General features: G+C 45.7%; 1 protein-coding gene across 1 annotated transcript; it reads right to left on the reverse strand.

Annotated features, from left to right (window-relative positions):
* Nucleotides 1-34,971: 34,971 nt before the first annotated feature.
* Nucleotides 34,972-59,007, reverse strand: PMP22 (peripheral myelin protein 22). Its single transcript, XM_081219290.1, has 4 exons — nt 58,896-59,007; nt 57,567-57,666; nt 44,010-44,150; nt 34,972-36,275 (listed from the first exon to the last, which is right to left on the reverse strand). Exons 1-4 carry the CDS (start codon nt 58,971-58,973, stop codon nt 36,112-36,114), a joined length of 483 nt encoding a protein of 160 aa, XP_081075416.1. The 5' UTR covers nt 58,974-59,007; the 3' UTR covers nt 34,972-36,111.
* Nucleotides 59,008-60,948: the final 1,941 nt, after the last annotated feature.

A 60,948-nucleotide genomic window follows, 5' to 3' on the forward strand; every position in this document is an offset into this window, starting at 1 on the left:
GTGGCCTAGTTCAGAGTTCGTTGACCTCTTTCTCTGATCCACCGCTGGAGGGCCAGGTACCCACACAGCTCCGAGCCCAATCTAGCAGGTACTCAACTCTCATAGTTCTAATTACCAAGATGGGAATTTGTCTCTCACACCCCCTTCCGGGGACTCTGATATTTCCACGTAACCAAGAGCTTAGCATCCACAATCCAGCATGCACTGCTGGGGGCCCTTCCTTTCACTTCACTTGGAAGATTGTCGCCTACCATGGCCAAGTCCTCCCAGCCTCCTTCTGCCCTGCTTGCTTCTGGAAGTTATTTCTTCAAGAATTGCCAAAGACTAAGCCTACAGAGTAAACGGATTCCTCCCCAGGCTCGGAGTGTGGGGTGAAATATGAAATACATCCCTATCTCGGCTTCAATGGGAATATTATTCATGAAGAGGTTAAGTCTGAGCAAGCCAGGTGGGAGAACCCAGATGCTTTTCCTCCCTCAGGCCCTGTCTACCTTGCTCTATCTTCTGGCCTCGGGTTGTTCATCAGGCTGATTTTCAATCCCGCTCTCTCTTCAAAACTACTTGGGAGGGAAGCTGAAAGAAATTCATGAACAGCTGCTAGTCAAGATGCCATCTTAAGGGCTTCCCTGGTGGCTCAGTGGTTGAGAGTCCGCCTGCTGATGCAGGGGACGCGGGTTCGTGCCCCGGTCCGGGAAGATCCCACATGCCGCGGAGCGGCTGGACCCGTGAGCCATGGCCGCTGAGCCTGCGCATCAGAGCCTGTGCTCCACAACGGGAGAGGCCACAACAGTGAGAGGCCCGCGTACTAAAAAAAAAAAAAAAAGCCATCTTAAGCCATTTCAACTACAGAATAAGGTCACTTGACAAATAGATCATGTTAACATTCAGAAACGTAAATTTCTAAACTCTCATCACCAAGGCCAATGTGCTAAAGTCAACAGAGAAAGGCCAAACAGTGGATACTAAGTTTCCTCTCTCAGATCCCTGAACATTTTATAAACTATCTCATTATCTCTCCAACTACAAAAAAAAACCCAACGTTTTTTCCAGTCTCTTGCCATAGTCCTGGCATGGAGTAGGTACTGAATATTTGTTGAACGAAAACATGTTAGAGTTTGCAGGGATTCTATAGATCATGTAGTCACATTCTGTTATCAAGGGGGGAGCTGGAACCCAGAGATGTTAGGCAAATGGTCCAAGAATTCAAAGGAAGTTAACGAGAAACGATCATTCTACCATTAGCTTTTTAAGTGGTAGGTCCTGTCTAAGGGTTTCACAAGTGTAACAGGAGTGACTCTCAGTGTATAAGCGCTGATATGCAAAAAATACCCATTTCGCTGTTTTAAGTCCAATAAAATCTAAGTTGGAGCCCTGAGACTACTAGGCTGGTGGAAAATTCAGTCATGTGGGGATCCCTCTTCCAAGAATTGCAACAGCACCAGGAAGGTCTATGAAATATTGCAATGGTAGGAAGGGCTTCTGGTTCATCGTAACCCTGCTGAAACACTCACTCACTGTCTGAGTCTGTAGTGATTTATTAAGACTTGGAGGGCTTTCTGCTCTGTGCCACCCGTGAGTGAAGCTTAGGAATCGGTGCCTGGGCTGGATGAAGCCTCCCTAAGCATCCTGAGAAAATTGCCCTTTGCCCCCCACTGTGTCTTGACACTTTAGGAGGAAGCCTGTGACTTTGTGCTCTTACCCAATCCTGGTTTCTGACACTCTCCTTTTATTGTAGAAAGAAACCGATAATCTCTCCCCCTCCCACTCCCTCTATCTCCTGAGATCCCTCAAAGGAGATTCTTTGAATGGATTGCATCATTGCATCATTGCGTTCAGGATTTAGTAAAACAGAAGCAGGGAAGGGAAAAGGCTGCCAGGCAACTCTGCTCTCATTGAAATCCTTTTCCAAAGCAGAGAAGCATGAAAGATCTGTTTCCTTTGGTGGAATGGATGTTGGGGGGGAAACACCTGTATTTCTCAAAAAATATACTGCCAGACTCAAAGACTATTTCATTAAACCTCACAACAGACTAGTGACGATGACTGTCATTTCTGATTTTCAGATGCAAAAATGGAAAACTAAGAAGCCTTGAATAACTTCCCCGAGTTAAGGCAACTGGTAGGTGGCCAAGAAAAGAATCTGCCCAACCTCAAGCCTATGCACTTTCTTCTGTGCTGGCTTTGGAGAAGTGAAGAGAATGCGGTGAAGAGGTGTGGGACCTTCAGGACCCAGTGGCAGGAGCCCGTGGGCCCGTCATGAGATTGAACGGACAAGTTTTCTCACCTGGAGTCAAGCGTCTACAATGGAATTGCCCCGGTGCAGAGAAAAAGGATGGTAGAAAGAAGTTTGTCTGGGGAGCAGAAACAACAAATCTGAATTATCAAGTGGGGACACTTAGAAAAGAAGGTGCCTTGGACCTGGTGCTCTGGGTCTTGGGCTTTCCATCCTGAGTCATTCAATGTGCTCCAAAAGGCGAGACATATTTGGCAGCATTATTTTGAGCTGGGATTTTTTTAATGGATTCCAAATGAGAACCCTGTCCTCTTCGTGGGACAATCTCTTGTTTTAATGCCAAAGCTTGACTGTTTGATGGAGGAAATGTTGTCAAAGTATGGTTCCCATTGCTCAGTCATCAGAAAACACATGGGAGGGATATATAGACTTCCTGGACACACACAAACACACACATACACACACACACGAATAACTTTCTTAAATAATTTGATGATGACATTTGGAATTGATCTCATACATATTAAACCCTCTGCAAAGTCCTTGTCTATGAAGAGAGGCTTTAAATATTAAGCTTCCTTGCCTACAAAGATCAAATACACCCTCTTGTGGATAAATGGCATATTTTATTTCCAGATGATTTCTATAACAGAGCTCATGAGATGAGAGTTTGAAGAATAATGAGTATTTGAGAAGAAACAATGAAACTTATCATGCACTTTTAAAATATCAATGAGGGCTTCCCTAGTGGCACAGTGGTTAAGAATCTGTCTGCCAATGCAGGGGACATGGGTTCGAGCCCTGGTCCGGGAAGATCCCACATGCCACGGAGCAACTAAGCCCGTGCGCCACTGAGCCTGTGCTCTAGAGCCGGCGAGCCACAGCTACTGAGCCCATGCGCCACAACTACTGAAGTCCATGCACCCAGAGACCCTGCTCTGCAACAGGAGAAGTCACTGCAATGAGAAGCCAGTGCACCGCAATGAAGAGTAGCCCCCGCTCGCTGCAGCTAGAGAAAGCCCACACACAGCAACGAAAACCCAGCGCAGCCTAAATAAATAAATAAATTTATTTATTTTAAAAAATATTTTAAAAAAAAGAAACTTGGAAGCATTTTAAACTAGACAATAGTATGATCTGATTTGTATATTTTTTTAAGATGCCTTTAGATGCTGAGTAGGAAGGGGATTCTGAGGGAAGAAGAGCAGAAGCCGAGAGAACAGTTAGGGGGCCCTTGTTGGGGCCAGGAAAGAGATGACCGTAGGTAAGAGAAACAGTAGAGCGGAATTTTAGAAAGTTACATTTGGGAGCTGTGATTGACAGGACTTCCTGATGGACTTAAATTCTCTGGTATGTATCATAGCTCAAAATTGAGATGTCTATCTTAATGAAAATGAATGTAACGCATCTGCAGTAAATATGTTTATAGGAAGAGAGAAATGAGCCACTGAAACCTCAGCAGGAGTGAGAACAGGGGTCAGTGACTGGGGAACTGCACTCAGAGTTAAGGAGACCCTGTCGTCAGAACTCTCCTGGTGGACGTGTTGGAAGGAAGGATACTGCCCGCCAGCCTCGCGTTTCCAAAGCAGAGGTTGAGGAAAGCTGGTCGACAGGAAGAAAGTCCCCACGGTTGGCAGCCTCTTTTTCTAGCCCAGGGGGACCCCAGGGTCTGAACTGGCCAAGGAAATTTCAAACATAAATCCTCCCTTCCCTCTGCTCTGCTCCTGAGAAATTTCAAAAAGAACCACACTAATTCTCGCAGAATCTATGCAAAAATTTCAGTAATGACATACACCTACTATAGGGGGTGAATGGTTCAAAAGGAGACCAATATCAGGAATCAAAGCAAATTACTTCATTCAAAACAGACTCCGCCCGCCTGCTGATGCAGGGGACACGGGTTCGTGCCCCGGTCTGGGAAGATCCCACGTGCCGCGGAGCAGCTGGGCCCGTGAGCCATGGCCGCTGAGCCTGCACGTCCGGAGCCTGTGCTCCGCAATGGGAGAGGCCACAACAGTGAGAGGCCTGCGTACCGCAAAAAAAAAAAAAAAAAAAAAAAACAGACTCCGTGCAATTAGCAGAAGAAAACTTTTCCAAGAACTTTACATTCTCAAGGACATTTAATTTTTTTAAACATATTTATTGGAGTATAAGTGCTTTACAGTGGTGTGTTAGTTTCTGTTTTATAACAAAGTGAATCAGCTATATGTGTACATATATCCCCATATCTCTTCCCTCTTGTGTCTCCCTCCCTCCCACCCTCCCTGTCCCACCCCTCTAGGTGGTCACAAAGCACCTGTGTTATGCGGCTGCTTCCCACTAGCTACCTATTTTACATTTGGTAGTGTATATATGTCCATGCTACTTCGTCCCAGCTTGCCCTTCCCCCTCCCCGTGTCCTCAAGTCCATCCTCTACGTCTGCGTCTTTATTCCTGGATGTGACTCCATTAAAAAAAACAAAAACAAAAACAAAACAGGTCATCGTAAAATAAAACAAGCATCCACTCGTGCCCTTCATTACATAAAGTGTTATATATACATATAAACTTTGAACATTACACACGCACATAAAAGATGAGTTTTCTATCTTTTCTACCGTCTGGAATCATTCAGATTAATATAAGCATTATCGGTTCCGCTATATTGATCACGGCTGCAAGATCGTTTGAACGCCGTTTCTTTTCAATGGTAACTCTGTAATCACCATTTCTGTCTATTCTGTGATGGTTCCAGTTTTCTAACGCTTCTTGGGTCCATTTCAGAACTTTATATTTTAACAGGAAACTTTCTGTGTTCTCAAGATTTTATAAATAAATTGCCATTGCTGTACATAATCATTTCTAATATTTTTAATCTCTTCCACATTTGTATCTCTTTTCTTGTTACTAACATGGTATGATGTGGCCTTCTTTCTTTTCTTTGAATCAGAATCAGCAGGGAAATATCTATTCTATCAGTCTTTTCTGATACCAACTTTTGGTTTCATTTATCTTTTCAACTCTTTCTCTGTTTTCTAGTGAATCCACATAAGCTTTTATCTTAATACCCACCTCCCGCTTTCATTTGGTTTACTTTGTTTTTCTTTTTCTCATGTCTGAGTTATATACTTTGTTCATATGGTTTTGGTCTTTTCTCAAGATTAACGATAACATCGTATACAGCTATACAATTTTCTAGAAACATAAGTTGGATCTGGCAGGTTTTGGGACTGAAATATTTTCTTTGTTATTACATTTGAGAAAATTTGTTTGTTTTTTTAGTTATGATTTCTTATTTAGTTAAGGGGTTACTTATAAGTGTTCCTGAATTTATTAAAAAAATCATTTTGGGTCCACTTTTCATTGTTGATTCTTAGTTTTATTGGATTATGATGAAAGAATGTGATCTGATAACTTTCTACTTTTGGTAAATTACTAAACTTTCTTTTGGTCAAGTATATCATTATAAGTTTTCCACAGATATAAAAAAATCACATTTTCTCCTCAAAGACAGTCATGTTCTCCTTCTATCAATCTGTGTGTGTGTGTGTGTGTGTGTGTGTGTACGCATGCACGCGTATGTGTGTGTGTACCAAATAGCCAAATTTTGATTGTACGTTAATTTATAGATTGTGTTATTCAAATACCATGGATACCTGCTTATAGCTTGCTATTTGATTTGCCAAATTTTGAAATTTCCCACTATAATTGCATTTTTTATAAATCTCTCCATGTATCTTCAATTCTTCGGACATTATAATGTTTAGTAAGTAGTGCTAACATGATCTGATCTCCACCTAGACAAAAACAAAGCCAGACTCATCGCAAATGTAGTCATTCACTGCACATAAATTAAACATTTAAATGTAAAAATTAAAAACCACTAGAAGAAAAGTCAGGAGAATATATAGCTCTAGAGAATATAGCTTTCCAAAGAAGGCTAAGAAGTCCAGAACCCATAAAGACTTTTTTGGCTACATAAAATGTCTAAACTTTTACATTAAAAACAAAACAAAACAACAACAAAAAACACTATACACAAAGGGAAAAGGCAGATGAAGACTAATGTAATGGCAAAGGTTCCCAGGAAACTCCCCTTGGGCCCTGGGCCCATCCTGCAGAGCTCACACCACAGTATGGCTTTCCCTCTTTGGTTACTGAATTGTCTCAAATTAGTTGAAGCCTATAGGCCTTAACTATAGAACAGCCTTGTGCATCTTGATTAGCAAGAGTTTAAATCTATGTATCCACACCGTGTTTGAAATTAAAGCAGGGGTTGACCTATACCAGAGTAATTTCAAGGAACTGGTGGGTTACCTGTGCCTGGGTGGTCCAGCCTCTGAACACCTAGTGGTCTCAACATAATCACATACCACTTACCCCACAGAGGTGAGGGTCCTGGGGCCCATTGTCAAGAACAGGCATAGACAATCCCATACACACTGAGTTCCCACTTATGACTTTTGTACCAGCTGAGAACTGCTGGAAGAACCCCTGAGGGAAAAAAACCCATTGCTTGGGATATGCAAAAATCCGAGTCTTCTCCTCTGTTGGCATGGTGAGAAGTCGGAAACTTTACTCCTGTTGAGTTAGGGATCTTCCGCTTTCTGCCCCAGTGGGATGGGAAGAAATAAGACATCATTGAAACCTGCTACTTTTGCGCTCATACTTCTGAGTCTAGTTTCTCTGTGTAAGAGTCACAGGAAAAATAGGATCTGCTTTTAGACATTGGAACTAGACAGTGCATCTCCAATCAAACTAACAAGCTAGTAAAACATGTTGACAACTCAAGTGACAGACCAAGTGTTAATATCCCCAAGATCAAAAGAGCACCTATAAATCGAAAAGGAGGAGATAATCAAGTATATAGAAAGATGTGCAAAGACTATGACAAGCAAGCCACAGGGGTGGAAATACAAATGGCCAGGAAGTATATAAAAGATGCTCAACTATTATATATAGAATGGGTAAACAACAAGTTCCTGCTGTACAGCACAGAAAACTATATTTGATATCTAGTAATAAACCATGATGAAAAAGAATATATATATGTGTATATATGTATGTATGTATAACTGAATCACTTTTCTGTACAGCAGAAATTAACACAGCATTATAAATCAACAATACTTCAGTAAAATAAATTTTTTAAAAAATAAAAGATGCTCAAGGTCGCTCATCATCAAGGAAATATAAACAAAGCAATGATCTGATACCATTTTTCCCCTCAAAATTGACAAAAACTAAATAAGCCATAGTATCCAGGGCTGGAGAAAATGTGACTAAATGGTGCTCTCATACACTGGTATGAGTGTAAGTGACTAGAATAGCTTTGCAAAATATTCTGGCAATACCTATGGAAAGTTAGGATACATAGACATTTGTCTCCACAAGATCACCTCAGGAAATGTAATTTATAAAAATAAAAGCACCAGTGAGATGAGAGGTACAATGTCATTTGTTGTAGCAGCATCTTCTATGAACATTCTGGAAACAACCTGTGTCATTAATTAGGGGAATGCTTAAATCAAACTTGATTCCATTGTATTGAGGAATATTATTCAGATATTGGAAAGAGGGAACCAGATCTGTATCCCACACAGTTTTCCAAGAATAGTTATTTAATAATACTAATTAAGGAAAAAAAGAAACTACTCAAATACAAAAGAGAAAGAAAAAACAAATCTATAACATTAAAAAAAGAATATAAATATTGTTATATATTGCATATAACAATATACAAGAAGAAGAAATTTATGAGAATACTATATACACATATGTGTACACATACGTACAATAGTATATATACATACATACTCTTGGAAAAGCTGATTTCTACAAAAGCATAAATTACACAGATTCACTCTTTTCAGTGGAGGAAAACCTGAATAGACCATTATATATGCAAGTATCTTTTAAGAAGTTATTTGATACTATCCCCAAAGTGTGCTGGGTCAGATGGAATAGAGGCAGAATTTTCACAAACTTTGAAAAACAGACTATATCTCTGCTATGTAAATTGTCGTGAAGCAGAGGGGAGAAATCTCATTTGGGGAAGCTAGCATGACTGATACAAAAATCTGGCAAAAACACAAAATATGAAAACTAGGTAACCTGCCTGGATGCCGATAAGGCAAAATTATAAAAGCCTCACGGCTACAAAATTTGGTTAAGTAACATAAAATCAAAATATGCATAAATCATAACTTCATGTATGAAGGTAATCCTGTAAATATTTTAATTCATAAATAACTTCATAAAGTTAATGTAATGCCAGTTTAAAAAAATCCAAGAATGTGAGGGGGGGTTGTTTGTTTGTTTATTTGGTGGTGGTTGATGTGTGGTTGGTTTTTTCATAGGGAAGGGGGAGAGAGGGAGGGATTGTCACTAAAATTCTGAAGTTCATCAGAAGAATAAACATAAAGAAGAGATACACATGAAAAAAAAATTAAAGAATAGTTGTGAAGGAGAATTACTTCACCAGAAAGCAAACTATATTTAAAATGATTGAGACCAATGTGGTATTGGTACAAAAATAGACAGACAGATAAAGAAGAAAATCCAGAATAGCACAAGATAAACAAATTAAATGACACATGTAAGTTTTCTGTTCAGAATAGAAAAAAATAAATTTTTCAAAAATGCGATTTAAAAACTTGGTTAACGATTCTGAAAAAGATTTTGTTCAACCCAGACCTCGAAGTTAATTCACAGGTTAACCAAAGAGATACAAAGGAAAACAAGGTATTATACTTTCTTTGCCAGTCAGATGAGGAAGGATACAGATATTGTGGTCAAAAGGATTCTCCCTCTGTTGGTGGGATTAGAAATGGGCAAAACTTTCTGCTGTGCCCCTTCATCATACGTTTCAACGTTTAAAAACTGACACAGTAATCCCTCTTTGACGAACTTAGTAAGGAATAGATAAGTGTGTTCAACCTGTAACATCGTGTAAAAACTAGAGAAAATAGATTTTCCCGCTGAAATAAAAACTTATGAAAGGAACCCAAGGAGACTGAGAAAACCAGAAGAGACCCTGTACCAGAGAACAAATTGGACTGGCCACCGTGGAGTTACTACTGTAAGAAAGGAACTGGTTTCCGATCATTTACAGCTCAGTTCAATATATCCTTAAGGAACGGATAATGCCTGTGAATATTTGAACCATTCCAGACTAAAGAAAAGAGAGAAAGTCCGTCCATGAATCGTGTGGGTGTTACCAAACTCAGGTTCCTGTGCCCAACGCACAGTGAGGCCAAACAAACCAAGACATCTGAGTTTGGAGCAGAGGAAGGTTTATTGTAGGGGCTGCAAGGAGCACAGGTGGCTTCTCTTCAAAAACGCCAAACTCCCCAAAGGGTTTCAGCAAAGCATTTAATTAATTTATTATTTTATTTATTTATTTATTACTGTGCTGCACGGCTTGTGGGATCTTAGTTCCCCAACCAAGGACTGAACCCGGGCCCCCGGCCATGAAAACCCAGAACCCTAACCACTGGACTGCCAGGGAGTTCCTATCAGCAAAGCATTTTTAAAGGCCAGGTGAGGGCGGGGCATCCCAATGTATGTGATCAGCTCGTACACAGTTCTCTGACTGGTTGATGGTGATCAATCCTTAGGCACCAGAAGGTCTGGGGGCTACCTGCTCATGATCATCAAGTAGTCAATTTCTTCCATTTGGTGGAGGTTGTAGCATCTGAAAAACTCAGGAAATATGCATCAGATACTATTATCTGGGTACTTCAGAAAGGCCCTAAAGCAAAGGATATGAAGAGGGGTCTGTCCTGGGAAAGTCCAGAGGGTCCTGCTCGGTTACAGGGAGATGGGCAAGAGAATTCCCACAATGGCAGCCAACTTGGATCTCTCTCTTCACCCCAGAGTGGGAGGCTCCCTCTACATTTCAATGCCTCCACCCACCCCAGGGCAAGGGGCTTTGGGAACACTTTGTTGCCTGTGGTTAATAAGGCTTCAAAGGAACTTCCACGCTCTTGGAGTGAAGTAGAGGCCACAGACCAAGAATGAAATGCAAATTATCTTGCCTTATTATCCTGCCATATTATGTATGCATAAATTTCTAAAGAATTTTTCAACAAATATTTTCAGAAGTAATCTCTAGTTCCTTGTGTTTTTGTTTTGTTTCATTTTTTACTAATTGTACTTTCTTCCTTATAGTGTTCCATACTGTTTGAAGCTCTGAACAATAAACATGTACTTTTATAATTAAAAAAAGAGATCTTTTCATGTCAAAAAATTATGGGAATTTATAGATAGGTCAATTGAGGGGGCAATTGACATCTTTACGGTATTAAGTCTTCTTGCGTAGGATGATGGGTAGGAATTAACTCTGTTTATTTGAAGCTCTGCTTAGGGTATTTGAGGTAAGTTTTGTAGTTTTTTAGTGTATTGATAGGTATTTCATATATTTTATTGATTTGTTGTTGTTCTTTTTTTTTTTTTTGGCTGTACATTGCAGCATGTGGGATCTTAAGTCACCTGACCAGGGATTGAACCTATGCCCCCTGCATTGGAAGCATGGGGGTCTTAACCACTGGACCATCAGGGAAGTCCCTGATTTTGTTAATTAGGTCTTTGTTTTCTATTTTAACTTCAAAGTAACTGGTGCCAGTATACAGGAAGGGATTGAGTTCAATGTATTTCCATAGACTGGCTGTCAGGAGGAAACTTGACTTCCTGGTTTTGTAATCAACATTGGTGCAAATAAATGCCTTTGGTGTCTTGCCCTGAGGGGTGTTTGTGGTTTATTTCAGAAAGCTGTTCTCTTTATTGGTTAGGAAGTATCCCGTAGTTGCCTTTTTACAGAGTTTTTTTTTCAGGAATCTTTCAAAAATATTTTAGTATATATAAGGATTTTCTTATGGTGGTTCCTCCCAAACTATTAATACAGTCATTATTATTAATCTATTTCTAAAACTGAATCATCCCTGGGTTTTGGGAGGGGAACAAAACAACCCTACCCTTCAAGGAACAGTATTCTTTTATCATAGTAATTCTATTGCTAATATTTTTCTTTGTTTTCATATATATTTATAAATGACACGTGTGTAGCTCTGTTTTTATATGCTACATTTCTCAGGCTTTCTTAGCTACACTCTGCTAACTTCATAGAATGAACTGGAAAGTTTCCCACTGTTTTCTGTGCTTTTAAGTGCTTAAGTGGTATAGAAGCTGTTTCTAAAAGAGCTGATAGGGGTTAGGGATGAACAAGGTTGGCCACGAGTTGGTAATTGTTGAAGCCAGATACTGCTCTGTCTACTTTTGTATATGTTTGAATTCCTCATAACAAACGGTTAAAATAACTTTTTTAAAAAAGAGCTGATAGACCTTGTGTCTCAATATTGTCCAAACATTTTACAATGAACATTGTAGGTTATTTTTATAATCTAATAGAATGAATACTTTATTATACAAAATATGTTGAAGAGTACCTAGACAAGATGAAATGTAATGATAAATTAAATAAAAACTGGGTTGTAGAAATCGTCTGTGTGGAATAATCCCACATCACTATAAACACAGCCATTGAAATAAGCTGGAAAGAAATATCACAAGGTTAACAGAGGTTATTTCTGGATGACAATGACCAGTGATATTTCTTTTCTCCTTTGAGTTGTCCTGCATTTTGCCGCTCTTTCCACCATTCACATGTAACGTGTAACATGTCTGCAATTAGAAATAAATCAATGAGTGATTTGTTAAAGACGCTGTCCCCTTGAAAGTAAGAGCTGAGGACATAATCGTGTTCCTTGTCTCAGAAACCAGCCTCTACTGCAGGATGATCAAGGTCTGTCCAGGAAGGCTCAACCATGCCTTTTCTCTCCGTCCATTAACAGTGTCCCACAGGAAACTGAAAAGCGGCGAGGAGAAAGGGGTGAAGGTATCACGAGCATTCTGGGCAGTCATGGGAAGAGAAGGGTCAGCCCAGTTCCCCTGAGGATGGTCACCAGCCAGGGAAAGGGTCCAGCATCTATGATGAACTCATTTTGCAGACATTTCTATGAAAAAGTCAACAATTTAAAAGATGGTGTCTCACTCTTACACTACAGCTGTACCATGATGCGCATTGTATGGTGGCGGTCCCTAGATACAGAAGTAAAATGTGATTTTTTGAAGCATTGAGAGCCGATTTCCTCAGGTTGGGACTTATTCTGGTCCAGCTACCCTCACACACATCAGTTTCATGTCCAGTCCAGCCAAGAAGTCCCTCTGCCTTCTCTCTGTACAGAATCACGGGGCATCACAGCTCAGCTCCATGGTGGGAGGGATGCTTCCCATCCCTCCTACCGCGGCCGCCCCAGCAGAGACAGCAGCCCTCGGCTCCTGAGACAACACAGAGGAGAGGAACTGCCCATCCATCTCTTTCAGGTTGTTTCTCCCTGATCTCCAAACATCATTAACCCGGTGAAAAATTCCATAAAGCCAGCTGCGTGGCTTCATGTCAACACAAAAGTAAACTCATCGTCCTGAGAGCAGAGACGCCCTGGAGTGTTTGTCCATTACACACACCCTCCCACTTGGCCCACCTCTGCTTTCATGTAAATGGAACCATCTGGACCATGTGATGCCCAGGCGCTGAGCAATCTTAATGCAGGAACATGCAGATTAGACACACAGGTCTTCCCACAGCTGCCCGGCCACAGCAGCCTGCTGTGAGAGGAACAAATGTTCCTTTCCCATCATCTTTCTTTCTTTCTTTCTTTGTGGCAGTAGAGGTGTCTGACAAACTCCTAAACTCAGTTCAGGAGTCATTTCCTTTCCAAGGCTTCCCCTGATTCTGTCCCAGGTGTCCTACCCTTCTGTACCTATCTCCCCACTAGCAGTTTGTACCAAGAGCCAATCATCCGTTTGCCACCCCAACTGATAGGAAGCTCTTGAAAGATTAATAATTACAGCAAAGTGTAGCATTTATTGCACTAATTGCTGCACTAAGCACTTAATCTGCAGGTCAATTCTATCACTGTTCCCATTATACAGATGCATAAACTGAGGTTTAAAGAAATGAATTAACTTGCCCAAGGTCCCTAGCTACTGGGTGGTGAGCTGTAGACTGCACAGCCCAAGCACTGCCTATGGCTGGATGCTGACAGTAGCTGATACACAGAGTTACTCACCTCTACATCCCCAGGACCTCGCAGCCTGCCTAAGATAGAGAAGATAACCAGGATACCAGGATACAGTCATTGACTGCATACTTGACACATTTAACAGCAGAGTCAACAAAGACCACCTGGATGAGGGAACAGAAAAGCTTCAGGAAACTACAGGGTCAATGTTAGGGCCTGGTTACTTCTCTGACCACCCTCTTTTTTTTTTTTTTTTATTTGAAGTATAGTTGATTTACAATGTTGTGTTAATTTCTACTGTACAGCAAAGAGATTCGGGTATACATATATAAACATTCTTTTTTTTAATTTTTTAATTTAATTTTATTTATTTTCTATACAGGAGGTTCTTATTAGTTATCTATTTTATACATATTAGTGTATATATGTCAATCCCAATCTCCCAATTCATACCACCACCACCACCCGCCCCCTGCCACTTTCCCCCCTTGGTGTCCATACGTTTGTTCTCTACATCTGTGTCTCTATTTCTGCCCTGCAAGCCGGTTCATCTGTACCATTTTTCTAGGTTCCACATATATGTGTTAATATACGATATTTGTTTTTCTCTTTCTGACTTACTCCACTCTGTATGACAGTCTCTAGATCCATCCACGTCTCTACAAAAGACCCAGTTTCATTCCTTTTTATGGCTGAGTAATACCCCATTGTATATATGTACCATATCTTCATCCATTCGTCTGTCCATGGGCACTTAGGTTGCTTCCATAACTAAATGTAAATAGTGCTGCAATGAACATTGGGGTGCATGTGTCTTTTTTTTGTGTGTGTGTGGTATGTGGGCCTCGCGCTGTTGTGGCCTCTCCCATTGCGGAGCACAGGCTCTGGACACGCAGGCTCAACGGCCATGGTTCACGGGCCCAGCCGCTCCACGGCATGTGGGATCTTCCCGGACTGGGGTACGAACCCGTGTCCCCTGCATCGGCAGGCGGACCCTCAACCACTGCGCCACCAGGGAAGCCGGCATATGTCTTTTTGAATTATGTTTTTTTTCTGGGTATATGCCCAGTAGTGGGATTGCTGGGTCATATGGTAATTCTATTTTTAGTTTTTTAAGGAACCTCCATATTGTTCTCCATAGTGGCTGTATCAATTTACGTTCCCACCAACAATGCAAAAGGGTTCCCTTTTCTCCACACCCTCTCCAGCATTTGTTGTTTGTAGATTTTCTGATGATGCCTATTCTAACTGGTGTGAGGTGATACCTCATTGTAGTTTTGATTTGCATTTCTCTAATAATTAGTGATGTTGAGCAGCTTTTCATGTGCTTCTTGGCCATCTGTATGTCTTCTTTGGAGAAATGTCTATTCAGGTCTTCTGCCCATTTTTTTTTATTGGGTTGTTTGTTTTTCTAATATTGAGCTGCATGAGCTGTTTATATATTTTGGAGATTAATCCTTTGTCCGTTGATTCCTTTCCAAATATTTTCTCCCATTCTGAGGGTTGTCTTTTCATCTTGTTTGTAGTTTCCTTTGCTTTGCAAAAGCTTTTAAGTTTCATTGGGTCCCATTTTTTTATTATTGTTTTTATTTCCATTACTCTAGGAGGTGGATCAAAAAGAATCTTGCTGTGATTTATGTCAAAGAGTGTTCTTCCTATGTTTTCCTCTAAGAGTTTTATAGTGCCCAGTCTTACATTTAGGTCTCTAATCCACTTTTAGTTTATTTTTGTGTGTGGTGTTAGGGAGTGTTCTAATTTCATTCTTTTACATGTAGCACCCCAGTTTTCCCAGCACCACTTATTGAAGAGACTGTCTTTTCTCCAATGTATATTCTTACTTCCTTTGTCATAGATTAGTTGACCAAAGGTGCGTGGATTTATCTCTGGGCTTTCTATCCTGTTCCATTGATCTATATTTCTGTTTTTGTGCCAGTACCATATTGTCTTGATTACTATAGCTTTGTACTATAGTCTGATGTCAGGGAGTCTGATTCCTCCAGCTCCGTTTTTTTCCCTCAAGACTGTTTTGGCTTTTGTGTCTCCATACAAATTTTAAGATTTTTTGTTCTAGTTCTGTAAAAAATGCCATTGGTAATTCGATAGGGATTGCATTGATTCTGTAAATTGCTTTGTGTAGTATAGTCATTTTCACAATATTGATTCTTCCAATCCAAGAACATGGTATATCTCTCCATCTTTGATTACAGCCCCCGAGCTGTAAAGTGACTTGCACGATACCAGAGCCTCATGCAGACCCTGGGGTCCCGGGCTCTCAGAGCCCTTCAGGGGTCTTTTATTCTCAGACTCACCCTCTCATCTCTTAAGACCACTTTACAGCTTGTCTCTTTTCGATGTTAAGAAGCAGAACTAGGCTCGTTCAAGAACAGAGGAAATTGCACATTTTTAAAACATCAGATTGATTGTGAACTGTGCTGAGCTAAATGCTTCCATTTCCTATAAATCTGTTTCCACTCAGTCCAGCCAGGCCGGGCCTCCCGGGCGCAGTCGGTGGCCGCGCGTACCACCCAGTGGACACAGCCTGGTACTACACCTGTGGGGGAAAGAGACCCTGGCCAACATCTGACTGCAATTTCCTTAAGGCTATTTTCACCGATGAATTTCGACCCACGTTCTTCTCTGTGTCAGTGAGCTGAGCAGATCAGCTAGACTTGAGCGGTATTGCCACTGGGATATGATGGAATTTCAGGAGAAAATAGGGAAGTCCTGCTAACACTCATGACTGTTCATTTCCCTTTAAAATATGGAGCAGGGGAGGGTCTTTAGAAAAGGCAATTGAGAATTTGCTCATTATTAACCAATGGTACTTAGAACCTACTATGTAGTGACGATCTGCTTACACCTACCTCTAAGTCCCAGACTCCTAGACCTTCATGCACTGTTCACCATTTCTCCTAGCCAGATTTTTGTAATACAACCAGCATTCCTGATTCTCAGTTGGATAAACAGAGAAAAAAGAGTTCAAGAAGCCCCTCAGTGACTCACAGAATCTCAGAGGTTCACAATAATATACACAGGCCTACTTGATGGTCTACAGTGGTTGTAGCACCTTCTAGAAATTCAAGAAATTTAATTTGTAGATGTTATGAAAATACAGAAAATGAAAATACACTTTAAATGACCATCCTCACCCTTTAAATGACCGTCCTCACCCTTCTCAAGTTGTGAGCTAATAATTATAAAAAAATGAACCGTAAGTCAGACACAGGACACCTATGCATAAATTTAAAAGTCTCCCCCAGATCGCACCAGTTAGCCTATATCTACCCATACTCTTCATTGTGGGGGTTATATCTACCCCACAACTACCGAGCCTGCACTCTAGTGCCCACGAGCCACAACTACTGAAGCCTGTGAGCCACAACTACTGAAGCCCACACACCTAGAGCCCGTGTTCCACAACAAGAGAAGCCACCGCAATGAGAAGCCCACGCACCACAACAAAGAGTAGCCCCCGATGGCCACAACTAGAGAAAGCCCGCGGGCAGCAGCAAAGACCCAACGCAGCCAAAAATAAATAAATAAATAAAATTCTTTTAAAAAATCGATCATGGCAGAGCAAATTATCTTTAAAAAAAAAAGTTTTTTGTGTTAGTCAGAAATGGCCATTTGCTCACATAAGTGGCTGTAATAATCCATCAGTGAGGACACTTTCTTCTGAAAGTATGAAAAATGGCTGAAAAAGATCATTTGTTATTTCAAACAACAGGACCTGAAGGCAAGACTTGTTCAAAGTAGGTTCAACATTGTCCTCAAAGACCAGGTCTTGTTATTTTTCTACCCCAGCTAGACTCATGGTCACAAAAAAGCACAGGCATCGCTTGTAGACTCAAAATCCTACAGAAAGGGCGGGGCCTTTTTGCCTGCATCTCTTTTACTACATGAGACCCTCCTCCCAGCAGGCTTCTCCCTGGGCCCCACCAGCCAGTCTTAGCTGCAAGGGAGGTGGGAAAAGACTCAGCAAGCTTCATGCTCAGCTCTATTCTGGGAGGGGGTCCTGCCGGGAGGAATAGGGGGATGGGTGGTTAAATGACCATTTGGTTCTAGTTCTAGTTTTTTCTCTTTTCTTCTTTTATCCCCAAGTGCTCAGCATTACACCATGAGTCCCTTCCCCATAGCATACAAGGAGCATCTTACTCTCTATCCCACCCTAACCCCTCCCTCTCTACACAAACACAGACACACACACACACACACACATAACACACACAGAGCTTCACTGCATTCATTCAGCCAGCAAACATATGCTGTGTCTATGATGGGCCAGACACTTAACTAGTTGCTGGAGACACAGGTGAACAAGGTGGGCATGGTCTCTACCCTCTGGGGACGTCTGCTCGGGGCAGGGAGCTCCCCAGGCCGTAAGGGAAGGGACCGGCAGGTACGATGCACGCTGAGGGACCAGCAGGGTGGGGAGCGGAGGCTTAGGGCACCGAGAGGCTAGGTGGGCTGTGGGGCTCCCTGGGCCTCCCCCTCCACCGACCCTGGCCTGTGGCACCCCACCCTCACCCCCAGAGGCCGTGAGCTCTGTGGCTCTGAGCACCCGGGCAGCCAGCCTGCCCAGGGCAGTGCAGATGAGGGCCAGGAACCTGTGGGTGACCTTCAGGGGAGCGGGAGGGATGGCAGATCAACAGATAAACTTGGAGGGTGGAAGAGATGAGTGGGAAATGAGAGGTGGGGAGGATGGGAGGGAGTACAGAGGGACGAGACTTTCTAAGAAGAACAGTGTTTCCAATCAGTGTTTCTATCAGGTTAACTTTAGTTCTGTGTTGACACTGGGTTTGGGCCACAAGGAAGAGAGAAGAGCAGGAAGCAGCCCTGAGCTCTGATGGAGCGGCCTGCCCATCATCACCTGGACCCGAAGACAGAGGGCCTGGTCTTGGTCTCCCATCCCTGCAGCCAGAGCTCTTTTCCCTTGGGATTTGCAGGAAAGAAGACCCACCTGTTGCCATGATGCCCCCTCAATCAGAGACACCATACAAGGAGCACGTGAGGTGTTCCAAGGACCCCTGTGGCCCAGAAGGATGACTTTAGGAGCAATAAACAAGGAGGCCCTTGGCCCTAAGCACATCCTACCTCAACTTGCAGATGGAGTCACAGCGTTCATTACTTAACGAGAAGCAAGAACTAAAGATGCCAGAGTCTGAACAAGGTCCCATGGGAGAAGCTGGGGTGCTGGGCCTGGACACCTGGCCGGGGGAAGGGCCTAGGGCGGGGGATGGGTAGTCCCCAAGGGTGAGCTTTCGGGTACAGAAAAGTACAAACCTCAGCCATCCGTCAAAGTAACGTTGTCCTCAGCCAGTAAGGCTTTGCAGAGAGAGGTTCAGGTCTGTTCCAGGACCATAGGGCTGGAACTGGGAACCAAGGGGAGGAAGGAGAGCTTGAGCCATATTTAAATGGGATGCTTGCAAGGCAGCGGAAATAGCCTTTTCCTCTAGCCTTTTTGGTTCTTGGCTGGGTTTCTGTAACAACAGACAGATTGACAAGAGAAAAGCATCCACATGCGTTTACTATGAGCTGTATGGGACACAGGAGCTTTCAGAAGTGAAGATCCCACGGAGTGGTACAGCCTGAGTGTTTCTGTGCCAGTTCTGATGACAAATAGAGGGTCCCGGGAAGACGTGATGGGACCAAGGGTATGAGCTACGAGGGATGAACTGGGTGGGTGGGGAGGGGGGGCGGGGTTAGCAAGGCTTGTCCTTCAGATTCCTCAGCTCCATCCATCTTCGCAGACGAGGATCCTCCTCTCCTCCGGGTACCAGGAGGACACCTCGCGCACGCTTCAGGGGAAGGTCAGAAAGCCCTTCCTGTACCTGCCGTTTCTCAAATGCCTTTGGTCAAAAATATTCCACATGCCCAGGGGCCATGTTTTGGGGTCGCATGTCCTGAACCTCGTCATGTTTATCCACAGTGAACTATTAGAAACAGGTGCCAGGAACAATTCAGCGCCCATTGCCCATTGTTGTCTTGGTTTCACTGAGGTTTTACCTTGGGTAAATTATTTCACTTCTCTGCAGCTCAGTTTTTCCTTCTTTAAAATGGGACTACACAGATAATCTATAAAGACCTACCGTAGAGCACAGGGAACTCTACTCAATATTCTGCAATAACCTATATGGGAAAAGAACCTGAAAAAGAATGGATATATGTATATGTGTAAGTGAATCACTTTGCTGTACACCTGACACTAACACAACGTTGTAAATCAACTGTACTCTAATATAAAATAAAAATTAAACTAAAAATAAATAAATAAAATAAAATAAAACGGGGCTATGGATATTCACCTCGTGAGGTCATGTACGAGCCTTTGCCTGGGTTACACGTGGTGTGTGCTTTGAAGGAACCCTTGCAGGTGTCAACTTTAAAAAAAATGCACAACGTGAGAGTTGTGAGGTAAGTCTTATTGGGGGCAAAATGAGGACTGCAGCTCGGGAGACAGCATTTCAGATAGCTCTGAGAAACTGCTCCAAAGAGGCATCAGGGAAGGTCAGGATATATGTGATTTGGGCAAAGGGGGGGAGTACATGCAATCGAGCACATATTATTTTGCAGCAGGTTTCTGCTAGTTACAAGGAGCAGTCGTCACCATGAAGGATTTTAGTGCTTTTCTAGATAAGAGGAAATACAAGAACTGGGCTCATAAAATCGGCTCCTGAAAATATTTAACTCTCTGAAGACCTGTTCTGCCAGTTCTTCCCAGAGCACAGAGGCCTCGTTCCTGATCTCCACCCTGAGCTCCTTTCGGGGCGGGGGCGGGGGGGGGGGGGGGGAGGGGGTGTTGAAAGCCAGCAGCTGCAGAGCACATGATTTAACCCTTGTAAAGGTAGATGGCAAGTGCCAGTGGCAAGTGTCGATTTGTAGCTGACACAGGTATGGAGGTTGGGGGACAGTGGGATGTGGTCACTGCTGCTCTGAGAGATGTTGGACTTTCTAGCCTGAATACCCCCTTTTTTTGCTTTTGTCTTCAGCTCTGGACCTTTCACAGATTTCTCCTGGGTTTGAAATCTCTCAGCTGGTTCTCTGCTAAGGATGACCCCAAGTGATTCTTTATGATTCCTTGTCATTACTGGCCGCACGCAGGTCAGCGTTCTCCACACCTCACTGAGCAGTTTCTCCTGTCTCTTCCTTAAGGAAGAAATAAGGTTTTCACATTCACCTGAACATGTAAAGGGAAGATCGGACCTCTAGGGAATCCCCTGATTGGCAGCTCAGCCCAGGTCCCTCCCCTGTCACTCCCAGGGGACTGCAGCCCACCTGCCCCTGAATCTTCCAGAAGCTGCTTCAGCAGCTGAGTTGGCTTCCGCACGCCCTGTACTGCTCTGAATGTACCTGTAGACAGAATGTCTATCTCAAAACAGAGATCATCAATGTTCCCCTCTGTGAGAGGCCTCCCAAACTTTCCTGATGAATGAATTCTATTGTGTGTGCATCTATATACTATACATGAACATAGAGGGCTCCCTAGTGTTTGACGAATGAATAATGCATTACATTATAGCTTTATAAAATTGCATAATACACAAGTACATAATAGAAATGGTTGACAATGAACTATAGGTCTCCCCATAAGTTTGAGAGTTCCTTCAGGATAAAGGGTGTCTTTTCCATGTCTCTGTGCCTTATACCTAAGACTAATTAAATGCTAATTACAGGAATGAATCTATTACAAACTTGCTGTGAAAATAGACACCTATTGTTACAAAGTTTTTAAATTTAAAAACATTTTTATAAAGTAATAAAGCCACTTGTTGTCTCTAATTAAGTCTTGGTTGGGTGACATGGGATTTAACATAAGTGACTCCATTTTGGGCCTGTTGTCTTGTTTTTAACAGAATAGACAAAAATACAATCACTAATATAGGAAGAGGTGAAATATATAAATAATGTACAGTTAAAATTTGCTTTGAAATTTCAAATTCATTGGTATGGAGGATGTGTCTCACTATGCAAATGACTGATGTAACTTTGCATTTGGGGACCAAAACATTGAGGCACTGGATCAACTTGGCTCTCGAGAGAGAGCTTTCAGCGATCGTGTATTTCGTACGGGTCCTCGGAGCTCCTTTCTATCTGCCAGGTTGAATGGTGCCTGATTCGTTAACTGTTGAATAAAGTCAATGAGATCTTCAAAACTAACTCAGTTGAATTTTGTTTTTTAACATTTCCCTCCTCCTGGGTTTGAGGTGGTCATAAGAAGGAAGATGGGGAAAGGGGTGAAGGACCTGACAACCAGAGTGGGCTTTTATAGTGATCCTTCCTTTGTGCCATTTTCTGGCTGAAGCTGAATTGTGTGTCTAATGTTAATAGAAGTGAAACAGGAAAGAAAATGCACTGGAACCATTATTATTATTAGTGTTATTGTTGTTTTTTTGTGTTTTTTTTTTGCGGTACGCGGGCCCCTCACTGTTGTGGCCTCTCCCGTTGTGGAGCACAGGCTCCGGACGCGCAGGCTCAGCGGCCACGGCCCACGGGCCCAGCCGCTCCGCGGCATGTGGGATCTTCCCGGACCGGGGCACGAACCCGCGTCCCCTGCATCAGCAGGCGGGCTCTCAACCACGGCGCCACCAGGGAAGCCCTGTTGTTGTTATTATTATTATTATTACAATCTGATTTCTGCTATCCTTCCAATAGCAGGTATTTGTAATCCCACTCGTGCTACCTACAATGGCCATCCTCTTACGGACGTTACTGCTCACAAAATCTTCAGAGAGTGAAATAGCAGGATGCCCAGCTCCTTCTGTGTGAGCATGATGTACTGAATCAATATTTGAATTTTAAAAGTTGGCCGTTTTCAGGGCTCCATGTTCAAGGCATCTGATGAGGATGACTGTAAAATACACAAAAAGTCTATGACAATTTCCTCAAGTCTGATCTCGGCACCCAGACAAAATGCTCATGACAGATCCACATTATTTGGTAAAACGCTTGAAAACCAAGAGCTTATCGAGAACGATCCTTCAACCAGCAGTAGTTCTCTCGAGTTGTGAGCGTATCCACATTTGGATCTTTGAAGGAGAAAAGACAGTAAGAAATGAGGTCAAGCTGGGAATTTCAAGCTACGTTAGCAGCTCAAAATGAAGGCGTATGAATCTCTGCCTTTCTGTTGTGTGGAAAATCTGCCAGGGGCTAAACTTTGTTGTTAGATGGGCCTCAATAAGCAAGACAGGTTAGCTGGGGAGGGGAGGGGGGAAAAATGTGGCTTCCTGTGGTTTTCTGAGGGTCACATCAGTCTTAGGAATTAGGGATACTGGGGGCAGCTAAACATATGCAAATAAAATGCAACTTTTCGGAGGGAATTTATTGAGTTCCTTCATTAGCACTGAGGCCAAGGGCGGTCCAGAGCTAATGCAAAGTAGATCTGAGGGTTTCCTTTTGTTTGGTTCAAGGTCCTCCTGGCGGTGGAAGTAATGGGGTGAAAAGGCGGACAGCGCTGTCCTTGAAAGGGAGCAGGACCTGTGAGCAATCTCAAGTCCTTTTGGCTTGAATACCAGCCTTTGTCTCCAAAGGACCATGGCTGGGCTCCCCGAGAGTCCCAGTAATGAAGCAGTTGATTAAGACCTCATTAAAAGTTCATTGACATTCATCACGACCCAAGCCATCACTGCAGCCCAGTGAGATGGAGCAACCGAGGACTGGGACCAGCCAGAAGCTTAAACCCTGGGTCTGAACGCCCTCTCTGCCACCCCATGGCTCTGTGTTCTTGGGTAAACATTTTAAACTTCTGGGATGCCACTTTTCTCGGCTCTAAGTGACTCCAATTCAACGCTGCTGTGAGCAAGTACTTTGAAAGCTTTAGTCGTTTTGTGCATCTGCACTCTTACCATCACCCCTTTCCTGTCTTCATCTGGTCGTGGGAGCCCCTTTAGGAACAGCCAAGACATTTATTTCTTGCATCACAACACTGTGAAGCTTCCTGAGGCAGGAAGACCTCTGAGAAATACAGTCAGGTTATCAGAAAACAACAGTCTCTGGTCTCTGGCAGGTGCTGACACAATCCACTCGGTCCCCAGGAAGGAGAAAGTGCAGGCAGCTTAAAGCTTCTCTGCCCAAAGGTGTCAGGTGTGCTCTTCTGCCCAAATTCAAGCTCCTGGCCTCAGATCCAGGAGCTAAGCACAACGGCAAATCGCAAAGTGTGTTCTAGAGACCACTTGTTCTAACAGATGTCTGGCCTTCCACCAGCGGGCTGGGGCAGGGAATTCTGCCTGCTTTCCCCAAAAGAGCCCAGGAATCTGCAAGGCCACCTTCTTTTTTTTATTTTTAGTGAAATATGGTTGATTTACAATGTTGTGTTAGTTTCAGGTGAACAGCAAAGTGATTCACTTATACATATATATATATATATATATAATATATATATAGATTATATATATATATATATACATATATCCTTTTTTCACATTCTCGTCCACTATAGATTATTACAAGATATTGGGTATAGTTCCCTGTTCTGTAGAGCATGTCCTTGTTGGTTATCTATTTTATATATAGTAGTGTGTATCTGTTAATCCCAAACTTTTCATCTATCCCTCCTCCTACCCCAAGGCCACCTCCTAGACCGTATGGCTCCATGTCAACTTCAACCACTGGACTCAATACGGGCATGTTTTGTTGTGTTTCGTTTGGACTTAGACCTGTTAAAAAATAAAATTTAACTGAGTAAATTTTAAAGATCTTATTGGCTTTACTTAATGATTCATAAATTGGTCATCATCCAATCTAGCAGAGAGAAAGGAGCTCCGAGGAACTGTACAAAGTCAAAGACTTTTACAGGCAGAAGGAGTAGGAACAGGAAGTTATACTCGGCAAAAAGCAGGTTGGTTACTGCAAGGTCACTTCCCTTTAGGGGATGCAGGGGTCCACCAGGCAGGTGACCTCACTGGTGCTGATCTGGGGATTCCCGATTCCCTGGTTTAAGATTCCATTTCTGGGAGAGGCTGAAACTGTAATTAAGTCTTGGTTTTATGACATGGGGCTCAGCATCAGTGACTCCACTTTGGGCTGGAAAAGGCCTCTTCTGCTCTGGGACCCTCCTTCAGCTCCTCTGTAAAAATTTCCATCCCTGACCATCACTTCCAACCTCGAGTACCCTCTCACTCTTCCTTTCTTGCAGATGGTTGAGATCTCTCCTTGTCCTGGCAGGGGAGAGAGTCTTACTTCAGCTCCAACTCTTCTCGTGCTCTGAGAGATGATATATACCTCACGTCTGATTCTTCCGCTTAGAGCCAAGTTTCTGAAAAATCAAAGCTTTACTCTCTCTACTCACAGAAGAGCGGTGGCTTTTAATTCTGTATTTGGGCTACAGATTTCTAAAGGTCTGCTTCAGAGCTCAAAAGGCAATGAATTTTTTTTGTTCCTCTCTCTGATTCTTCCCTGCCCAGAGGGCGATTTATAGAGAGTCCCACTGGCTATATGACTGCTTGGTGGTGATGACAGAGCAGTGTCTACAGAAAGAAGGATTAGAGGTAAATGGTGTTGGCATTTTTTTTACTTTTTAAAAACTTTTTTAACTGAGATATAATCGACACATAGTATTGTGTAAGTTTGATGCATTTATATTTTGTTACATGAACACTACAGCAACATTAGCTAACACCCTTATCATGTCATATAACTACCATTTCTTTTTTGTGTTGAGAACAGTTCAGATCTAGTCTCTTAGCAACTTTGAAGTTTATAATGCAGTATTTTTTACTATCATCACTATGTTGTGCATTATATCTCCAAAACTTATTTATCTACCAGTTGCAATTTGTACCCTTAAATAACATCTCCCAAAATCCTCCACCCCCAGCCCCTGGGAACCAGCAATCTAGTCTCTTGTTACAAGTTCAGTTTTTTTTTTTTAAGTTTCCACATATAAGTGAGAACATATAGTATTTGTTTAAAGACTTATCTCACTGAGCATAATGCCTTCAAGGTCCATCCATGTTGTTGCAAATGTCAGGATTTCCTTCTTTCTCATGGCTGAATACTATTCCATTTCGTATATACAGACCACATCTTATATATGCATTCATCAGTTGACAGACACTTACGTTGTTTCCATGTCTTCACTGTTTTGACTGATGCTGCAATGAACATGAGTCTGCAAATATCTCTTCAAGACAATGCTTTCATTTCCTTCAGATATACACTCAGAAGTGGGAATGCTGGATCACATGGTAGTTCAATTTTTAATTTTTTAAGGAACCTCCATACTGTTTTCTATCATGGCTGCATGAACTTCCATTCCCATCAACAGTGTAGGAAGGTTCCCTTTTCTCCACATCCTTGATGTTAGCACTTTTTAAAGGCCACTAAATTAACACTGTTCATTCTCCTCCAAAGTGCAGAATGAATAAAAAGATAGAGGAATCAGATGGAAATAAATGTTATCTTGATTACTGATAAAAAACTGGATTGGATGACACGGTCTAGATGCACAGCTAAATGGTCTTGCTAATTTTTTGCCTTTGAATTCAGTAAATTTCCCCCCGGTCACTGGCCCAGCTTAAAGCCCAGAGGTCTTCCCTGTAATGCTACTCCATGGAGAAGCAGAGGAGGCTTACATTCCATGGAGAAGCTCATTCCAAAAAGAGACTCATCAGGCCCAGTGCCCTCTTCAACACTCATCAATTAAGTAAGTCATTTCTCCTCCCTTGGGAAGGAGAGAATGAGGAAGGAAAGAGTGGGGATTTTCCTTGAAACATGAAGAAGCAGAAACAAAGTGTTCGAAAAATATACATATATGAAATTAGAATAACAGCCAACCCAACTCTAAAGCATTATTTGCTAATAGTATCATTATAAAGTTCTGAATTCAATTTGCTCATATTTCATTTCAATATTTTTGCATCTCTATTTACAGGCTAGGTTGTTCTCCACTTGTGTTCTTTGTGCAATGCTTTTCAGGTTGCCCTCAAGGTATTGAAGTACGATGGTGTGTGACAGGACTTCCGTTGGCCCCTCTAGGGCCACCTCCACCTTCCTCCACCTGCTCTCTGCCCTAGGAGGCTGACCCACAGGGACCACATCAATGGACTCCACTGACCTATGGCTTCCAGTTGGGCTTGGCCAATGAGGAACCAGGAAGGAAATTGGAGGGTTGGGAGAAGAAGGGGGTGAGGGCATCTATTCTCCCAGGCCTTCCCTGCAAGTTCACGGGGAGCTGACTGGGTCCAAGGAGCAAAGATCACAACTGCTGCCAGGCCCTCCTAGGAGGTTCTGATAAGACCTTCTCCCCGCCCCTTCAAGCCAAGGGTGGTGAACAGGACTACACTACCATCTGGCACTTCCGCATCCTTCCCACACCTTAACTGAGCTCTCTTCAAATTAGTCAATGTGAGTGTGATATCTGTTTCCTGCTGGAAAGCTGATTGATACGTGTGGTTAGGCTAACTTAGTAAAACTAACTGGAAAACCTTCTATTTTTATCTATGCTCTGGAACACATTAAATAGTGCAAGAATTTTCTAGTCTTTGAAGGTCAAAAAGCTGCTTTTTAGTGCCCTCTTGGCCTCGTATTTTTGGGATGGGATAGTCCTTTAACAAATGTTTAAAAATTTTCTCACGGTGATTGCTTTATTTAGGTTTCTTCCTTGCGTCAAGTTTCGAAATTCCTAGAAAAGCATCCATTTCCGTAACAATTTGAAATGTATTCACATGGAACTGTTTCCAGAATCATCTTTTTATTGTTTTAATCCACTTGGAATCTATGGTCACCTTCCCCGTCTCACTTCTACTGTTGTGTATTTGTTTTCCCTTATTTCGGTTAAGTTTATCTGGTTGTGTGTGTGTGTGTGATTTGCCCCAGGTCACACTGGGCATCAAAAGCAGAATCCATGTTTTCTGTTATCAAGCCAAAATATTTTGCCTGCAAATGACAGTTTTTCCTGAGCCTCTGCCTGCCAGTCCTCCAGGCAAAGAATCAAAAGGAGCCTCAGATCAACCGGGGTCAATCCCAAAGTGAAAATTTCAGGAATCGAATGGAGAAGCAAGTGAGTTCTTTCACAGCTCTGCGTCCTTAAAGCCAATTCATACCTTGATAGAGCCTGTGACGTAGGTGATGACTCTCAGCCAGATCACCAGGCAGATAAGAGGGAGGGCAGGAGAACTCCCCGCTCTGATCTTCTGGGTGATAATACTTTTAATTTTCATCAGCGCAAGACACTGTCTCAAACCAGAAGGGGTTTGCCTAATTCATCATGGTCCCTGGCCACACAATGGGACCCCTGACAAGCAGAACATTGGAGAGTGAGAGAAATGGACATCATGAACGCTCATGAATTGCAAATGTTTCTTCATTAAAGGATGCTCTCCTCCTTGGGACCATCTGCTTGATGTAATGGGGCCCAGGTCCTCAGGCTAGAAACATCTGCCACTTTAATCATTTTACCTCTTAATTAAAGTGCAACCAAAAGGAGGCCAAACATCGCTATGACCCTGAACATGTCAGACCTTAGCCACACAGAGTGGAGAACACATCTGCCTGGATAAAGCATGAATGAGAGCACATAGGTGTGCGGTTCACCCAATGTATGGGCTCCCCACTGAGATAAAACAAATTTGGGCAAATGAATCCCCTTTCCCCATTAACTTTGTGTATCATTTCAAAGACACTTTGTCTTCAAATTTAATTGACCTTCCACCGGTAGGGCCACCTGACCAGTTGTCTGTGAGCTGCTCTGCCCTGCGGCATCTCTGTCAAGTAGTTAATGATCTATAAATAAACACGTTAATACACAGGGGAGATGCTATTTAAAGGAACCCTATGCTAATACTTTTGCACCACAAAGAATTCTTTTATAATGCAAATAGTCACCCTTTAATTGATCTATCTTGTAAGTTCAGATTTTCATATGCATTTTCCATGCGTCATCAAAGAAGCAATGCGTGGAAACGCTCCAGTTCACGCCCAGTAAAGCACTTAATAAGTGGTAGGTGACACCATTATTTCTCACTTTGGGATGTTCCCATATTGTTTTGAGCTTAGGTCAAATTGTAAGCACGCCACCAAGATTCTGGGTATACATCTGTCTAACCCGCTTCATTAGTCTGTAGTCTCTCTAAGATTCTAGACGTTTATATTTCTTTTGTTTTGTTTCTCATATAGCTGTCTTGTGCTGAGTTCTGTACCCCAACTAGTGAAATGTCAATATCAGTTGATACCAGTAAAAAAGTCATATATGCATCTTTTAATACTAAAAATCCTTTCAAAATGCTAAAAAAAAAAACACCCTATATATATAGTTTTTGGGTATATACTCAAAAACACTGGAAACAACCTAAGTGTCCATCATCGGGTGAATGGATATAGAAGATGCGGCACATATATACAATGGAATATTACTCAGCCATAAAAATAAACGAAATTGAGTTATTTGTAGTGAGGTGGATGGACCTAGAGTCTGTCATACGGAGTGAAGTAAGTCAGAAAGAGAAAGACGAATACCGTATGCTAACACATATATATGGAATCTAAGAAAAAAAGTAATGTCATGAAGAACCTAGGGGTAAGACGGGAATAAAGACACAGACCTACTAGAGAATGGACTTGAGCATATGGGGAGGGGGAAGGGTAAGCTGGGACAAAGTGAGAGAGTGGCATGGACATATATATACTACCAAACGTAAAACAGATAGCTAGTGGGAAGCAGCCGCATAGCACAAGCAGATCAGCTCGGTGCTTTGTGACCACCTAGAGGGATGGGATAGGGAGAGTGGGAGGGAGGGAGATGCAAGAGGGAAGAGATATGGCAACATATGTATATGTATAGCTGATTCACTTTGTTATAAAGCAGAAACTAACACACCATTGTAAAGCAATTATACTCCAATAAAGATGTTAAAAAAACAAAGGGACATGTACCACAATGTTCATTGCAGCACTATTTACAATAGCCAGGACATGGAAGCAACCTAAGTGTCCATCGACAGATGAATGGGTAAAGAAGATGTGGCACATATATGCAATGGAATATTACTCAGCCATAATAGAAACGGTCCTTTGGTTCATTTCTGCCAAAAAAATTCTTGTGCTTAGTACACAAATACAGCTGGAGTGGTGTGGAGGTATAGCTCAGTGGTAGAGCATTTGACTGCAAATAGAGCTCGAGGTGGAAAAATTATGCAAATGAATTCTATTCAAAATCTTTAGTTTGTTAGTTTTAACGGAGGTAAAAGGAACATTCTATTACCCAAGCAGGGGCTCCCTCTGTGAAAATCTACTTTGAAACCCATACATTGTAACTGACTCTTTGAATTACCTACTTGGGAGTGGCATGAGAAAAGCACCCATAATTTAAACTTTCAAGACTGACATCCCCTGTCTACGTGGGTAATGAAAGCCTTTCCAGTACTTTTGAAGCTGAGTCACTGATTTAGTAAAGTAAAAGAATATTCATCTCCTTTAGGATGAATACTGCGAATATAGGGAAGGGCTCTTAGAGGATAGTTTTCTTGTTGTTCTTCTTAATTTGGCAAAGCAATAAAATTTTCCTGGGAAATACCTAATGGAAACCAAAGGAGCACAAAGAGTTAAGGGAATGCTTTTTCACTCAATTAGGAAATGTTTCTTGTCTGCAATCCTTCAGAGATGTGGACTCACCGTATATTTCTCAGAGATTTAGGTCCTGATAAACAGTGTAGGAGCCTCAAGGTGGCCCCGTGCCTCTCCAAATCTTAAACCTCCATGTCTGCCCCATATGGATCAGCCCATTGGAGATTTTATATTCTAAATCCGAGTGCAGTAATAAAGCTTGGGCATTTTAAAATCTTATGTTTCCCTTCTTCTTGGCTCCATCTGGAATTCCAAGAAGAAAAGGATCAATATCAATCCCAGAGACGATCCACTGGAAATTCTCAATGTGTAGAGTTAAGTTTTAGAGTCCACTGATTAGACTGTGAATGTTAGAGTCTAAACATCACGATCAATTGTGTCAAATCAATAGGTCAATCGATTGTGAATTGTCTTACAATTCTCAGCAGTCATTGCACAGAAGTGCACATGACTTGAAAACTGCCAAATGTATAGAAAATGAGTGTCCCCATACAGTCCCCCAACAAAACAAGCTGATGTTTTCTCTGTACTAATACGGATGGAGTTCATTCCACACTTCCATCTTCAACACACACACACATCCCTCAAAATCAATCTCATTTACAAATATAAACACTAAAAATGCCTTAATAAAATACTAGCAAGAATAACCCAACCGTATGTCAAAAGAATGCTGCTTTCCAAAAAGTGGACCTTATTCCATTAACAAAATCAATGAGTCAATATCAAGAAAACTATTGATAGGATTCACCTTTCTTTTTTAAAGGTATAAAAAAATAAAGTCTTTTTGATAAAGATTGAAAAAAATTGGTAACATTTAATATAAATTCTTGGTTAAAATTCTTATTAAGTTGGAAATCAGAATTATGTACTTACTGAAATAAATTATTGTTAAATAATTATAAGCACTAGCATTCCTATTAAATTCAGGAAAAAAATGGAATGATGTCTACTCTCACAGCTATTATTTGGCATGTTCTAGAAGTTTTAGAAAATTAATAAAATTTTAAGAATTAAGAACTATAAATACGGAAAAGGAAGAAAAGGCACATTATCCCTCTTTTTTTCTGTTCTTGCTATGCTGTGATTATCTATGTGAAAAGCCAAGATAACCAACTAGAGAAATATTGAAAATAATGAGGCAATTCAGTAAAAGAAACAAGTATAAAACTTGAGAAAAATCAATGTTTCCAACATGCCCACAATAACTAGCAATAAAACACCATACAATAAAAGAAATTCACAAAAGCCATAAAGCATGTAAATGCCTAGAAACAGAGGACCTACATAATGAAAACAAAAAATGTTACTAAAGTGTAAACAAAGAGTGGACTCATTAGTGTTTATCCAGATTGTGTGCCTGCCCAGGAAGTTATCAATCTTCCCCCCAATTGACATTTATACATTTAAATGAACTCTTTCAAAATAAATACTGAATTTTTGTTTTCAAAATAAAAGGGTCTTCTTGTAGAATAGCTCATAGCAGCTTATAGAATAGATAACTTCTTCTGGCCAAGAACTACTAGAAAATCTGGATTCTATTTTTTTCATCTGTTTGACAGCATCAAGAGATACCAAGACCTTCAGGACTCAGGCAACAGATGTGGGAAGAAAACCCCAATGTCCTTTCCTAAATTTCTGCTTTAAATTTTTGCCAATTAATAAGCAACAGACCAAGAGATTGAAAAGCTGTCCTGAAAGCAGTTGCAAAGGGCAGGAAGGCTAACAGCGTTCTTAGCACCTCGAAAAGTTGGGGAGACAAAATTGAAGTTCAGAGTCGCTAAGACATAAAGGGTTCAAGGTCCTGGAGAGAAGATAATTGCAAAGAAGCCAGCCTGATACCTCCCTGCATTTGCCATTTCATAAACGGTACCCTCCTGAGTGCAAAGCACAAGGCAGCTGCTACGAGGGTAGTTTCAAACCAAAACTCCATTGCTACAAATTCCTAAGATTGCAGTATTTCTCAGAAGAGCTCAAGGATGGAAAATAAATGTCATCAAAACAATCCTCTGGGAAAACCCAAGATTCTGTGAGTGAAGAGCTATGTTAACTGTTCACCTCTAATATCCTGTTTTGCTTTATATTGCTCAGAAGGAATAAGAATCTCATCCCTTTAAAATATACATCCGAAAGCACAAAAAATAAAAGGTGATTACTTTCCAAACAGAAAGAACAGACCTAATAAGAAAATTAGGAAAGGCTAGAGCAAACAGCTGTCCCTTTTCTTTTCTTTTTTAGGAGCTTTATTGAGATATAATTCTCCTACTATACAATTGACCCATTTAAAATGTACAATTCATTGGTTTTTAGTATATTCGCATCTGTGAAAAGAGGTGCAACCAACACCACAGTCAATGTTAGAGCATCTCATCACTCAAAAGGAAACATACTTTTTAGCTATTACAGCCCTACATCCTCATCCGCCCTTTCCCAGCTCTAAACAAATCTGTCTCTATCCATTTCCCAGTTCTGGATTTTCATAGAAATTCAATCGTGTAATATGCAGTCTTTTATGACTGGATTCTTTCACTTAGCTTAAGATTTCCTAGGTTCATCCATGTTGTAGCATGTAGCAGTACCTCATTACTTTTTATGGAGAAAGCATGTGGATAGACTACATTTTGTTAATTCATTCATCAGCTGATGAACTTTGGGATTGTTTCCATCTTTTGACTGTTATAAATCATGTTGCCATAAACATCCACATACAAGTTCCTGCTCAGACACATTTGTTCATGCCTCTTGCATAAATACCTAGAAGAGGAATTGCTGGGTCATAGGATCATAGGGTTACTATGCTTAACCCTTTGAGGAACTGACAATATTCTCCAAAGCTGTTGCACCATTTCCATTCCCACCAGCAGTGTATCTGGGTTCCAATTTCTCCACCTCCTCATCAACATGTGTTATTATCAGACTTTTTGATTTGAGCTTACCTAGTTGGTATGAACAAGTATCTCACTGTGGTTTGTGTTTGCATTTCCCTGATGACCAAAGATGTTGAACATTTTTTTCAGTTGCTTACTGGCCATTTGCATATATACCTTGGACAAAAATCTATTCACGTCCCTTGCCCACATCTTAATTGGATTATTTGTCTTTTTAATATTGAGTGTAGGAGTTCTTTATGTATATTCTGAATACAAGTCCTTTTCCAGATATATAATCTGCAAGTATTTTCACACTTAGAATAAACTATGGCAGACGGGTTCCCAGATCAGAAAGACTGGCCCGTGGATGGGAGATCCATCACAGCCACGTGCAAAGGAACTGGTAGCAAGTACCTGTTTCTACTCAAGATTTTTTAGTTTAGCATGCCTCTGTTTTGGGCAGCCCCCATGAGTTATGTGTAGAAAAAGAGCACCCTGTCAGAGTTGGTCCAATTTTTCTGGAGACAAAGTTGGCCATACCTATTATACTTTTTAAAAATATGCATGCCCTTTGTCTTGGTAATATCCTTACCAGGAATTTAGCACTTGGATGTACTCTTAAAATGCACCGATATTCATGTGTAAGAATGTTCACTGAAACATTTTGGGTAAGAATAAAAACCAGGACACAAAGTGTTTATCATTGAGGGACTGGTAAATAAATGTGCAGCTACACAGTGAAATACTATGCAGATTTGGAAAGATTGAAACAGAGCTCACTAAAAATAGAATAAGGTATATGTTCCTATAGAAAGATCTCCAATTTATATCCTTAAGTGAGAAGAACAGCATGGTGTAGAATAATGTGAGTACTTTTCTCCAGTTTGTGTAAATTTTACAAATACTTGAATGGATGTATCTGTGTGGGCATTGCATTTTTTCCTGGCAGAAATCATAAACTATGTCTTCTGTTTACCATTGGCGAGAGACTATGGAAAAGAGGAGGAAAAGAGGCTTTCGCATGTCATGATCCTGGATGTATATTAATTTTTTAATGCCAAAAGTGTTACCTAAATGGTGAGATTTGGGCCATTTCTGTTCTTCTTTGTTCTTAATTATTAATTTTTAGTTAAATGTTATAAAAGAAACCTTATGAAATAAACATGTGTATTTTCAAAGCTCAAGCACGTAAAGTGAAATTCCCAGTTTTTTCGATCACCTTGTGGCCATCTGTGCCACTTCACCCAATCTATCCGAGTCAAAACAGAGAAAGCGGGTCTCTGCTGGAAACCTTGGAAGGGAGGAGCCCTTCCATCACGGATGTCCAAAGACGCCAGAGCATGAGGTGCCTGAAGGTGGACTCATTCTAGATCCTTGCACCTCAGAGTGTGATTGGGGCCAGCAGCACCGGCATCGCTCAAGCTCTAAGTTGGAAATGCAGACCCTCAGCCCCTACCCAGACCTACTGCACCAGAATCTGCATTTCACAAGACTCCCAGTCAATTCATTAGCGAGTTAAACTCTGAGAAGCACTGGACAAGCTCAGAGGTTGTCACCCTCAGCTAAACGCTGTCATCACTGGCAGGGTTCTTGAAACCTATCAAGGCAGGATGGGTCCCACCACAGACACAAGGAATCTGCATCTCTGGGTGAGCCCTGCACGGGAGATTCTAATGTACAGGTAGTGAGATTCCCCAGAACAGCCAATATCTCCTTGTAATACACCTCTATCACGACATCTGGGATAAACACTCATTTATAGAGTGCCTTCTACCTGCCAGTCCCTATGCTAAACATTTACACATATAGATCACCATGAAGGTCTGGCCTCAGTTCACCATCATGCAGACGGTCCATCACATCACACCTGTCCCCCAAAGGTTAGGGACCCGCGCTGCTCATGCCAACATCCCATATATTAAGTGAGTGTATGCCATGCTCTGGACCCCATGTGGGTCATCAGAGACCAGAACACGAGAAAGAGGGTTCAGCTAAATAACACTCAGGCTCCTCCGGCCCACTTTCAGGGTCTGTTTCAGCTGCAACGCCCAGCCTCTCCAGTTAGCAGACGTTTGCACAGGCTTCTGGAAGGCATAAGATGCCCCCGGAGTCGGGACCAAGGTGATGATTTTGGTCCCTTAGCACCAAACTGCAACCCAGATCATCTGCCCAACAGTGGCTCCGTGACCCTCATCCCTCTGCTCCGACACGCACCTCGCACCCTCACCCACAAAAACCCACAAGAGCTCAGTGAGTTACTCTGATGTTTATTTTAATGCATCTTAGTCCACACAGTTGGTATAAAATCAGAAAAAGCTAAGCAAAAAATATATATAAAAAAAAAAAAGGTCTGGAGTCTTAGCATCAGAAGGGCCCCGTATATACATCTACAGTTGGTGGCCAGTACGAGTCATTGCCAGACAGTCCTTGGAGTCAGAGGACAGTCTAGACCCTGCTGCATTCCAGGAACCCACTGTCCCAGGGGGTCTAGAAGCTTGTCCTGATGCTCCGACCATAAGGAAAACATGGGAGTGATAAGGCGGTGGTTTGTTATTTATGATAGTAATAACAGCAGCCTAGCTAGGTACAAATGTGGTTATAAACCATTTATCTTACAGAGAATTATTCAGGTCTCCATTCGACTTCATGCTGTAAAATTGTTAATTGAATTTCCAGTGAGGCGTTTAGATGATTAGTGATCATAAGGAATGGTAAATACATAGCACCACTTCGTAGGTTTGTTGTCACCAATTTCTCACCTAGATGTGTGACCGGGACACCCCCTTCAAGGGCAAGTATTCCAAAGCCACAAGCCGTGATCCTCCGAGGGCTCCAGTTTGGGGGGTTCTGTCCGAGTGCAGGTAAGGCTGCACACAGAGGCGTGGGCAGTGCATGTCTGTGTGTGACGCACTGGGTCACCCACAGTAAAAGGGCTTTGGGCCATTTGGGGTTTCTATCCACACTTTGGTTTTCTAAATGAGGTGGAGTGGGAGGGAGGTATCTTCTTTCAGACGAAAGGGAAGGGGCAAGATGGACTTATTTTACTTCTGGGCAAAACAAACAAAAACAAACAAACAAAAAAACTGAGCTTGATTATACGGTTAGGATGTCAAGTTCCTTAGCTACTTTAAGGTTCAACCCAAGGCTGATGGTCAACACATAAAGCAAACAATACTATGTACATATATGTAAAAAGTGTTATAAATAGGTTTTATAAACCGTCGATATTATATACATCTTCAATCAACACTAACCACTCCCCCGCACCTGCTTTCTGTTTGGTTTGGTTTGAGTTTGGGTTTTTTGGCTAGCTCCTTTTTTTTCCTGGCTTCTGGTTTACTTCCTCCCTCCCTGCGTGCGCTCAGACCCTCGGACGTCCTGTCCCGGTGCCTCATTCACGTTTCCGCAAGATCACATAGATGACGCCGCTGAGGAGGGCCAGTGGGAAGGCCACCCAAGCCAGGATGTAGGCAAAGCCGTAGGAGTTCTCCGAGTTGAGATGCCATTCCGGGTGCCTGACCGTGTAGATGGATGCTGCGCTCATCACACACAGACCTGGGAAGGAGAGGGACCAGCTGGGGGCAAGAGAGGTCATGGAGCGGGGACCCTGCACCACCCTGAAACCAGACTCCATGGGACCCGGAGCACCTGCCCCACCCACCCTGCTCTCCTCCCAGACTCGACCCCACCTCACACAAACACACACACACACACACACACACACCAGGGCACCCTTCTCTCTTTCTTAGGGAGAAGGATATGGGCTGCAGGAAGAGAGGGCACATCCATCTCAGGCAGGAATCTGCCACCAGATCCAGAACTGACAGGAGGGGCTTGAAGGTACAGGAACCCAGGAAACGATCTACTCTCTGTGTCCAATCTATGTGACCCAGACCATGGCTTCCAAGGTCTCCCCTCCTTTCCTCTTCACTTCCTTTAACCGTCACCCATTGCCAGTTGACACGAGGGGCCCAGCGAGAATTCGGGTGGCAAGAGAAGCCCACCTATGTCTTTGCAAGGATGGGTGGGTGTGGGAGCCCCTGGAAGCCTGTAAACCACTCCACAGATGGGTGGTGGCATTCTCTGAAATCAGGGAAAGTGATGCCTCACCATTATCTGAGCGGCACTCACGCTGAAAACAGGGGCAGAACGCCATGCTGACCTCCTTAGTAGGATCGCTACATCAGAGACCAAGCACGCAACGCCCATGGGCACCACTAGGCAGACAGAAGAACACGTGGAGAGGAAAGGGGGGAGGACACAGGGAGGAAGGACACTGCAGAGAGAGGAGGTGGTCACAGGCAAGCTGCATGGTGCCTGGTCCCTTTCAACTCTTTTTGGTCCCCCAAGGTTGGTCTAAAGCCCAAACAAAGGTGAAAGGGTATCAGATCCGCAGGCAGGTCAGGCAACCCCTTCCTTGTCTACCACACAGCCTTGGTGGAGGGACAAGAAAATCCTCCACCTGAGGCCTCACAAACCAGGCAAGTTCAAGCGTGACAGTCCATGCCCACGGTGACAGTCAGCATCCCTGCAGGGAGGAGTCCAGTGACATGAGCACCCCAGCCCAGAGCAGCACAAAGCCTGCTCTGTCCCCTCCTGAACACAGGGGCTTTGACAGGCTCTGACTGACTCTATTATAAGTCCAGAAAGCATGTGGGATGCCTGTGGGTCCAGAGCCCCCGAAGGCCCGGACCACCTACATCTAACCTCACTGCTATTTGGGTTATTTAACTGGACACTGTGACTCTGTTTAAACAAAGTGCAGAAGTGGGACTGTGTAACATTCACTGCCCCGATAAGATTGTCCTTCTGCAAGTCAGAGAGAGAAAACACCCACTCCATTGGCCCCCGTTGAGAGAGCCACACAACAGTCTTGGGACCACAGGGGCATCAGCTCCAGGACCTGCCACCTACAGACAGCCCAGGAGATGGGAAGACATCTGTTTCCACGGGGAAGTCATAGCTGGCCAATGGTCACAGGAGGGAAACTGCAGTTTCGATCTGCTGGACCTCAAGGTCTATTGCTCACCTCTCCAAAGTGCTAATTCTTGCCTGTCTCTTAGGCTATATCTGACCTACCTAATGAAGGCAGAGCCTCAAAGGCGAGGCAAGAGCAAGACAGAGAGTGAGATGTAAATAGAGCATCTGAAGGGCAAGACAGTGCCCATCATCTTCCAAATGGGGTGTGTGTCTAGCCAGCATCAGCATGAGAAATGTAGTGATAGCTGTGTGGACCAGCTGTGTCCAGATTTCCCCAGCAAAGAAAAAACACTTTGTCTATGACCTGGAGGGAGCGAGAGAGACAGGACACACAAGTTCAGTGACTAACTCAATGGCTTAATTATATGACATTCGCCCTGGGAGAATCTCAGAAGTAAAGGAATGTATGCTTCGCTTCAAGAAGCCATACGCTTGTACACTTGTAAAGTCAACAAGAGGATACACACTTTATAATTATTGTTGTCGGGAAACTGATGTTTTAGGGAATATATCATTACAAGGCTGTCTGTATGCAAAGCAACAGACGTGCCCCGGAATACAGAGCAGGTAGTTCCATACAAGAGTCCCGAAAAGTCAAACACTTCTTGCAATAAAGGGACTGTGACTCGCATTCTTGGCCACCAGTAGGTGGAGATGCACTTTTGAAGGTCTCCATGGAGAAGGTAAGTGAGGCCACCAAGTACACACAGGTGTGCTGCCCTCCCCAGAGATGAGCAGGGAGGGGCCTGCATCTGGGAGCAAAGGTCAGCTGTACGTGGAAAGGCACTGACCCTGTCCAGACAACACAGAAATGCTGGCCACTCAAGATTTCCCAAGAGTTCCCCTCTGCCTCAGCATGGCTGGGTCTGCATCACTAGAAATGCTCCCCGAAGACCAGGCCTCGAGCCCCCTTTAATGGTGACAGCGACCACAGGTGAACAATCAAAGCCCAGCATCTTTAGAAGGGAGTAACCAAGAGACCAAAGGCAGAGGAAGGAAGGGAGGGAGTTCTCTAGGCTTCCTCATCTCCATTCTGTTCGGTTCAGTCAACATGGAATGAGCACCTGGCATGTGCAGGTGCCATTCTGGATGCTGAGTGCACCGAGATCCACAAGACGTGGTCCCCACCTTCAAGGTGAGTGTCATCCACAAACAGACACGTCAGTAGAGACTTCCAATAGAGTAGGATGTGATTCCAAGGATAGGAGAGAGAAACACATCGGATACCCTGAGAGCACAGATTGATCAGGGCCTGGGGAATCCTGAAAGGGGACACGGGGCTTGACTGGGGTCTAAAGGATGTGGAAGAGGTGGCCAGGTGCAGAAAGGTGTGAAGGAAATCCCAGATAGAAGGGAGACCATGAGTGCAGCAAGGAGGACGGAGGGCCCCGTGGACACCACCAGCGGGTCCCACTCAGAGTCTCCGTGATGGAGGCTGGAAGAGAGGCCACCAGGGCACTTGACGAGGTTGTGGAAGGAAGCACAGCTTTTGTGGAGGAGAAACAGGATCAGAGGTGTGTCCAGAAAGACCGCCCCAGATTTAGAAGTGGGGACAAGATCAGGGACAGGAAGGTGCATGAGTTGGCCTTTGCCCAGCAATGGTGTTTGCAAGTAAAAGAAAAAATGAGCACAATATCTAGGTGTGATGCCACACAACAGAGGAGCCAGTGGTGGACTGGGGTGGGGGTGGGCAGCTCTGGCATGACTGCCTGGTGGGTTAACTTAGGGAACTGGGGGAAATGGTCTTGGAAGCTGAGGAAGTACAGTTTCAAGGAGAGAGATGGCAACAGTATCGAAAGCAGGGGAGGGAGTCAGCAAATGGACATCAGTGTACATCCGTGACCTCTGCCAAAGCAGCTCAGTTAGAGCTTGGAGTGAGGCCAGGAGCCTGGGTGGGGTTGGCTTGGGAGTGAGCGTTGGGGGATACCACCGAGATGGGCAGTGGAAATGCCTCCCTGGAGCTGGTTTCATGAGTGAGCCCCCTGTCTCTCCCCACCTCACCCTTCAGGCAACAAGGTAGAGAAGGAAGAGGCTGGAAGGTCCATTACCCAGAAAGCACAGGGCTCTCTGTCCCACCCACACCGAGCCTCCTCTGTGCCGCCAGCCCCCTTTCCATTCTCAGCCTGCATGTGATTTCTGCAGGCTTGAAAATCACCCACAGCATTATTAGATGCCCATCTGGGCCCAGCCAGGGCAACATCTGGGATGATTCGCCCAGAACTGGTGTTTCTTAACGTGGTCTCTGGCTTAAGCTGTCTTTGAACCACTCAGAACAGGGAGGGCACTGGGCTTTTATTCCTCCCCCAGATTTTCATTCTAAATGCTCTCTACCCACCTCAGTGTGTATGAAAGAGAAGGAACAAAACAAACAGAATAAGTAAAAGTCACTTTTAAAAGGAGTCTCCTCCTACCATCCTTGCTGTTCCTCGTAATCACAATAAACACAAATCGCAAAAACTACACAGGTGGCCTGAGTTTAATTCTGCCAAGGGAACACATTACCCAATCATCCAACAAGTGGGACATTCAGGGCGCTCTAGGAGGTGTGCGTGGAGCTCGCCGCTGGGTGTGACTCGTGAAATAAATCAAAACATAGTCTGTATCTCCGTGAATTTCTTGATGCTTTCCCATCCAGTGCCACTCAACCCAACAGAGCCAGGACCAGGGTAAGCACTGTACGGGAACGGATGGCCGCAGGTCCTGAAGATAAGAATGACTCCAAAATCCAGATATAGGATCAGGACGGCCCTTCTCTAAGAAGAGGGTTTAGAAGAATCGATGGCTCGTGGATAGGATGAGCTCGGTAAATCATCCTAGAAGAACTTACAGTGGGATTAGGGCAGGTTAATGGCTGCAACAGTGGTGACCAACTCTGGATGGACATCAGAGTCACCAGGGAGCAGCCCTGCCCAAGAACTCTTAAATGAGACTCTCTGGGGATGAAGCCTGAGCACTAGCATTTTTTAAAAGCATCCCCTTTTTCACAAAAGGTGATTCTGGTCTGCAGCTGAGACTGAGGAGCACCCAACTAGATGATGGAGCCTCTCAAAACGTCTTCAAGAAGCAGCCAACCTGGGCTTCCCTGGTGGCGCGGTGGTTGAGAGTCTGCCTGCCGATGCAGGGGACACGGTTCGTGCCCCAGTTCGGGAAGATTCCACATGCCGCGGAGCGGCTGGGCCCGTGAACCATGGCCGCTGAGCCTGCGCGTCCGGAGCCTGTGCTCCGCAAGGGGAGAGGCCACAACAGTGAGAGGCCCGCATACCGCAAAAAAAAAAAAGAAGCAGCCAACCTAAGAAGTATGTAATCAAGGAAAGACAGTTCTTAAAGGTGAGACTCACAGCTTATTATAAGTGGAGAAGAGATGATGCAGTGAGACAGGCAGCCCCACAGGTACATGCAAGTCAGTCATCTAGAGCCAGGCAGAGACGGCTCCCAAGTCTGCAGTCAGCCAAAGAGCCCCACACACCTTTCACCTGCCTTTCCTGCATGCTCACGCGTGTGTTTAAAAAGTCCACAGCTGGGCCCTCCAGGAGGAAGCTACGCAGAGACAATCCAGCCCTGACAGCCCCTGGGACACTGAGCCTATTTTGGAGGCTTCCACACAATAGGCTTCAGTGTTTGAAGAAGCATCTGCCCCACGTGGATCCCAGCTACGGTGGCCAACCCACCTGTAGACTGCACATCCCATGATGGTAGGGCTCCCTCCTTCCTTCCTTCCTTCCCTCCTTCCTTCCTACCTTCCTTCCTTCTTTCCTCCCTCCCTCCCTCCCTCCTTTCTACTCTTCTTTTTGTTTTCTGATTGTTTTTGCTTTTCTGATTTGTTCCTTGATATTAAGGGGTAATTTCTCATCCACAACAACCCTTCCCTAACTGTCTCTCTAGTTCCTGAATCCTTCATAGGCCATGAGATAGGAAACACCCATGAGCAGGGTTGTCAGACACTGAAGTCTGGAGATCTCTAAGGGAAGTCCCCACTCTCTTAAATCCCAAGTTTAGTGGGAAGACCCTACAGCACGTTCAAACACAACATTCTAGAGAGCTGAGGTTTCTAGAATACTAGCTCTCTCAGGTCCTTTTGACCGGAGGGAACAAGCACAGAACATTCTTAGGACGTACAAAGTACAACCGCTATTCTGGATCAACACTTCAACCTCCAGACAACCTCCTATTCACAGATGGACCGCTAAACCGACAAACCGATAACTGAAAACTAGGTCTCATGAGAGATAAGAAGCTAGATTTGAAGGGGATAGCGCAAGAACAAACCATGTGCTTCTATATTCGGAGGTTTTCATGGCAGAGTTCTAGAAGGTTTGGACTGAGTTTGGAGAAGAATCCAAACAGTGAAACGAGGAGGAATGAGAAAACAAACTCTGGAAGATTAGCAAAATCTCAGTACCTAAGAGTGTTTGGGTTGAACGAAGTACTTATCTCTGGACTTTGGTTTTTGACCGAAAATGACCTTGCTAAAAAGACAACGTTAGAGAATTTTAAGCTAAAATATCGCAGGTGGAAAAATGAAGATGAGGCACTCCCTGCCCTGAGATGTCCCTTCAAAAGTAAGTTTGCTCTGTCCAGTGTTTTCAGTCTGACTGGTTCTGATGGTGTAGACTCATTCATCACAGATGTTTGGGAACTTGAGAATCATAAATGGGGTAGATTTGAACTCATCTTTCACGGTCAATTAGGTTCAATGAAGGATCATATCAAAAGTAGAGTTTCTGCCTTGGATGTTGCGTTCCTTAAAAACTCGGGTGGATTCTGAACCTCTAAATATACTCAGTCCACGTGGGATGGGAAGAAATGGGGCACCCAGTGTCCTTGCCTGAGCTGCGTGTTCATTTAGCCTCTCCCAGTCTCAGTTTATTTATCAGTAAAATAACAAGTGTGTATAGATCAAATATAAGTATTTTATATCACTTTTTCTTGAGGATATAATCATTGATACCATGGAGAGGATCACCATTGATATCAAACTGCAAACAGGGAGCCTAAAAGGAAATCCCAGAATATATTCTAGTTTCCGGTGCTACTTCTGGAAATGGGGTGAATAATGATCACTGCTCCAAATGTACCCAGAAATGGTATCTCACTGAAGAATTAGTAATTTGGCCAAGCTGGCAACACTCCCAGAAGCTTGGCTGATACAATAAAACCTTGATAAACTCAAGTAGCAAAGCACTATTTGGTTTTGAAATTCCAAACTGTGCACATTGACATGTTGTATTTAGGAATTTGATGAGAAATGGTTCTCTAGTTTACTTACTTTTTCCAGTAAAGCATAAGTCTCTGGCTTCTAGAAAAGGGTCATCGACATTCAACAACAGGTTGTGTCTTGCCGTACAAACCTATGAAAGCCATGAGCTCTGCCTGTCCCTCCATCCACCCGTCTATCCACCCATCCGTCCAGGACTTGTGCGCTGTTTTCAACCCTCCAATGACTGCTCATGAGTCATGGTGGTGATTCAGCAACTAAACAAGAGATGCTACACCTCTGCCCACTCAGGGGCCAGAACTGAGAACATTGCACAGTCCCCAGACGTACCCCGGCACATACGGATTTTCTGAGTTATTAGCCTGGACTGTAGAATCCACCACATCAGCTTCCTATGTCTCTCCAGTGCTCTGCTGACTCAGTCAACTGGCCGTCAATGGACAGAAGGATAAAAGGAAACAAAGTGAGGCAATGGCCAGAAGCCAGAGACAAGAGCTGGAAGGCATCACGTCTAGGACTCTGCACATGGTGTGTGCCGATAACCTGGAACCGAGGGTGTGTTACACATGCCGAAAGGAAGACACCAGTAAGTCGGAGGCTGGTAGACTCCAGGGGCCAGAGTAAAGGAGAGTAAGAATTTGTCAGGTGGCTCCATCACTGCTTAGAGGTAGGCGGCAGGTACCTGAGAGCAACCTCGGCAGCAGATCGGGGCCATTTCCATGCTGAAGCAGGGATGGTCCCAGGGCATAATGTGAGCTACAGAAATCCACCCTCAAGACTGTCCTGTGCTCTACCGACATCCTCAGCATTTACCTCTGATGATACGTCCAAACTGTAGCTCCGTCCCAAGTTAGGGACCCTCCTTCCAGAACTCCTAGTCCTGTTTCCTATGCACCCCGTTCCATGGAGAAGTGGAGAGTTCCCAGATTCACACACACACACACACACACACACACACACACCTGTGCTGTTGAAATCCATCCACGGGGAGGACTCCTGCACGCCAGTCATTCTGGAGCCACGCCCTTCTGACTGATCATCCTGCAGTCTGGGGGTGCCCAGCCCCCTCATGGACTCAGTCGTCTCCGACTTACCAGCGAGGATCTGGAAGACTCCGGTGATGTAAAACCGACCCCCCTTGGTGAGGGTGAAGAGCTGGCAGAAGAACAGGAACAGGGACAGAACGCTGAAGATGATGGATAGGATCATGGTGGCCTGGACAGACTGCAGCCATTCTGAGGGAGAAGACACTGGGTTAGGAAAAGCCAGGGCACGGGGCGGCGGGGCTCTGCCGCGGGGGGCGGGGCCCGGGGCACCAGGACAGCTGAACGCCACTCCCCACCCCACCCCCACCCCCACCCCCACCCCCAGCCCGGGCAGCAGCAGCAGCAGCATCCCTTCTGTGAACAGAAGTCAGACTATTCACGTTCCCACTCTTAAAAGTCATTCTTTATTTCCTGCTTTCTTTTGGAGGGAAAAAAAGGTATGAATACGTGTTTAATTGTAGACGTTTTAAGAAAAGGCTCTAAGACACTAGCTAGTCCCATCGCAAGGAGTTAAACTCCAGTTAAAATACATTGAATTCCCTGCCAGTCTTTTAGCCAAATGTGTTACTTACTTACACAGACGTGCGTGTGTTCAAGGGGCTCTGAGCCCCGCCCTCTGCCTCCTCTCTCCCTGCCCTCGGGGGTTCGAAGGGCTTCTTGGAGCCCCTGGATTCTGAGAAGAGTTCCAAACCACTGTTCAAAATATCAGCATCCCCCAAGGAGACAGAGAGAGCGTGGGGATGGCTGGGAAGAAGAAAACGCTATTGGAGCCAAGACTAATTCTGTAGAAAGTCGTAAGAAAATGCTGATGGGACGAGCATGCTTTATTTAGCTATGCACGCCTGTTCTCCCTCAGCCACGCTGTGTCTTTTCTTGGCTGATCTCAGAGCAGTGGGTGCTCAGTCCGACCATCAGATAGCACCACGGATGACACTTCCTCATCTTTGCTGAAGCCCCAGCCTTAGATAAAATCTCCAGGCATCCAACTGAAATTCAGGCAAGGAAGGGAACTCTGTAGTTCACCATCTACTGCAAATGAAGGTCATTTCAGGAAGGAATGGACAAGAGGCAACAACCTGGGTCTAACACCAGAGAGGGGAACTTGCAGCGTGCCCCCAGGAGACCTCCAGGGGCCTTGCCACCCTGTCGCCTGCATCCTTCCTTCCAAGCACCTGAGAATCGCTGGGGTGGGCGCTGCTCTAAACAAGAAAGATCAATTAGAGAAGACCCAGGTTTGATCCTCTCCACTCGGTAATGGGTTAATGGGCATTGGCTTAGAAAAACACACACCAGTGCTTAACACAGTAGAAAAAGCTGTGAAATCTGGATGGTTTATCATCAGTAACTCGCGAAGATGTTCCCTATTTTTTTTTCTTTTTGGCCACACCATGCAGCATGCGGGATCTTAGCTCCCCATTCAGGGATCGAACCCAGGCCCCTGCAGTGGAAGCACGGGGGTCTTAACCACTGGGCTGCCAGGGAAGTCCAATAACTCACAAAGGTGAACCTGGTTTGAGCTGCGAGTAGCTCAAGGCAGAATTTCAAGGGTACTGGTTAGGGTAACTGTGACTAGAGTTTCACAGACACAGACATTTTTCCAGACTGAGACTGAAAGCACTTTAGAGTTGGAAGAAGCATGAGGGATCAACTAACCCACCCCTTTGTACAGACCAAGATTTCCAGAGATGTCTGGATGAGCCCCATTGGCACAGCCAAAGCTGGGAGGCCCTCGATTCTAGTCTAGTGTTCTTTCCACCGTGACGGACTATATGCTTCTTTTATCTTTGCAGTTTCTTTGTCAATTAAGGTTAGAAAAGGATGTCTAATGCGTCGTGAACCATCCCAACTTCATTTTTATATCTCTAATTGAACCACTATGCCCAGCGTAGCACTTCTTCTGGAGGAGTGGTCTGCAACAAAGCCATTGCTGCCATAATATCATTTTTTGTAATAAAGCAATTATCCAGCACTCTGGTAGGTGAAGCTGGAAACATAAAGAAATCTGAGCCCCAAATCTAGAACTAAAACAGTGATTCTATTTTGCTGCGGAGTGGCCTTCAAGGCACACCCTCAGAAGGGGCACAGCTGGTGCAGGTGACATCCTAGATTTCCTTCTCTGATTCTGAGATCTTTTCCTAAGTCTTTACCTATCATTAACAACAGGAACTTCTGCCAGACCTCATATTTAGAGAAAACTCAAAATCATACATGTTAAATCTACATCAGTAGGAGAAGTCCCTTAGATTTAATAATGTAATGAAATTCTTCTTGTAACTCTTTCACCAGGAACTTGAATTTTAGTGCCAACCTCATTACAATTGAGTTAGCTTTCCGTAAGTTGTTCCTCAAGTCAGATCTCAATCAGGAAATCAAGGAAGTTTTTATTCAATGGGTCTTGGCTGAACACCTACTATTTTGAGCCAAGCTCTCTGGTGTGTTCTGGGGATACAAAGTTGAAGAAGAAAGTTTTCAACCTTAAGCACAATAAGTAACACACATACACGATGAGAGCAAGTCCAACCATATCGATCACAGCATGTGTGAATGGGTTCAGGTCACTCATTATAAGATGCGGAATTCCATCTTGAATTACATAATTTGTATCTAGAGTCTGATACAAGAGATATACCTAAAACCAACAACCGCTGAAAATCAAAAGATTTTTAAAAGAGACACCAGGCAAATATTAACCAAAACGTACAGTAATAATAGCATCAGGCGGACAGAATTCAAATTGAAAAAGATGAAAATGGCCAAAGAGGGATGTTTCATAGTGAGGAAAGATCCAGTTTACCATGAAGAAATAAAAGTCATAAATTTCTATGCATATAATAGCATGGCCTGGAAAAAATATAAAGCAGAAAATAACTGAAATATGAGAAGAAATTGATAAAGCTAACAATCATAGTGGAAGATTTAAGCATAGCTCTCTCAGAAGAGATAAATCAAGTAGATCAAAATACGGTAAGATATAGACTATTTGTATTACAGCATTAACCAATTCAGTTTAATAGCTATGTAGAAAATTTATGTCCCTATAACAAAGACTACAAATTATTTTCAAACACACATGGGACAGTCTTGCAAACTATGCAGCAGGCAACAACCAAAAAAACCTCAATAAATCTCAAAAAAAAGCAGATATGATGTAAACACAACTAAAGGCAAACAGAAAGTAGAAATTCAAAACAAACCAGCCAAAATAAATTTGGACATTTTCGAATAGTATTCCAGATAATCCTTTGGATAAAGAAATCAAGAGGAGAAGTAAAAATTTCTTCAGCGAGGAATGATATTGACAGTACGTGTGTTAAACCTACAGGCTGTGGTCCCAGCCGTGCTCAGGCCATGCACTCCATTAGAACAGGCCTGGGTACCCCCGGCTTAACTGGTTACTTGCATATTTTTGCCCCCGAATCCCTCTCCTGTAACAAGTGGGATTAACTATCTCAGAGGATTGTTCTAACGATCAAATAAAAGTGTTGATATAAAAGCTCTGTACAATACAAATAACCCCGTGAAAAGGCTGAGCTGAGGGGCAGGGTCAATAAGCACCTCCAGACTGTTCCAGGATGGTACCTGGGGCATCTCCATCTGGGCCGCACCAAGTAAATGTATAACGGGGACAACCATGCCCACATAAGCCATGTTATTGTAAGGTGCCAACAGGAAACACCCAACACTATTTTAATACAACTCTGCCATCAATTCATACGGAATCTGCAGCACAGAGGTTGGCAAATTACCTGTGACAAGTCAGATCGTAAATAGTTTAGGCTTCGCAGGCCATATGGTCTCCGTGGCAACTACTCAAGTTTGCCACCTTAGCAGAAAACCAGCCTTAGTCAATATGTAAAGGAGTGGGTGTGGCCTGTTCACCTAATAAAATCTTATTTACAAAATCAGGCCATGGACCCGACTGGACCTGCGGGCTATCGTTTGCCAACCTCTGCTACAGACAAGCACATCCGAGGTACAGAAAACAATTGTTAGAGTGGAGAGACCTGGACGGAAGGGAGAGCCCTGTCCACTGCAGTCCCGCTTCGTACAGATCAACCTTAACGTGAGGCCACCGTGCTGGGTGGTGAGTCTGAACTTCTACCCAAGACCCAAAGCAGTGATACTCTTTTCTCCCAAATCACAAGTTCAGGGTCATTAGCAGAGCCCATGATAGCACCCACTGTCATTCTCCAGGCCTTGCTCAGTGCCTGAGAACGATTCGTGGAATCCCCAGGGGCAGCGTTGTAACCTCCAACGTTGGTGACAAGCACGGGAATTAAAAGCCTTTCGCAGACCTGCCGTTCTGATGCGCGTGCCAGGTAATAGGGCTGCTGACAGCTCTCTGACGTGGGCCAGGCCGTGGCTGCCAGCACACCCACTCCCCCCGCAGAAGGGAAAGCTGGAGATGCCCAACGACCAAAGGTCAGATTCCTGCCCCAGCGGCAGCGAAGCCATGAAGGAAATACATCCGCCCCCTCAGCTGTATTCTTAGCCCAGGGCCAACGACCTGGTGAGCTGAGGGCTCAGAAAGGATGCAACCCTCTTCAGTGAACCGGCCCCTCTGTGTCGTTCTTGTGCATCTTTCACTCCCAGCCTGGAGCCACGCCCCTGGCAGCCCCTCCCCACCTTGCATTCCACTCAGGCAGCTCATAAAAGCTCTCTGACTCCATAGAGAGAATAGGTTTTCCGGAAAGTGAACGGAAGGAGTCAGAGGATAAACTGGGGGGAGCCAAGCCAGGAGGAAAGAGGCCATGGGGGTGAGTCATCACTGCAGGAGTAAGTGCCGCTCATTTGCATAACGCTGTGCTGCTTTCCAGAGCACGTGACCCACCAGGCCTCGATCCCCACCGATCCCCACCCTCAAACCTCGCTACCCACTGCCGTCCCACAAACCGCCACTTTACTTCCTCCTCGAGATGCATGTCATCCCAGAGACGGCTGACTTGCCGAGCGGCCTGCCTCCTATCCAGGTGGCCTTGGCTGTTAAGCTTCGCTCACGGGTGGGAGCCTATGCAGGGCCCCGCGTGGTCCTCGCCCAGGGCTCCAGCTTCTTCCCATCCAGTCCAGCTGGGAGCTTTGAAATCGGGCCCAGGGCTCAGGCTAACTTTGCCCGTGACCCACGCAGGATGCTTGCCAGAGGGGAAAGCTACACAGGGGCTTTCAGCTCCCTCTGGCCAGGAGCTCAGGCGGATAAGGAAGACCACGGGGGAGGCTCTTTCAACTCACAATCACGAGGGCATTTCAACTCCAGCAGAACCTCTGGCTGATGACTAGTGAATAGAAGAAGTTCAAGGCGCTCTGGCTGCACCTGACACCATCACTCAATTAACTGCCCTCCTAACCAAGAGGCTTCCTGATGGGCACAGGAACTAGTTTTCCAGAGTCTAATTTATATGTGTGGTTTGATACCACAAGTCTTATTCTCACTAGTCTTTAGACTTGAACAGGGAATATAATACAGCCATTGAGGTTCTGAGGTTACTGAAAAGATTCAGCTGTTCCAGGCTTCCTCTATTCCCTGGCTGGAAAACTCTAGTAACAAGAGGGTCAGGTTAGGCTGTGTTTCCCAAAGACTTGTTGCTGATTAAACAGAAAAACAGAGGGAGTGGCTTCCATGGTCAAGTATATTAACCTCCCTCCTCGGACACTGCAATGTACAACGACATACTCAAGGCTCTGAGAAGTCTTACCATGAAAAAAATAGCCTGGGTAACTTTTAAATGGTGTTTTCCAAATTGACTTATTGGAGAACCTTTTTTGTTGGTGTTGTTAAGAGCAGGGCACCTGGTCACGCGGGGTTTGGCCACAGACAATGACAGTGGAAAGGAGAAAGGCATTTTAACTTTCCGATCACAAGCTGTGCTGATGGAAGTGTACAGGGAAGGAGGGTATGCCTGGGGTGAGGGGGCTCACGATCTTTGGCTTTAAAAGGCATTCTCCATATAAAAATAATCAGAGGTCCCCTCTCCTTTTTAATCCTAAAATATAAAAAGGAAGCCAAGCATCATGGAAATTAAGAGCCCCCAGCCCACCAGTCATAGTAAAGCACCCACTCTTCTCTCCCCCCCATGCCTAGTGAAGTTCTACTCAATTTCCAAGGCCCAGCTCAAAGGTTCCCCTCCCCACACCCGCTGTCACAACTATATCCTGAACAGAAAGAGGCTCCAGGACACATGGGATGCGATGGGTGCCTACTCAAGGTCCCACCTCCATGCTCACCCTATTAGGCCACCAGGGCACCTGCCCCAGGCAACCAGCTTGTAAGAGGCAGACCCAGTGCAGAAAAGCAGGGACTCCTGGTACCCATCCCCTGGGGTGCTGAGAAGTTGAAAAGCACGTTTGAAATCTAACAAGTGACAGAATCCTGCTGCGCTTCTTTAAGTTTGGCATCCACAGAACACAGGGAGGAAGGAGGAAGAATGGGACGGCAAAGGGAGAGAGTTCCCCCTTCTCTGCTCATCCACCTGCCAAGCCAAACCACGAGCCATCTGCAGAGAAGCAGCAAGAGGCCGATGCGTGCCATCCAGAGGCAACACGTTAGCCAGCTGGGACAGCCGAGGACTGTCACCAGCACCAGAAAAGCCACTGCAAGAAGAAAGCATCACAGAGAAAGGAAGACCCTGGGGAGATAAAACTGCAGCCTCCAAATATTTGAAGAGTCAGTCTGGGGACACGATGGGGGTTTAAACTCCTTGAGGACAAGCTTGCAACCTGTAAAACCCAGGTCCAGCCCCCCAGGCATGAATGAAGACAACGAGAAACGACTGGAAATGCAGGGGACCATCGTGGCCTCAGCTATGTAATTTGTTAATGACAGCATCCCAGGGCATTTCCCCCGCATCACCGGCCCCTCCTCCCCAACCCCTCTGCCAGCTCCTTCCTGTACCCATCAGCTGCCGGGGTGTCACAAGACCCACTCTGGACCCCTCTGCCCCTCTGCCTCTCCTCTCATCAACTCCCCGGCACCAGGACGTCAAACACCCTCCACAGACACGGATGACTCCAGATCTGAATTTCCAGCCCAGACCTCTGCCCTGAGCCACAGATTCCCAAATCCAAGTGCTTTGCTGACATTCTACATGCTCAGTGTAACGGCCAGAGTGAGCTTTCAAAACACAAATCAAGTCACGCCCCTCTTCTGCTCCAAACCCTTCAGTGTGGCTGGGCTGTCCTTCTCAGCATCATGGCCCGAGCCGTCGGCCCGTCCTCTCCTGCCTGTAGCACACTCAGACACGCCAGCCTGGCACTGGTGGACACACCAAACTCTTCCCGCCTCAGGGTCCTGGCCCTTTCCATCACCTCCTGGAATTCTCTTCCTGCTGTTCTTCATACAGCTGGTCTCTCCCATCTTTTAAGCCTCCATCCACGGGACTCTGGCAGGAAGAGGCCTGCCCTGACCAGCTGCTTCCTCCCCAGTGGTGACTTGCTGTTCCATCGCTCTCTCTGTCTCCTGCAGAGCGCTGCCCACTGCCCACAATGACTCATTCATTGTCTATCCTCCATCTCCCCTGCTTAACTGTGAGCTCCATCCACCAGGGCAGGGACTGGTCTTTCTTGTTGAGCTCTGTCTGCCCAGCACCTAGGATGCGCTCCATATATTTGAAGAATGGATGAATGGACCACGCTGGCAGCTCTTTGAAAATGAAAGAGGTTCTCTTGAAAGGTAGTGTGTTCCCCATCACTGGTAGGATGTGCACATGGTGGGCACATTGCAGAGAGTCTGAAGCTAGTGGGATGGGAAGGGGGATGAATCTGATGACCTCCCAGGTCCCCGCCAACGTCAGAATCTACGTGTGTGCTGATGACCACATACTCAGAAGGCTTCGTGCCAGACTTCCTCTTCTCAGGCACCAAAGACCAACATCCACACCCTCAGGCCACCCCACGGCCAATCCCTGCTCCTGAACTACAAGGGATGCTTTCTCGACTCTGGTAAAACCCTGGGAATGCAATTTAAATTTTTTAAAAAGCAAAGCCTGAGCTTCAAGGGCCATATGGTACAGACACAGGTCTGAACAAGCCTTCTGAATTAACTCATGGATCCTGGCATCTGATGAGAGACTCCAAGGGTTGAAACACCATCATTATGACACCACATCCCACTCCCTGCACCTCCCTCGCCTGCCAGGACCTCCTCATCCCACGAGGGCCTGTAAAATCAGGAGCCATTACTGGGTCAGAGCTTGCGGGTTGGCCCAGGGAGCCACAGAGATTTTAAATTGCAAAACACGAACCCATAAGTGCAGAGGGCCTCCTGTGTTTTCTAAATTCTGACCAAAAGATGAGCCACAGATGAGGAAATGGTATGATGTCCTTGCAGAAATGACAATGCCACCAAATGGATAAACGAGATAAATCTGGGATCACAGAAGACACAGACACAGGAGACCACCAAGGGCTCAAGTCGGGGGCTCCTGAGACTGACAAGGCTTATTTTTTTTCTAATTTTCAATCTGAAGCATTGGTCTAATGCTGCCCACAACCTAACGGCCACGAGGTCGCTGCTGCTGGAAATAGATAGGTGCATTTCTAGTTTGTAAGATTTCTGATGTATTCTGCCTTATAAACGCACAAGACTGTTACTCCATCTTGGAATAAAACAGCTGAGAAATGCATGTGAGACAGAGCAGGTCTAAACGAAATCATAAAAGTTAGAAACCCATCCATCTGCACCAAACTCCTTTCTGGGGTCTAGAAGGCCCTACCGGCTGGCCGGCTGCTCCACCTCCTGTGCTGTTCCTCAGCTCCGCCAGGATCCTTCCCGCCCCAGAGATCCTGTCCTCGGGAGGTCCCGCTGTCTAGAACCTGCCCCAGATGTTCCTGTGGCTGACTCCTTCCTGGTCGTCCTCAAGCGGTCATTTCTCCAAGAGGACACCCTTCCTCACCCCAGTCCCTCATTACACATCACCCTGCTTTATGCTCTTTGTCTTTCCTATCACTGCCCCTGATTATCCACGTTTATTGACTGTTCCGCCCAGTAAAACGGAAGCTCTTGTCCACTCCTGCAGCCTTGGTGTCTGTGGTGGAATCTTCTACGGGGCAGGTGTTCAGTGAATAGTCCTGCATGAAAGAACAGAGGGAGGGGGTAAAGGAGGGCAGGGGGAGTCCTGAGGTGGGACGTTCAGGATCCAGGAAGTGAGAGAAGGCTGAAATTCCAAGATGAGGGGAGGAGAGATGGGAGGTGAGGCTTAATGGGAACCAGGAACAGCTCACTCAGGTATGGACCTTAGCAAAGATGCTCATCTGAAGATGCAGACCAGTAAAGGACCTCTGAGAGGTTTTAAACTGAGAGTAATAGGATGAGGTCTGTATTTTTAAACATCATCCTTGATTCCATATGCAAGACGAGTTACAAGGAAGGAAGAAAGGTCAGGAGTTCGGAGGCTGCAGCAATGGCCCTGACAGAAACCGCAGTCATGGTGACGGGCGTGGGGCTGAAGAGTGACCAGGGGGGCCTAGGATGATTCTGAGAAGGGAGAGAAGGAAACACATCCAGGCAGACTCTGAGCATGAAGCTCACTGGATGGCGAAGCAGCAGCCACTGAAACACTAGAGACCATCAAAGAGGGAGAGTGGGTGGAGGGGGGCAAAGGCTGGCTGGTTTGGAGATGCCTCTGGACATCCCAGCCAAACTGTCAGGTAGGTAGCTGTATATGCTCATCTGGAGGTCAGAAGAGAGGTCTGGACAGGAAGGAAACAAGGATTCAAGAGACATCATGAAACAGTAAGACTTGTTAATGACTTGGGAGGTGGAAAGAAAGAGAGGGAAGTCGAAGGAATATCCAGTTTCCAATATGGGTCACTGTCTTGAGATGGGGCCCAGGACACAGCAGAGATGGGCTATTTGGAGAATCCTAAAGTAATTGGGCTCCACTCTGAAACTGCATAGGACACAGCAGAGCTCTTGTAAAAGAGTATGATTGGTATGGAGGGGGGTAGTCAAAGCCCTGAAGGGAAGAGTTTCAAGCCAGGCTTACTGGGAGGTGCTTGCTATTAAATTTCTATGAATCGAGAAGCCATGCTTCCCATGAAGCCAAATGACTCCATTCTCAGCCTCCCTTGTCACTAGGTGTGGTTCTGTGATGAACTTCCAGGAAAAGATAAAAGCAGAAGTGTGTGGTCTATCCGGGGACATTTCATTAAAAGGGAGGGGGACACATTCTTCTCCTCCTCCTTTCTCTACCCTTGCTTGAAGGGTAGAGAAATGGCTGGTGCTCTAGCAGCCTTTTGGTCCATGAGGATGAGGACCAAATCTGAGAGATGACAAAGAAATAAGCTAGAAAGTGCCTGGGGCTCTGACAATTTCATGGAACAACCATACCTATCTCAGGCTGCCTACTTCCACACTTCTTTTGAAAGAGAGAGAAATAAACTATCTTATTTAGGCCACTACCATTTAAAGATGTACTGTTTTATGCAGTCAATCTTAATCCCAATCGGAACGCTAGCCAACTGGTCTAATGTGTCCTTCCATTGCCTTCCCCTTGCTTTAGGTCATCATTGCCTCAATAGGGAATCGCCTCCTCCTTGCCTGTATTTATTTAAATCCTGCCCATCCTTTAGAGGATGGATCAAATCCCCCCTCCCACATGAGACCTGCCTTCCACTTCCTCCCCTGAACTCTGGCGCTGCCCGCCTGTCCCCACTCCTTGGGTATCTGGCCTATGCTGCCTGCACAGTGATTCATCCCCCTGCACAGAGCTCAGGACTGTCAAGGCCAACGTCCATATTCTCCAAGTCCTTATATTCCTCAGGCTGAAAGGCATTCAAAACAAGGTCATGATAAATATTCCCCCACTAAGCCTCCTCCACCTCTACCTGCAGACAGGATCAGGATGGGGCCAGAGGGTGTGTAAATACATTTAGAAAATGGAAAAGCAGACAGAGTTGAGGGCATTTAGTAAGGAATCTAAAACTACTCTAATATCAAGAAAGAGTTTGAGGGGAAAAAATCTAATCTGTTTCCTTCCAACCATATAACATAGACGTTTGACTGCCGTGCAGTTAATGTGGCAACAAGCACCATCCATATGAGAAAAAAAAGGGAATGATGCCCTGCCGAGGTGCACTGCCCCAGCCCCGCACATGCAAAAACAAGCCCCTTCAGCAAAACTAGCAAGCCATGTAAACCAACGCATTTTCACATAACATGCTTGCAACATATTCTTCACAAATTGGTATCTGTAATGAATTACTTTCAATTACTAAAATAAAAAGTATGTTTGAAACATTCTAAGAGCAAATACGGACCAAAGTGACTGGTTTACAACTAGCAGAGTTCATCTGTAAAGGCAGTCTAATTTTTTTAATTATGTATTTTTTTCCACCTCTTGTTTGGCACAGAAATGGTTAAACCCAATCGAAAAGGCAAAGGAGTCCCAGAGGCTTCACCCCCATCAGAGCTGAGGTTGTAACACAAGCTGACCCTTCAGAAGATGAGAACAGAGATACCGACCACTGGGGAAGCTTAAGTGGAAAGTTCTGACTTAGAATCAGCCCAAGTGCAAACAAACCCAGCTTGTCCAGAGTTCCTCAGAACGCCCTTACTGGGACAGCCGAGAAAGCAGATGTGGAGGAGAAGCACGATCTGGGACCCCCCCCAGGGAAGCAACCACGCGGATTTGGATAAAGACCCGCGATGCACACCCCGAAGTCACTGTCAACGAACCCAGGAAGGTGAGCTTGTACACAAAGAACCAGCTGAGCGATAGGAATAACGCTAGTGCCTCTTTGAGAGCTGCTGCGAGGGCGGCACAGCAGCCACTCCCGACCGCAGACGATGCAGAAGGCAGGTCAGCAGCAGGCAAACATCACTGTCCAGCGGGTAGGACAACTTAGATCACTGCGCCTCTGCCGACTCATCCCTCTTGAAACCCAGCCGGGTTGGAGTATGCCTGCCAAAACCGCCCCTTCCGGGACTAAGAGTCGAGAATCCCCTGCCAACCCCACGTGGCCAAATGCCAGTTGGGCAATGTCCAGGTGGACGCCTCGGGGGTCTCAGGGAAAGCCGGCCCTTGTGGGCGGAGTCACCACTCGTGGCCACCAGGTGTCAGTAGCGAGCAGGGAGCCTCCCATCCTGAGCTTCAGGGAACGCCAGCCAAACCCTGCCCCGGAGACCGGATGCTGTGGCTTTGAGGCCAAGCAGTGCTGTGGCCACATGCGCAGACACTCCTGAGTGTTTCAGTTATTTGATTGCCAGCTCACAATGCAACCTCTAGGGTGGCTTGAATTCAATATCCTTCAAAGACTCAGAGAAAAGTTTAAGGACTGCTCCCTTCAAAAAAGGCTGGGGTCTTTCTTTTCTTCCCCCCAGGAAAGTGGAAACATAAAGCAGGGTCTTCTAGTCCTTGCCTATCCTCCCCATATAAACTACAGTAGTTCGAGCAGTTTCTCTTTATACTGAGGTTGGAGATATTTTGTTGGTGATGCTTCAGGGACAGCTTGAGTACTGTTGGGTGCAGGGCCCTGAGGAGAAAAGTCCCGCAAAGAAACTGGACTGTGCAAATCCAGAACGAAGGGCCACTGCCTTTCCTGCTTTGTTGAGCTGCGTCTGAACTGGTTTCTCTCACTGAGCGTAACATCTTCAACAGAAATACTTGATCTAGGGGCAGCTGCAGCCTCATCAAAACGTGTACTTCGCTGGTCTTTAAACCCAAGATGTCAGGAAAGCTCTGTCACTTCTATAGGTACTTCCCTCTCCAGGATACAGACATGTCCTTTGGAACATGAGACCATGCAGAGCCTGGCCCACCGTGTCCTCAATGCCAGGCACTGTGGCCCCCACCAGGGCCCACGCTGCCACCAGACACCTCCCAGTCACCAAAAGGAATGCATCCTATTTATTTCTGCCTCTCCACATCCAAAGACACCATGTCCCCGCTGAGCCCTCCTTCCCTCTGGGTGCTGGAAGTATCTGGTGTGTGCTTCCATGGCCAATTAACCCCTTAACCTGAACCCAAGAAAGCCTGGTTTCCAATATCTCACAGAAAAGATGCTAAGGACAGAGCAGAAATACTCCCAGGCTCAGCTTGGGGTTGTGCAAATAGCGTCAATGCCCCCATCTCGCAACGAGGAATCGCTCAACAGCTATGATGCTGAATGGCACCCCTGAGGCCCAAGATGCAGAGAGGAAATCCTATAACTGGAGACCAAAAGCTGGCCCATCTACCCTTAGGACAGCCCCTCCATCACTGCACCAGGAAGACACAGGACATTCCTGGATATTCTACCACCAAACCAAAGACGCTAATTGGATTGAAACTCCCAGTGGGGTCTGCCTAAGGTTTGGCATCACCGCTGCTTATGTGTGTCCACATTTCTTGGTTCACAAGAAGCCTTACACAAGTGATAGGAAGCACGGCGTGTGGCGCTCTAGGGCTTCTCTGTAGGTAGAGAGAATGCACAAAGACTCCCCAGGATCTCAGTGTAGCCAGTTAAGCGACTGCCCCTCCCCTTTTGTCTTGGGACGTCTTGGCCATGTCCCACCCCACCCTGGCAACAACTCTCTAGCTTGTGTCTTCCAAGAACAAGTGCTTCCAGGTCTGGACAGAGAAACATGCCGCGGACAGATCAGGACGGACTTGTGGAGCAAAAAACCATTCTCACCGTTTGCTGATGATGTGAAACAGTGTTGGACGTTGCCCAGTGAAGAGGTGCTACAGTTCTGCCAGAGGTCGGTCGCATGTCCATTGCCCACCATCCATTGCTGGAAAGAACCAGACGTGGTAAATCAGGGGAGTCCTTGAGGAGTGACGGAAAGGGGGAGGGAGAAGACCAAGGGTAGACAAAGAGCAACCTCATCAACCCGTCTACGGCGCCTGCCCCTGCCCTGCCCCAGGGCTGCCTAGCCAGAGCCCAGGGTCGTGCTTGAGAAAAGGGAGAGGTGGTGGTCTGGCCCAGACATCCAGAGGGGAGGGCCGGGGCTTTGCTAGTGAAAAGCACTCTGTAAGTGGAAAAGTACCACACACACATAAGTTGCTCTGTGCCGAGGTGTGTGCTGTAGTAGAAAGAGCCGTGGACTCAACCCAGGACACCTGCATCCAAGCTCCCCCCACCCCCATCTCCCGGGTATCATTCCCAAAGCCGCAGCCATTCTGAGCCCATTTCCTTACTTACAATTCCTATCAACCTGACAAGATCGCCATAAGGCACATTTAAGATGTTGGCAGGATGCTGGTAAACGATGGACCAACTCACCAATCCCCAACATAATTACTTCTCAACCTTTGAACCAGGCCAGAACATCACGCCTGGGACTTGCTGTATATACAGAAGTTAAGGCCACGGTCGCATAACTGCCCGAGTCTGGGCTCAGCTTCAAGAAAATAAGTTTAAAAGCTAATGAGCTTGATGTCTGATGGTTTTGCAACACAAGTTATCCCAGTGACCTGCTTGTACTGGAGGAGGCTTTTCTAAGAAGGTGCCATGTCCACAGCGCAAAGCAGACCTGGGGCTGTGAACTCTTAGGGAAAAGCCAATTTGAACTTTCCAATTTCAAGTCCTCAAGGCTGTTTTATGAACTAAACCGCCCATCTGATGGATGCCATTTGGAGAAAAAACAAACCTTCCTAAATACTCCAGCTCCTTCCTCAACGACCCTGCATTAAGGAAAATGCTACACAAGCTTATCAAATGAAGGGCGGGGGGGACCGCTGGATCTGTACCTAAATTCTCTGGCTTAAAGAGAGGCCTGCGCGGCTTAACCTAGCCCCACGCTCGCTTCCTTCCTCCCCCTGAATCTGCTCTGGTTTTCGCAAAACTACTTTTGGAAAGGCGCGGATTGCCAGAAACTGCAAAAGGCCCTGGGATGTCTGAGACGCTTTGTCTGCAAACTGGAGGGGGCCCAGTTGGAACCGCCATCCGGAGGCCGAGCTCGGGGTGAGCCCCGGGCGCCCCTCCCGCCCGCTGCCCGCCCGCTGCCCGCCGGAGACTCACGCTGACGATCGTGGAGACGAAGAGCAGCACGAGCACCGCGACGTGGAGGACGATGATCCCCAGCAGCAGGAGAAGCATTCTGGCGGCGAGTTCTGCTCAGCGGAGTCTCTGCCTGGCCGGAGAGAGGGCCGAACTGGACGTGAGGCCGACCGAACTGGCCTGAGCGAGCGAGCGAGGGAGGAAAGGAAGGAGGGAAGAAAGAAGGGAGGGAGGGACGCGGAGGGAGGGTCCTGCGCTCTGAAGGCCCGGCCCTGGCGCCGCGCCCGCCCGCCCACCCCGCCCGGCGACCGCCGAGAGAGGGCAGCAGCCGACTGCGGCATCCCCGCCCCACAGTCCGTCGAGCCCGCCTGCGACCGAACTTCTTTTGCTTTTGGAACAAAACAAGTGGTACGCACGACGCACGTCGAAGTCACCCCAGGAGGCGAGGTTCTTCCAGAGTGCCAAGCAGAGGCCGCAGCGCGCCTCCACCCACCTGGGGTCTCCGGGGGCAGCCCAACGAGGAGAAGGGGGGCGGAGGGCGAGAGCTCGCGTTCCTCCGTGGGGTGGAGCTGGGGGTGAGCGAAAGGGACCCAGATTTCTGCGAGAGGCCCGGGGACACCGGCGGCGAGCTGGGAGGGAGAGCGCGCGGCGGGAAGCCGGGTTCCCAGACCCCAGGGCGCTCCGCATTCCGTTAGGCTCCCAAGTTTCCACCCAGTTCCTCCCGCGCAGGGGAGCCGTCCCGGCCCCAGCACAGCTTGGCATCGACACCAGCGGCTCCGGAGAGAAGGCGCAGAGCGGGGTAGAGCGGAGAGGAAAGAACGGCCGGAGAGAACTGCTGGGGCCGGCGCCTCCTGCCCACCGCGCGCGCGTCCCCAGGCAGCCCTGCGGGCCGGGACAGGGACAGGGGCCCAGGAGCCTGGATGGAGGGGAGCCAGTGTCCGGTGGGCAGGAGAGGTGGAGGGAATGGGTTGGGTCCCAGGAGAAGCGCAGCCGGACGGAGCCGGCAGGACATCTTCTCTCCGCCACGGTGTGGTCCTAGCCACACATTTTGCAGACCTTAGGGACTGAAACCCGCCGACCTGTGGGAGGATTTGCACGTCTGCGAAGATGAGCTGCGTTTGGGGGGCTACTTCAGGACAGAATCTTGGTCCAGAGACATCGTTTCAATAACTCGGTTTTTAAAATACCCAATCGCAAACCTCTCCGTTCCTCCCCTTAAGCAACACGTTCAGTGAAACTCTGGAATGTGCAGGAGGAAATAAGCACGATTTTCTGATGTCTCCCAGAAGGTTTAAATTAAATCCAGTGACTCCTAATGCCGAGGGCAGGGGGTGGGGTGCGGGGGGGCACGGGGTCCTGTACCCCGGAGATGTCCACCGCAGGGACTGCTTTGCCAGTGAGTCCAGCGAGGCGAAAAGTGCTCCGCCCCTGCCCCATACCCGGACACCGGCACCCGCGTCCCCGGCGGTTTATAGACCACCAGGCACTCTGCAATGGGTCCGTACAAGCCCTGTAGGAAGGACGCGAGACAGGCGGTGGTCTACCCGTGATCGGGGACCGCGCCAGCCCGAGGGCCCCTGCTCCGCGCGTTCTGTCACCGTCTACGGAAGATGCCCACGTTCCTCCTCCATCTCCTCCACTTTCCCTGCCAAAAGCACTTACAGCCCAAAGGGATAGCTGTCCCCGATCCTCGGAGATCCTCAGAGTGGCCTCGGGCACAAACCGCGTGCGTCCGCTCGGCGGCTGGCGTCCGGAAAGACAGCTGCTCTGCGGGGCTGCGTGCGCCGAGCGAGGGGCCGAAGGGAGGCTCCCGGCGTTCCCCTTTAACGGGAACAACGCCCTGTCTGCGTCGCTGCAGTAGGGTGTGTCCCCGGGTCAGCGTGTGCAGGGGGGCGGGACTCGGGGAGGGGAGAGGGCAGTGAGGAGGGAGGCAGGGCAGGAGCCAGTTCCTCGGCCTTCACTGCGCCCCAGGAGAAAGTCGATGACTGCAAAACAGCGGTGACTTGTCCTCGAAACTAGAAGGCAGCGAGCTTTCTCACCTCCGCTTCCCTGGCTCCGCGGAGTTCACGGAGAC

This window comes from Mesoplodon bidens (assembly GCF_964165515.1).
Source record: "Mesoplodon bidens genome assembly, chromosome: 19".
Taxonomy (NCBI): Eukaryota; Metazoa; Chordata; class Mammalia; order Artiodactyla; family Ziphiidae; genus Mesoplodon; species Mesoplodon bidens.

Bases quoted from the DNA above. Each gene is read 5' to 3' on its own strand.
- PMP22 (XM_081219290.1), bottom strand. From the start codon at position 58,973: ATGCTTCTCCTGCTGCTGGGGATCATCGTCCTCCACGTCGCGGTGCTC. The intron at 44,151-57,566 runs GTGAGAATGGTT...CTTCTCCCTCAG, and splicing joins TTTCACATCATCAGCAAACG to AATGGCTGCAGTCTGTCCAG. The intron at 36,276-44,009 runs GTAAGTCGGAGA...TCTCCTTCCCAG, and splicing joins AGTCTTCCAGATCCTCGCTG to GTCTGTGTGTGATGAGCGCA.